The 71,886-nt window shown below is 50.7% G+C and overlaps 1 protein-coding gene across 1 annotated transcript; it reads right to left on the bottom strand.

The window, feature by feature from the left end:
- Positions 1-14,316: 14,316 nt before the first annotated feature.
- RNF144A (ring finger protein 144A) lies at positions 14,317-56,253 on the bottom strand. The gene is made up of 7 exons (XM_028099621.2): positions 56,116-56,253; positions 45,217-45,321; positions 45,007-45,067; positions 39,211-39,418; positions 35,823-35,970; positions 29,722-29,811; positions 14,317-18,471 (listed from the first exon to the last, which is right to left on the bottom strand). Exons 1-7 carry the CDS (start codon positions 56,248-56,250, stop codon positions 18,340-18,342), a joined length of 879 nt encoding a protein of 292 aa, XP_027955422.1. The 5' UTR covers positions 56,251-56,253; the 3' UTR covers positions 14,317-18,339.
- Between the last annotated feature and the right edge of the window lie 15,633 nt (positions 56,254-71,886).

Here is a 71,886-nt window from a genome sequence, read left to right as displayed (position 1 = left end):
ATCCCTGGCAACCACCATTCCACTCTTCAGTGCTGGGAATTTGACTACTATACATACCTCATATAAGTGGAATCACACAGTGTTCATTTTTCTGTGACTGGCTTACTTCAACTAGCATAATGTTCTCAAAGTCAGTCATGTGTCACATGTGGCAGGATTGCCACTTTTAAGGCTGAATAGTATGTATAAACCATAGTGTGTATATACCGCATCTTCTTTATCCATTCACCTGTGGGTGGACACTGGTGTATCCATATCCTGATGGTTGTGAATAGCATGGCAATGAAGTGTTAATAACACTGAATGCGGTATTGATAGCTCGTGGAGATCCTGATCTCAACTCTGTTGGACAAATATCCAGAACTGAGATTGCTAGATCATAGGGCGCTTCTATTTTTTTATTATGTTATGTTAATCACCATACATGACATCATTAGTTCTTGATGTAGGGTTCCATGATTCATTGTTTGTGCATAACACCCAGTGCTCCACGCAGAACGTGCCCTCCTTAATACCCATCACCAGGCTAACCCATCCCCCCACCCCCCTCCCCTCTAGAACCCTCCGTTTGTTTTTCAGAGTCCATTGTCTCTCATGGTTCGTCTCCTCCTCCGATTTCCCCCCCTTCATTCTTCCCCTCCTGCTATCTTCTTCTTCTTTTTTTTCGTTTTTAACATATAATGTATTATTTGCTTCAGAGGTACAGATCTGTGATTCAACAGTCTTGCACAATGCACAGCGCTCACCATAGCACATACCCTCCCCAATGCCTATCACCCAGCCACCCCATCCCTCCCACCCCCCACCACTCCAGCAACACTCAGTTTGTTTCCTGAGATTAAGAATTCCTCATATCTGTGAGGTCATATGATACATGTCTTTCTCTGATTGACTTATTTCGCTCAGCATAACACCCTCCAGTTCCATCCACGTCGTTGCAAATGGCAAGATTTCATTCTTTTTGATGGCTGCATAATATTCCATTGTGTGTGTGTGTGTGTGTGTGTGTGTGTGTGTGTGTGTGTGTGTGTGTGTATATATATATCACATCTTCTTTACCCATTCATCTGTCGATGGACATCTTAGCTCTTTCCACAGTTTGGCTATTGTGGACATTGCTGCTATAAACATTGGGGTGCACGTACCCCTTTGGATCCCTACATTTGTATCTTTGGGGTAAATACCCAGTAGTGCAATTGCTGGATCATAGGGTAGCTCTATTTTCAAATTTTTTGAAGAACGTCCATACTGTTTTCCAGAGTGGCTGCACCAGCTTGCATTCCCACCAACAGTGTAGGAGGGTTCCCCTTTCTCCGCATCCCCGCCAACATCTGTCGTTTCCTGACTTGTTCATTTTAGCCATTCTGACGGGTGTGAGGTGATATCTCATGGAGGTTTTGATTTGGATTTCCCTGATGCCGAGCGATGTTGAGCACTTTTTCATGTGTCTGTTGGCCATTTGGATGTCTTTGGAAAAATGTCTGTTCATGTCTTCTGCCCATCTCTTGATTGGATCCTTTGTTCTTTGGGTGTTGAGTTTAAGAAGTTCTTTATAGATTTTGGACACTAGCCCTTTATCTGATATGTCATTTGCAAATATCTATCGGTTCTGTCAGTTGTCTTTTGGTTTTGTGGACTGTTTCTTTTGCTGTGCAAAAGCTTTTTATCTTACTGAGGTCCTAATAGTTCATTTTTGCCCTTGCTTCCCTTGCCCTTGGCGATGTTTCTAGGAAGAAGTTGCTGCGGTTGAGGTCGAAGAGGTTGCTGCCTGTGTTCTCCTTTAGGATTTTGATGGACCCCTGTCTCACATTTAGGTCTTTCAACCATTTGGAGTCTATTTTTGTGTGTGGTGTAAGGAAATGGTCCAATTTCATTCTTCTGCATGTGGCTGTCCAATTTTCCCAACACCATTTGTGGAAGAGACTGTCTTTTTGCCATCGGACATTCTTGCCTGCTTTGTCAAAGATGAGTTGACCATAGAGTTGAGGGTCCATTTCTGGGCTCTCGATTCTGTTGCATTGATCTATGTGTCTGTTTTTGTGCCATTACCATACCGTCTTGATGATGACAGCTTTGTAATAGAGCTGGAAGTCCGGAATTGTGATGCCGCCAGCTTTGCTTTTCTTTTTCAACATTCCTCTGGCTGTTCGAGGTCTCTTCTGGTTCCATACAAATTTTGGGATTATTTGTTCCATTTCTTTGAAAAAAGTGGATGGTACTTTGATGGGGATTGCACTGAATGTGTAGATGGCTCTAGGTAGCATTGACATCTTCACAATGTTGGTTCTCCCAATCCATGAGCATGGAACGTTTTTCCATTTCTTTGTGTCTTCCTCAATTTCTTTCATGAGTATTTTATAGTTTTCTGAGTACAGATCCTCTGCCTCTTTGGTTAAATTTATTCCTAGGTATCTTATGGTTTTGGGTGCGATTGTAAATGGGATCGACTCCTTGATTTGTCTCTCTTCTGTCTTGTTGTTGGTGTATAGGAATGCCACTGATGTCTGTGCATTGATTTTATATCCTGCCACATTCCTGAATTCCTGTATGAGTTCTAGCAGTTTTGGGATGGAGTCTTTTAGGGTGGTTCTATTTTTAATTCTTTGAGGAACCTCTCTACTGTTTTCCACAGTGGCTGCACCATCTTACATTCCCGCCAACAGGCCTCAAGGGTCCCACCTTCTCCATGTTCTTGTTAAAACTTGTCTTATTTCATTTTGTTTTATTTTGTTTTTGTTTTTGTTTTTTATAAGAGCCATCCTGACAGGTGTAAGGTGACATCACCTTGTGGTTTCGATTTGCATTTTCCCCCATGATGAGAGATGTTGAGCATTTTTTTATATACCTATTGGTCCTTATATTTAAAATGTGGGGTAGGGGCATCTGGCTGACTCAGTCGGTGGATCATGAGACTCTTGATTTCGGGGGTGGGTGTAGAGATTACTTTAGGAAAATAAAATAAAATGTGGGGTAAACTCCCCGGCTCTCAGGGAACACAGAAACTAGACATCCTGTAGAATGTACACCTACTGTTTTTATCTCTGATTCCCCTCACCCCATCCCACTTTTCAGGAACCTGCCTCTCTAGTTGTCCTGGTTCTCCAGCAGTCAAATGAGTGTAACCATTCTCTTATCTGATCAGTCCAGGCCCCTGGTTTCAGCCGATTCGGCCTGACAAAGCAAGGCCCTTGATCCATGTCTTCCAATCAGAGTTCTTCCCCAGGAATTGGCATTAGGAACTAAGGGATTCCCACACTGACTTAAATTCTCCTTGAAGAGAATAAATGTAAACAGTTGTTGCCGGGACCCTGATGTGTGGGAAACCAACGAAGTCCGTCTTTGGGAAGGGAAAGATGTCAATGCAAGAGGATGGTGGACATTTTGAGTTCACTGTAAGGGCCATGGCCTTTTTCCATCCCAATAGGAGACCCCCTGCACACCTGCCTATATCCTTGTCCTGAATCCACCTTCCTTCTTCTTGCATGCTTAATACAGCTTGATGTGATACCTGTAGCCCAAAGAGCCTGAAGTGATACACCATGGACAGGGGGCATGTTTGCTGAGTCAGAGGGCTGCCTCTGAAAACCAACTGTGCGCCCCCATGGCGAGGTGCATGACCTCGGGCCGAGTGCTTCACGTTTCTAAGTCCCCCGTGCTCAGTGACAAGGTAGACATGAGAGTACCAAGGTCACAGTGTTGCTGAGGGTTTTTAATAAGAGGAGGTGCCTTCTAGAACACCAAGTACAATACTGGGGGCCGGTTAAACACTCAGGAAATGTTAGTTTTTACCGTTTCTGTTGCTACAGCCAAGCAAAATCACAGACACATAACAAGCACGGGAAACGCAGTAGATGTTTGTACTGACCACAGACTGGCATCCCTGACTCTGTTCTCTCGTAGGGTCTATTCTCCAGGATCACCAGCACTCTCCTCTGGGTCATCTTGCTCAACATCATGTGCTCTGGAATCAATGGTGAGCAAACCTCATTTATCTCACTCCCCTCCCGAGTTGTCTGTAATCAATTTACTTTAACTTGGGACAATGATGTCCTTCCTACCTCGGATGCAACGCCTTGTGACCTTTCTTTGTTGAGATGGAACAACCTTCTTCGAGTACTCCACATCATTACTGAGAACACATCTGTGACTGATACATGGAGGTCCTCCCTCTGTCCTCTGTCCAGCCCCTCTGCAATGTGATTTTATAGCAACTCCCATCAAGAGGCAGACTGTAGTTCCCTACCTCTTTGTAATCCTGAAAATTCTTGAGATTTGCTTTGGCAAAAAACCAAAAATGAAACGACAACACCAAAACACCAGAAAACACAGCAGAGTTAAAACGAAATTGTTTCAAGCCTAGACCTCTGGAGACCTGCCTTGTCTGACCTTTGCCCAGGCCAGGCCAAAGACAGTGCTGCCAAAACGGCCAGAAATGAGAGGCCGCATGAAGCACAGCAGAGTCAGCCCAACTGTCCCAGTTGAGGCACAAAACACAGGACAGGCCCCAGCCTCAATCCACAGGACCCAGCTGACTTGGAGCTAATGACAGGGACCTGAGTGAGTGCTGACACTGGAAGAAATGGCCACGTGACCACTAGACCCATGGGCGGTGGTAAATGCTCATTGTTTTAAGCTGCTGAATGTGGGGGTGATTGGTGGATTATCAATAGCAAACACATACACTCTTACCTCTTTTAGCTGTAAGGGAGGAAAATGGGGGAAAACGCCTACCACATAATATAGATGACTTACACTACATCTAATATTTGATAGGTAATGCCTGTCAAATCCTGTGTCCAAAGCACAGCGTGGGCATTCCCACAGATTGACTTCTGTGACTCTAGAACAATTTCTCACTCTTGTGTTGGGTAATTTGAAGAGCTATGAAATCCTTACCAGACAGAAGTAAGTGTGAGATGGAATTCTAGGCCTGGGCATGTGGCCTAAATCATGAACTCCAAAGAACGGGTGTGGTAACCGTTAGCAAAGTCTAACAGCCAAAGACTTGTTCCTGACCCGTGCTTTTCCTGGACGGGCTTCTTGGTAATGGAATCCCAGACTGGCCCATGGAAATGTGTGTAGGTTGATACAGGAGATAAGCAATTCTTTGGGAAAGTTTTGTTGATGTTATTATTTGGCTCATCTGGGATGAAAAAGCCATCAGAAACCTCACCATGGGGCTTGGCTCCAGCACCTTCCCTCAGAATTTGATTAATTACTCTCTAAATAATAGAAGTCTTCCAGGAATAATAGAAGGCAGTGACTATAGAACAGTCATAAATATTCAACCGAAGCCTGGTGGGAACGTTATACTCCCATCAGGGCTCTGTGCTGACATTGGAAGTCAGACCCCAACTCAGACCCATAAAACTGCAGAAAAATATTTGCCTAAGCAAGCTTGGTATGAGTTGTTAGAATGCCACGTTTTGCTTTTGCTTGGACCTGGGGAATTAATTTGGACCTGATAAGGAAGCTCTGGTCTGAATGCTAGCAACCTATTTTGCTTCTGTGACCAGCTCCCATGATGTGGGGGGAGAGGGGGGGACACAGAGGACTCCTCGGGCCACTACATTAGCAGGGCCCCAGGCCATCAAAACATTGTTTTATTTGCTTTTGATTCTAGAGTTTCCATCCACCCTTTTGGAAATCATTTGGTGCCCATCTCCTAGACACTAGGAAAAATAAAGTGTAGACGCAGGCCCTGTGTTCTCAAGGAAAGTACATTCCACAAAGGATACACACTCATAAATTTGTCGTCGCAATTAATGTCAAGCACCAACCTGGTGACTGGACCCAATGGTACTGGGGTGTAGGAGGAAGGAGGGGCTGCAGATGGTGGTCCTGATGGTGGGGTGGAGTGCTGGCTGGATCCACAGAAAAGGCTTTACCTAGGAGGGGACACGAGACGGTCTCTTGGGGGTTAAGAGAACTTCCAGGTGAGAAGAGAGGGCAGGAAACTTCCGGGCGCCTCCGTCGTGGTGTGGGGCAGTGAGGGGCAGCATGATTGTGGTTAGGGAGCATGCTCTGGAAACGTCAGACCGGAGTCTGGAACGGTCATCCGGAGCACCAGAGAAGCGTAGTGGTCTCTCCCTCCATTTCACCGTTGGTTTATCCTCGCAGCAGTTCCGGCAGGAAGGGAAGACAACAGAGGGCGCAGGAGTCCTTGTCCGGCTGACTCCTTCGCAATTTGACGGGAACAAAAGGAGCGTCCAGCCCCGAGGGTTGTCGCGGCTTCGAGAACAGCTGGGGGGGGGGGGGGGTCACATGGACACTCGTGCACTGGGACTGGCGTCGCGTCGTCTTTGTCAACCTCTCCTCGGCTACCCACCACTTTCTGGGAAAGCAGAATGCCAGCACAATCCAACCTTAGAGTTAGAAAAACATGAGAATCAGAGCGCAGACTTTCACAACTTGTGAAGAAAGGACTGAAAAGGCCAAAGGATGGAAGAGGAAAGCGGGTGAGAGAAGCCCAAGGCCAGTGTGCGGCGGCGAAGGAAATGTGGGCAGGGGGCCTCCGTTTAACGGTGGATCCCGTCTAGAAGAGGCCCTGTTTCAAACCTTATCCTGACGGGCGGCCACTCCAAGAAGATGAGCAATACTTCATGCCACGGACGTGACCAAAATAAGCATTTGGGCGGGAGGCAGTCAGCTCAGCATCCGCAAGAGCTGCACAGCCTTTCCAGACTCAGATTCCGCAAAGCATCCCTGCATTCTTCCGCCTCCAGAGCCCCTTTTGCTCAAGAAAATTCACTTTTATTTTTTTTTAAAGATTTTATTTATTTATCTGACAGAGAGAGACAGCGAGAGCAGGAACACAAGCGGGGGGAGAGGGAGAGGGAGAAGCAGGCTCCCCACTGAGCAGGGAGCCCGATGTGGGGCTCGATCCCAGGACCCTGGGATCATGACCTGAGCTGAAGGCAGACGCTTAACTGACTGAGCCACCCAGGCGCCCAAGAAAATTCACTTTTAAACAATTCTTCTTAAGTAATCCATTCAGGGCGCTTCCTCTCCCACCCCCTGGCACCTGGCTGAGGGTTGCCCCCCTCACCCCTGCTGGCTTTGATTCGGGCTAAGTTCCACAGTCACAAAGCACCGGGTGGGAAAGTTTTGGGTTCTCAGCTGTCAGCGTGTCTTCTCACGAGAATTGATGGAGATTGCCATTTGACACCTGGCCTCTGGCTACCGGCGCCTAGACACTCTGGAACTGACCGAGGCATCTGCCTCCATCTGGCCCCCAGGCCTCTGTCTGCATGGGCCACTCTGCATCTCCATCAAAAGTCCTGTTTTCCTCTGCATGTTTGGCACAATTAACTCTACCCGGAAACCTGAGCGTAGACGCCCCCACTGCTGCCTGACTCTGACAGTGTTGGGCTGGGGGCGGTGGGGGAAAATGGAGCATGGGAGAGCAAACTAAAACCTTAGGTTAATAACACGACATTGTCCTGGTACGTCCACGCCAACCCCTCACAGGCCTCCTCCGGTCTCGTCTCCCCACTTTAAGCGCTTTATGAATGCACCTCTAGATGTAACTGCCATATCCAGGGAGCAGGCATAGGGGACCACAGGGATGCAGTCCCCAAAATGCAGGATGTGGGGCACTCTGTAGGAAACATGGCTCTCTCTTCCATAGAAAATATTGTAAGGAAAAAATGTGAGGGGAGAGAAAGCCACAGAGTCAAAGATAAGCCCATACTGCAATGTTTACACCTTTCTTAGATTCTGATTAAAACCAACTAATATGGGCGCCTGGGTGACTCAGTCAGTTAAGCGTCTGCCTTCAGCTCAGGTCATGATCCTGGGGTCCTGGGCTCAAGTCCTGCATCAGGGTCCTTGCTCGGGGCGGGGGGTGGGGGGAGTCTGCTTCTCCCTCTCCCTCAGCCCCTCCCCCCCGTTCATGCTCACTCTCTCTCTCTCAAATGAATAAATAAAATCTTAAAAAAAAAAAACCTAACTAACTTAAAATCTGTGGAATAAGAGGGAACATTTAGATGCTGAGTAGAGATTTGTGATATCAATAATTGTTGATTTTTCAGATATGATAACGGTGCTAGAATTACGGTTGATAGAGTGCTTACCCTGCAGAAACACATGGGGAAATATTTACAGCTTGATCATAAGATACCTGATATTGGCTTCAAAATATAAAAGCTGGAGAAAGTGAATGAGATACGGAGAAAACAAGAGGTGGTAGCCATGATCTGATGATGGCTGAAGCCGGACGTTGAATTCATATGGGTTCCTTATACTATGCTGTATCATTTTGTATATGCTTGAAATTTTCCCCTAATACAAAGCTAAAAAACAGTCTGATCACAGCTTTACCTTTGTACCTTCCCTATCCACACCCTCTCGTTTCACAACTGGCCCCCGTACTCCTGTATTATCCTCTCTGCCTAGAGCACCCTTGTCTTGATTCTTACTTTCCTTTTCTTTCCTCCATTTCTGACCTGATCCTTACTAGTCTTGGCTATTAGAGTGTTCCCGTGATCGCACCCCAGGTATCAGGTTCATTCATCTTCGTACCTTAAATATCTAGCACAGTGTCTGGCATGTTGTTGGTATTTACACTAAAAAGGTCATTGTTTTTACCTCTTTAGTGGTGTGAGGATTAAGTCACGCATGTACAGCACCTAGAATGTTAGGAGCTCAACGCTTGGCAACGCCTCCACTTCTCCTCCAACATTTGAACCTACACTCCCTCCCCTCAGGCCCACTTGCTCCTCTCCCGGGAGGCTCCTCAAACCACTACTGACCCACTGGCCCCTCTGCTTTCTGAACACCTGTATCTGCTGACAAGTATCTGCTTAACGGTCGCTCTTCTGGGAAGATTTCTATGAGAAAATGTACCGTGGTTCTTTCCAGTTCCTTCCTGCCTACCCCCAGGGATGATCACAGTGCTCTCAGGACTATCTAAAATATATTCAGATTGATTGGAGGGCAACTGGAATGTGATCATTCTAAGACTGTTAGGAATTGTAAGATCTTAAATCCAATCCCCATAGGAAGAATGAAACCCATCTAGTAATCACACACATAAAAGAAACAGTAACTTCCCATCCATTAAGCTTCCACCGTCCGATGAAATAGTCAGAATGGGGGCTATTGTCACGATTTGGCAGATAAACCTGAGAATCAGAGAAAATGCTCATCTGAGTTCATTCAGCTAATGAATGAACTGAGAATGAGATCCCAGGTCTCCTGATCCCGACACCCTGGTGCCTCTATAACACTCTTGCCCAAGGGTCCACCCAATTTCTGCTCCTTCAGATCAGAAAGTCCTTCCTCACGAAGCTGTCCCTAAATCTTGCTTCTGGAATGCACCACAGAGCACTTGCTTCGCAAATATTAAGTCCTTAGTGGGCATCAGGTGCTGTGCTTAAGATGGGGCTAGACGGGTGAAGAGAAGACGAGTCGGCCATCAGAGAGCTTGGATAGAACACAATGCACTGGGTCGCCGTCTTCAATAAGGGATACGGAGAGTTCTGTGTGACACAAAGACAGAGCCTGGTAGTTTAACTAACTCTCTATTTTGCCACCACTCAGGCTGTAACGTACTTCCCAAAGGCTCCTTTCTCTCCTCCAGCTGGTGTATGATAAACACCAGACCGGCGGGAGCTCTCAGGGGCCAGATTGTGCCGTCCCGGGCAGGGAAAGTCAGGGATTTTGGCAGATGGAGCCTCCACAGAACTAAGAGCCCCAAAGGGAGCTTGCCCACACGCTGCGCCAGGCAAACTGACTGTCGGGGAGCTTCCGGTGCTCAGGGTTAGCATGGTCCGGAGTGCAATGCATGCAGATACCTGCGACCTGCAGACAAGGAAGGACCAATGACTCCTCCAAAGTAGGCATGGAGGGAAGGAAGAGGGGACCACAACCAGGTGGGAAAGCCATGGGATGTGAAATTAAGTGTTGGCTTCAAGGACCGTCCACAAAATATGCAAAGGGAACTCCATAACAGGAGGGAAAGCTTGAGGAGTGCGGCTGGGAACGCTGCTCAGAGCGCACTGAAGGCGGGAAGTGGGGTCAGTGGTGCTGCAGAATTCACAGCTACAAGGACCTAGAAGAGATTTCCGGGGCAAGCGACCGTGACGTGGAGCGGTGGAGCGGGCTGAGTTGGGCAGCGGGCAGGTGGTGAGACTACACCGTTAAGAGCTACTCTCCCGTCCAGACCTGCATCTGCCTCGCCCTCGGCACCCCCCACAGTGGACGGTTTTTTGCAGGTGCTTTGGCTTGCATTTTGCAAACCAGAAGTTTGCTTGGTTGTAACTTTCCTTCTTTTCTGTCCCTCTGCATTGTCTGCTTCTCCCTCCCAGCTGGTATTTGTAGTAACTCCCCATCTAGTATCATCCGCGGAGTTTCATTAACATGCTGATTACTCCTTTGTCATCAATTTAAAAAACCATTAAATTATTATTTAACATTCCCTGTGCATGGACAACGAATCCGTGGCGCAGAACAGAGACACAGATCACACTCCAGCTGCCCCCTCATCCTCCCGTCCCAGAAAATTTCCCCGGTAGCCGAGCGTGGTTGAGTTGTTGTCCTTTTCCGTTCGTGGATCGCAAGGATGATTTTTCAGGATCTTCACTGTCAGGTGGAACCAGAAAACACAATCTCCAGAGATCCTCTCTCCCTAGAGGGATGTTATGTAACCTCATTAGTCACTTCTCATCTATTGCTTTCGTCACGAAGAATGTATATCCTGCCACGGTCCCTGTGCTCTCAGGTAGGATGGTGGCTTGTTTGCCTGTAGACCCCGCTAGACCTCAAGCCGCATGAGGCCAGGGGCTAGGAAGCTATGGCTCCCTTGGTGTTCTCGTCATCGGTGACGTCCATAAAGCAGGTGCCCAGCGTAGGAGCAATGGCACCGTGGCGGCCGTGTCATCCATCACCTGCACATTCATACCTGGCCTTCGGCTAAAGCGAATCTCTTCTAGAAGAGGCTGAGTGGCCTTTGCCAACATTGTCTGCAGTTTTCAACTTCATCCTGGCTCTTCTTTTTATCCCATTTGATACCATAGGGAATGTCCACTTCCAAGATGATCCTGTCCTGGGAAGTACTTTGCTGTCCTGGGAGCCCAGTTCGGAAAGTCCTCATGCTGTTGTGAATTCCCCCCAATCCCAGCAAGGCTGCCCTACTCCCCCATCTGTGACACGCCTTCCGAAGACAGGTTCCCCTGCTTACCATGGCCCTTGCCCTTGACATGGCTCTTGGGGTTTTCCTCAGGTCCTGAGTTATCTTTCTAAAACTGTGGGGTTGGGTCTCTGCTCCGCAGTCTACTAGTCACTGTGATTGAGCCCATTCTTAACAAGAGCCTCAGTTTCCCTCACCATAAAGTGAAGAATTTTGACAAAAATAATATTTTCTTTTCCAGGGTTGTTGTGAGAATCAGTTTCATCTGCACACAATATTGATCTGGGAGGGACAGATACGGATCCAGACACTCTGAAATGTCACTGCGTGATAAATGGGAGGTGATGGTGAGACTTGTTTTGTTCACTGTATCTGAAAGCATCCACGATGGCCTGTGTGCCTTTAGAGGAACAACTTCCCCCTTGAGATTCCCTGGGGCCACCCTCATCACTCATTGAGCAGGATGAGTATTCGTAGGACCAGAATCTTCTGCCTTCAAATGCAATACTATCTTCAGACAGAGTTCAACCTTTCCCAGGGACAAGACAAACAAGCCACCACATACCATGGAGGGATGCCTCTGCTTGTTGACAGGGGCAGATCAGAAAAGGGAGGACCAGAAGTGTAGTGGGGACACATTGGTCCAGCAGGCAGCCCTGGGTCCCTCCCCGTGTGGCTACTTCCTATCGGTGTCACTTGTGGTGATGGCTCCCCAAGACCCCATTTCTTCACTGTAATATGGAGACGATAATCCCTGCAGGTCTGTGGGCTCCCCAAGACCCCATTTCCTCACTGTAATACGGAGATGATTATCTTGGCAGGTCTCTGAGCATTCAAATTAACCAGCGTAGGGCAGTAAGCAAAGTGCCTGGCTCATAACAGGGTCTCAGTTCATAACAGTGATTTTTTACACCTATAATGAGACATCTGCTTCTAGACTGTCTATACAACACCTCCAGTTCAAATTTGGTGGTTGATTTTTTTAACCAAGTGACCCCGTGCTCAACCCTCCTTCCCCAAACACACACACACACACACACACACACACACACACACACAGCAAAAGCTGAATTCCTTCATGGAACAAGCATTTAATAGGCCCCTACTGTATATCACACCATAGTAGGAGTTGGTGATACATACATGAAAATCTCCCATTAATAATGTTAATTTCCTAAATTCCTAGAGAAAATGGGAGTCCAATTGTCAGAACCTCTCCAAATTTATTCCCCTTTACATGTTGGGCCTTTCCTAAAAGTTGCAACAAGTGGAGATCCCGAGGAATGGAAACAGACTATGGCCCGCTGGGTCCTTCGAGTGTGGTGCGGAACACGATTATGCACATTGTGTGGATTTTCTGTCAGTGACAAAAATAAATTAGTAGAATAAATAAAAACACGTATCAAAAAAGACACAGATAATTGCCCAGGGGAACAAGTGAATGACTTTTGAGTTTCCCACGTGGAGAATTTTACCGCATTTTCCTTCCTGTTAACCAGAGCCCTGCATAGCCACTCATTAGCATCCCAAATAGTGTGAACCGTGATGCAGGCAGGAAAGTGGTCAGGCCCCGTCTGAGTCATGGGTTCTGGAAAGAGAACATTTGGCCGGCGCGGGGGGGTGGGGGGGGGGAGTGCTTTGGTGTTTGGGAGTTGGAGGAGGTGAGTGGGCATTCCTGATAGGACCATCATCCCCATCATTGCGAGGACTCATTCACAGCTTCACATCCTACCAAACACTCTCCTTTGCAATTGACTTGAACCTCCCCATTTATCCTTAGAAAGATGCTGTGAGGTATTTTTACCCTTGTTTTCAAATGAGGAAACGGATGCCCCAGGCAGTCGCGTGCCCGGATGATAGCACATCTGGGACCTGTTTCTGACCGCGGTGGCCCCACTCCTAATCCTGCTGCTCTGCCTCCCACCCAGTGTCGGCCCCATCCTGAAAATGCACACCCGAGCAATTTAAGAAAGGGAACAGGTTGCACAAACCAAGTGATGAGCAGTGACTGAGATTTCTAAGTGGCTGACACTTTGATCTTGGACTTCCAGCCTCCAAAACCATGAGAGAATAAATTTCTGTTGGTTATGGCCCCCGGTCTGTGGCAATTTGTATGACAGCCTTCTATCACTCTCCCCAGAGCTTCAGAATGAAGACTGAGTTCCCAAGCTCTGCACACTGTGCCCTCGAGGTTGGACAGTTGAGTAACTGGCCCCCAGGTATACCAGTTGGACCAAACTCCTGCACTTAATGGACTGGCCATTCCCTTGGCCACTCCTCTCCCGCATTTTGCTTAGCTGACACCTACTTATTCGCAAGACCCAGGTGACATACGGGATCCTCCAGCAGCCTCCTGTGACCTGCCCCTTGGCTGGCTGCTGTACAAATGCCCACCACAGCACCTCCCACACCTCATTCTCATCACTATTCGGCCGATCTGCCTCCCCTCCAGACCAGGATCTCCTAGTGACTAGGACGAGCGTCTTTGTGACCAGCAACGAATCACTGGTTAACAAAACACACCTCCTCTGATCTGCACCTTAAGATTCTAAGGATGTTTTTTAAAATGTAACCACAGTACCAGGAACAGGTGCCTGCCTATTCCTAGCCTACTGCTTCATGTTAATGAATGAGGTCTATATTCTCCCATGAAGTTTAAATGAAGAGAATGAAAATCAAGGTGAGTTATCAGAGTTACTATGAAAACAAACAGCATCTGTGTTTATTCTTTCTTTCCCCAGTAGTAAAAGGATGCTCGTTGATTGTTAGGATGCTGCCTATCAATTATGGCAGGATTTAAGTACTTGTCTAGGGCAGGGAGGAAGCCAGTGTGGAGATGCTCTCCGACGCGTGTTACCGGGCTGGCACCATGAGGAGGGGAGGAGGGTGCGTGGCCACTTACCCAGCCGCTCAGATCCGTTTGGCACCAAGAGTTGAGAACACTCCCAACAGAGGACACCTCAGAACAGAAAAGCGCTTCTCCCAGTGGTGGGATCCCTCTCCCGCCTGCACTTCCTCCCCGTCCTGCTCCAATCATCTTATTTTCAATCTCCAGGCCAGGTGTCAACGAAGAACGTACAAAAGATTGAGCCAGACAGGATTTACAAAAGTAACCTGTATTCCAGCCAAAATCTCTTTTAAAAAGAAATCCCTTCTAAAGGGGGGACAAACTACGTAAGACACAATACATTTAAAATATGTATTGAAATTACAAATCAAACTTTTCCATGTGATTCCAAAGTACAAAACACAACATTAAAAGGCATTCAAACAGCTCTTTTATACATCACAGTGTTAGTGGCACAAAGTGGACTGACATTTCAAAAAACACAAACCAAACTTTTGTTTTTACCACCACTTGTCAAATATGTATTGTATACATGTGCGTGACCCATTCATGCATATGTTTATACAAGATTAAAATACACCCATGGTAAAGTGAGCAAAGAATCAAGGGAAGGTCAGGCATGTGGCAGGTACCTACCCCTCACCGAAGGCTCCCAGAAGTGTGGAAGACAGGATTATACAAACCAAAGGAAGAACGGAGCCCGTGGGCTCTACGTACCCAAACAGCATGCTCTCTTAGTACTGACGCATTAGCAACTATATTTGAGTGCAGGCCCTTCGTTCCATTTGGCATTTTTGGCAACACCAGTCATAATCTCTTCATTTCGTGTATTTTCATAAGGGCTTAGGTTAATTAGAAGGAATAAACAAGCTTTGGTATTTTTTTAAAGAGACCTTCATGAAGCTTTATACATGCAAAATGTTTTCCCTTGATGATTTCACTGATTTATCTATACTTATATACAGGGGTATTTACTAATAAACGAGAATCTGAGAAACATACAAAAAGCCTACCCTGGTTCTTTCCAATCCCCTAATTTTTAAAGACTACCAAGGGAAAATGTCCTCTTCCAATCTGTTAAATAACTTTTAACTCTGCAATATAGATGAAAAAGATAGACTCATCTTGGAGTAAGTTTTGCGTAGCTGAGAATCCCTTTCTCTGTGGGCCCTGCATTCTAATCAGGAATCGGCCTGGTTCCTAAACCGGTTTTATGGAATAATATGCTGTAAAGAGAATTTGTTCCCCTTTAAAAGGGTGCCACATGATGGTTCCCCAGTCTCCGGCTACCCCTGGGGGTGAAGAAGAACCGATCTGGACAGCGGCTCATGCAACTGAAGGATCTGATTATGCTCAGATCCTGAGTCAATCTCTGCTATGTGAACGTCTGCTGCATCTCCTCTGGGGGCACTGGCCTCCGGTGACCACTACAAAGCTCAAGGGCCAGGCTGCACGGTGCACGACAGAGCCAGACCGAGAGACCAGGCACGTCCAATAAAACTGCACGACAGGGTCAGAGGGACACAGATGACCTAAGGTCATGACCGAAGGTTAGCCATGAAAGGGTCTTCTTCCCACCCCTCCAGGATTTCAAGGCCTCCAAAGGAATAAACATACATGTGCTTCCAGAACATCAGCATGAAAACCATCCGTGAAAGCGAATGTAATTTTCAGTTAAGACAAGCTCTGCAACAGTCCCCCTACTAAGCGTAGAAGCCCCCAGATTTCCCCCGGGAGCGATGGCGAGGTTAAAATCCAAGACGTGGGCCATCTTCCCAAGTTCTGTTTACATTTTACAACATGCGTGCTTAATACTGCATCCCCATGAACAATGGGAATGGCATTCCCTACTGAAATTGGAGGAATCAGCGGGGGAAATGCAAGTTTAGGTAAGACCTCAATGCAGTCCTGCTGGTATCTTCCTAAGGAACTGACAGGTTTAGTTGTGTTACTATGAAATCAAACCAAGCAAACAGAGGCATGCTTGGTGCAAAGACTCAGAGCAAGCAGGTGCGACTTTGGCTGCGGCCGGCCCCAGAATCTCCGTGGTCCCTACCTGGGTCGAAACACGCGCTTGTGAAACGTGTCAAAGGTGAAAGGCACAAGGATGGTTGAGGCTATGGATGTGCACGATTTGCTCATGGATTTCTCCAGGCTAGACGAACAGCCCAATCCGCTAAGAATAAAGACATCTGAGCTCGAGCCCAGAGAATGCATCCTTTCCAAAGGCTCTGGTTTCACCCCAAAGGAAAGGGGTACTACTACTGGGCGGACTTGTACGACACGCAATGGGAAGCAGCTCGCACAGGAAAGGTAGGCCGGGATGGGGCGAGGCCTGCCCCGTGGACACTGGAAACAGGGCCACGAGCCTGCTGCTGTTTTTAATAGGCATTTAAAGGGTCTGGCTAGACAAGTGCATCCATGGATCCCAGTCTGGGCTCAAGCCTAGGACTCCTGGAGTGTCACCCTCTCCAGAAAGCCATCTACCACCAGACCCTGTTGCAACAATTCGAGGTATAGAGACTCACGTGCCCAGGCTCCACTGAATAGACAGACGATCTTAGGCGTGTTCTTGTTTCGTTACTTAATTAAAAATTCAACCGTGGTCGTAAGGAGAATGTTCTGAATGTGATTTTGACACAGACTAGTTTCCTAATGGCTTCAGTTTCATAAAGATAATAAATACTACACGTGGAGAGTGAAGTAATACGGTTTCTAACCTATCAAACGTTAAGAAATAAGGAAGACATTTCTATACAGGGAAGCAAATCAGGCCCCAAGGCCAACACACAAACATAGAAGTTAAACATACAAAAAAACCCACCACGTTTTACAAATGTGCTTGCCACAAGCAAACAAGTCTGATTTTGTTTCCACTTCACTCCTTTGTGGAATGTGTAGTAAGTTTTAAAAAGCTTCGCTGTAATAAATCTACAACATTTGCCCACTTTTGAAGTCCCAAGCTCAATGCAATCAGTTTGCTCCTTAAAAGCACAGGTGGTTTTAAAAGTCCTATTCAAGCCAACTCTCTGTAAAGAAGAGCCTTTCTCCACTTTTTTAAAAGTCAACCGATGGAATGTGTGTCTTATCGATCCACGCATTCTGCTGCTACCGTAACAGTCAGCCCCAGCCTGGGAGAGGCTGAATGGTAAGATCCCCTAATCGAAATAACTAAGTGAAATGGAAGGCTTTTTTTTCAGTGGGGCAAAATGGTTAGCAACAGGACACGGAACTGCGTAAAACACAGATTTCTCCAAAATAACTTAAGTCATTTAAAAAACTGAAAATTGGGAAGCTTCTCCCCCAGCCCCCGGGAGTCCTCCAGTCTTTCCAGGAAGCCCTGCTGGTGAGGACTAATAGCACTGTTCTCTTCTCCAAGTCTACACAAGGAGGCTGAGGCAAGCGGCCAAACCATAGTGACTCCCAGCAGAATGATTCCCGAGGAAAGCATTTGGTTTCCAAAGGCATTAAAAAATATTTGCTCATACCTGGATGAGAAGAGAGAAGTCCCAAAAGAGAGAAAAACAAAAAACAAAAGGAAAACCTAATGATGAAGATACTCCTTTAAAGACATTGGCATTTTCAAAGAAATGAAACAACTGAGGAACCCACGTTTATAACAGTACACCGCTTATAGTGTTTAAGACGTCGTTACAAGTTTCAAGAAAAACACAAAGAGCGCGTAAGGCTTTCTAAATCTCCTGAAAAGTGGCCGAGCCAGAAAAGTCATTTAGCGATCTCCTCCTAAAATGCACATTTCAAGAAAGGCATAGGATGGTGTAGATGCACCGTGTTGATTTTTCACTACTCAGTTGGGAAGAAAAAAAAAAAAAAACTAAAAAGGATTTTACTAAACGCCATTAGTAATAAAAACAGTTGTCATACACAGAGTGCTTTTCTCAAGTCAGCATTACTGGATTCTATCTGAGGTGAGTTGCAATCCCCAAAAGACTTCTTCTCTCAGCAACGTGGCACTGTCTTGACACCGAGGAGGAGACGCACATTTTGCACGAGAGGGTCTCTTAAGCAACCACCAGACACTCCTAGTCCATCCCCACTGGGAGAAAACCGCCCGGCGTGCTCCGTGCAGCACCTCCCTTGTCAAGTCGGCAGAGACGGGCTGTGGTGCCGCACCCTACCCACGCCAGCCTGCCTTCCCCACGCCCAGGTGACTGCACCTGGGGCCTCGTCCAACGTTCTGACATCAGTCCCTGAAATCACGGCATCCGGCGTGACACTGTGAAGCTCAATGGGGCACATAAGGCAAGAAAGATGTTTAGTGAGAGGGGACGGCAGGGTGGGGTGGGGGAGAGCCACACTTCCCAGAGGCAGGGGTCTTGTTCCAGCATCATGCCTTCCTCTAGGTGGGTAATGGGTCGTCGTCACCTTTACTGCACTTGCACTTGCAGCAAAGTACAAATGGAGTGGCCAAGAGCAGGAAAGGCGAGGCCACCAATAGCAGGAGCCCAAATCCAGCAAAAATGCCCACGACCTGCAAGAAGGAAACACAGAAGCAGAGGGTAAGGTGGCTAGTCTGCAGGTTACACAGTTGAAGTATAAAGCACACAACTACCCACCCACCCATCCTCTACCCATCCATCATCCATATACGCGTCCACCTAGCCACCCATCTACCCAGCTATCCATTCATCCATCAACCATCCATCCATGCACCCATCGTTCACCCATCCCTCATCCACTATTCATCTACCCATGCATCCATTCATCCATCCACCCAGCTATCTATCCACTCAACCATCCATCCCCCATCATCCTCCCATCCATCCAACCATCTATTCATCTAGCCATCCATCCATCCATCATCCATCCATCCATCCATCCATCTATATATCATCCATCCAGCCAACCATCCATCCATCCATCCATCTATATATCATCCATCCATCCATCCATCTATATATCATCCACCCATCCATCTATCCATCCATCCATCTACATATCATCCATCCATCCATCCATCTATATATCATCCATCCATCCATCTATATATCATCCATCCATCTACATATCATCCACCCATCCATCTATCCATCCATCCATCTACAAATCATCCACCCATCCATCTATATATCATCCATCCATCTACATATCATCCACCCATCCATCTATCCATCCATCCATCTATATATCATCCATCCATCCATCTATATATCATCCATCCATCTGCATATCATCCACCCATCCATCTACCCATCCATCCATCTATATATCATCCATCCATCTGCGTATCATCCACCCATCCATCTACCCATCCATCCATCTATATATCATCCATCCATCTGCATATCATCCACCCATCCATCTATCCATCCATCCATCTATATATCATCCATCCATCTATATATCATCCACCCATCCATCTATATATCATCCATCCATCTGCATATCATCCACCCATCCATCTACCCATCCATCCATCTATATATCATCCATCCATCTGCATATCATCCACCCATCCATCTATCCATCCATCCATCTATATATCATCCATCCATCTGCATATCATCCACCCATCCATCTATCCATCCATCCATCTATATATCATCCATCCATCTATATATCATCCACCCATCCATCTATATATCATCCATCCATCTACATATCATCCACCCATCCATCTATCCATCCATCCATCTATATATCATCCATCCATCCATCTATCCATCCATCCATCTATATATCATCCACCCATCCATCTATCCATCCATCCATCTATATATCATCCATCCATCCATCTATCCATCCATCCATCTATATATCATCCATCCATCCATCTATATATCATCCATCCATCTACATATCATCCACCCATCCATCTATCCATCCATCCATCTACAAATCATCCACCCATCCATCTATATATCATCCATCCATCTACATATCATCCACCCATCCATCTATCCATCCATCCATCTATATATCATCCATCCATCCATCTATCCATCCATCCATCTATATATCATCCATCCATCCATCTATCCATCCATCCATCTATATATCATCCATCCATCCATCTATCCATCCATCCATCTATATATCATCCATCCATCTATCCATCCATCCATCTATATATCATCCATCCATCCATCTATCCATCCATCCATCTATATATCATCCATCCATCCATCTATATCATCCATCCATCCATCTATATATCATCCATCCATCCATCTATATATCATCCATCCATCTGCATATCATCCACCCATCCATCTATCCATCCATCCATCTATATATCATCCATCCATCCACCTATCCATCCATCCATCTATATATCATCCATCCATCCATCTATCCATCCATCCATCTATATATCATCCATCCATCCATCCATCTATATATCATCCATCCATCCATATATCATCCATCCATCCATCCATCTATATATCATCCATCCATCCATCTATATATCATCCATCCATCCATCTACATATCATCCACCCATCCATCTATCCATCCATCCATCTATATATCATCCATCCATCCATCTATATATCATCCATCCATCCTCGCATCCATCTATCCATCCATATATCCACCCATCCACCAATACTCCCTTCCCTTCACTTCCTGCCCCTCACTCCCCCTGCCCTTTCTTTCATTTCTTTTTCTTCCTTTCCCCTTCTTCCCCCATCCCTCTATCTAAGCTCCCAAACCACCATCCATTTATACATCCAGTTAACCAACAAGCCTCCCCTGAGCCAGACACTATACTAGGTATTACAAATACAGAGACACATCAGATCATGGATCCTAGAGCACCCAGTTTGCTGGAAAGAGACTGAGACTTAACCAACTGACAATACATTTTACAGAAATTACCATCACGTTCCAAGTATGCAGGGAACCCAAGGGCCAGACATCTGCTAAGAGGAAGGAGGACTGAGATTACAAAGATGAGGAGGTGGTTAGTGCACCAGAAAGACTAGGCTAGAGCATTCCAGATGGGAGGACAGGAGAGACTCAGGCACAGTGCATTAGGGAGGAAGCCGACCCGTGTCATTTCCTGATTTAAAACCCAGGACTGCTTTTAAAACTGACGTTTTATAACACGTGCTTACGCCCAGATGTAAGTAAATGCAGACATGTTGTCAGCGAAGTCGGGCAGTGTGGCTGGTCAAAAGAGCAGGGTGTCTCCTCTTTGACAGCCTCCTGCCCTGGAGGCACGCGTTCCCAGGCAAACAGCAGACCCAACTGCAATCTGCGGACAGAGTCAGACCGCCATCTAGCGTTCGCAATGATAAATACAGGACTGAGCAGGCACTCCTAATTCTGACTAGCACGTTCCTGTCTCTCTGCGCCCCATCTTTCTCAAATATAAAATAAACAAACGAGGTACAAGATCTCTAAGGGCCATTATCAGCTCTGAAGCATGATGCCAGGCTAGGGCACCCCAGATGTGAGAAAGAAAGTACACCTTCACTTAGATCTCCACCTGAAAACGATCGTACACACACTGCCCTGCATTTATAAATCACGCTGCTAACGCTGGGAGCCTGTATTTCCCGCCCGGGGGGCTAACTCCATTTGTCTGAACATAATGTTGATGGTGGAATTACGGGATGTGAAATCAGATCAGGCTTTGTTAAAAGCACACGCGCACTGATACTTCAGAATGCGTGAAAATGCCAGAAAGGGGTTATTTCAAGGGCCCTCGCACAATCGCTACCACTTGGAACACACGGTCAGTCCCAAAGAAGCCAGGGACTCTGCAGTCAAAAACATACCAAGATCCTTGACCAAATGTTCCCATTCTTGGCTAGTAACACACCTTCATTTTCACCCTCTTACTTGCCTCCTACTCTGCATGCCACTTCGTAAGCAAGGCCACCAATCTCTTGCCGATTGGATGGAGGATATGAGGATGTCGCCAGAAGGAAAGCAGCCAACAGGAAAGAACGAGATAGGAAGCAAATATCACAAAACAAAAATAACCGGTGAGGGAGCGTGTTACAAACGTGTGTCAGGCACTGGATCGTACGCTGCAGGACACACGGATGGGTCAGCAGGTCCAGGCTCCGAGGGAATCACGGTGTGGTGCCGCACTGTTCATACTGGCAGTCTCGAAGATTTCAAGGCCCGGCTGACCACTCAGGCTGAGCCTCTCACTCAGATTGCAGCTTCAGAGTAGAACGCAGGTTCTCTGACCACACGCAGCCCCCTGCGTCTCCCATAATAAACATGCAATAGATGTTTAGGAGCACAGAAAATGGTACGCTCTGAATCCTCTCCTCCGGAGAGTTCTACAAGCCATACCCCAGTGCTGGGGAACAATAAGCCAAAATCAAAGATACATAAGGTGAATGCACGGAACATCTTTAATTTACTGACGCTTGGCATGTGCACACGGCATCGATGCCTGCCAAGCACAGGCTAGATGCAGCAGACGCTGGGACAGTGACAGGGGTGACGGCTGAGGACTGTGGCCGCTCACATGTCTCTTCCAAATTCCCCCTGCAGGGACATCACGGTGGCAGCCTGAAATAGCCACCAGGGCGTGTTTACAGCATAGGAAGCAGCCGACATGGCAAGCGTGCAGATTGGGGCGTCCCCTGCCCGGGAGCCAGCAGTTAAATACCAACTATGGTGCCACTGCAGATCTGCGCTTGCGGCGAGGGATTCCACGAGCTAAGAGTGCCGGCAGTGAGCCGAGGCTACAGTGATGCCTCTTGCCCACCTTTGGAAATAGCTCCTCTTTCCTTTGCTTAGTGACTATTTGCTGCTCTGAACTCAATGAGGCTCTGCCTCTGTTCTCTCATAGAACGGGTTCTGGTGGGAGGGCCGGCAGACACCAGTCATGACAAAGGGGTGAAAACGGCCCAGACACAGATGCGAGATGCAGAAAACAGGGGCTGGGAAGCTCGGGGTGGGGGGCTTCCCCGGGGAGGCAGCAGCTCCAGCTGGCATGAGAATCTCAGACCGGCTGGAAGACACTCTAGTGGAGTAGAGGGAACGCAGATAACCAGATGTGGGCAGGCAGGACGTCGGGGCGGAGTCCGGCAGAGCCAAAACAGGGAGCGCAGGATCACTGCTCAGAGGCTTAGCATTCGTCTTGTGAGAAACCACGGACAGGTGAGTCCCAGGGCTTCGTGGAGGATGGGTCCACAGGAGGGAAGACGAAGTCCCTTGTAGGACTGCCAGCAGGCCAGGCAGGTGGAAGAAGAGACTCAGGCCAGAAGGATGTTCAGAAAGCAAAATCAGCAAGACTCGAAGGGATCCAAGAACCCTGCACTCAGTTTTGGCTTGAGGGGACGGACATGCCATCTTGGTAATAAGGGAAGAATGATGAGTTCCACTTGGATGTCCTGAGTCTGAGCAACCCACGGGCACCCACGTGAAGGTATCTATGAGGGAGCGGGTACATGGAGCTCGAGCTCTGGGGAGAAGCCAGCAGATTTCAGGACCATCAGCACACAGATGTTCAGGCGAGTGACTGCCTGCCAGGGAGGCAGCACAGATTGAGGAAAGCAACCGAATTAAGCCATCCCACCATCTGTGTGCAGAAGAGAAGGCCATCTCGAAGGCACTTACTGGCTCAGGCCACCATAACCAAGCACCACAGATGGGGCCCAAATACGGGACATCTGTCTTTTCACGGTCTTTGGGGGCAAGAGTCTGAGATCAAGGTGCATCCTCACACAGCTGTCCCTCTGTGCTTGTCTGTGCCCTAATCTCTTCTTAGAAGGACACCAGTCACGCTGATCAGGGCCCACCCAACAACCCCGCTGTCACTTAATTACCTCTCTGAGGGACCCACTCCCAGATACGGTCACGTTCTGAGGCAATGGGGCTTCGGACCGCAAGACGTGAATTCTGAGGGGCCCTAATTCAGCCCCTAACAAAGGGGGACACTGGGGAGGAGTGTCAGGCTGGTAGGATTTTAGCATATATGCTGCCAAAGCAAACACAGGTTTGTAGGAGAGTCAGGAAAAGCTGAGTGTCAGGGAAGCCCCAGGTGGGGGGGAGAGGGAGGGAGGGCTGACCGGACACATGGATTCACAGCACCCCTCTCCGGGAGACTCGCATCCCACCGTGCTGGTTCTGGGTGGCCCCCAACGGGCTGCCTGCAGCCTCTAGATGGGCCTCTCCTCGATTCCCTCTATTCCTCTCCAGGCTCCAGAGGGCCCTGGGGCACCCACGTTCCACCTCCGCACCGCGGGTGCTCGGGGGACCCACATGGCAAGGTACCTGCAAAACGGGCCGTGAGTTCCACGGGGCGGAGGGCCGGCCACGGCCAGGCAAAGGAACGCATTTCCAAGAGTGCCGGACAGTGGGGCTGCCTGAGGGGAAGCAGGAAGGGCAGCGAGCCCGGGAGTGGGGTTCAGGGCACACAGAGGAGACACACTGGCCGCAGGGGAGTTAACCCGGGGGGGAAGAGGGGGATCCAGGTAACCCCGGCCTTTTGTCTGAGTGACATGGAGGCTGGAGAGGCCCATCCTGAAATGAGGGGGACGTGGAGGAGGCAGGGGTCTCAAGGGAAAAATCTTAAGTTCCGCTCGTACATGGTCGGACACCCACACGGGGAGCCGAGGGGGCCACGCGGTCACGGGAGGGGCCGGGAGCACACAAGGAGGGCTCCCCCACCGCCGGGGTCACAAGGGCTGGTCCCACCTCCCTATAAACAGAATAATAAGTCATTTTTAACCCGTACATTACAGTCCACTCCAATGTTCTCACTTCACCAGTGCAAAATCTGTGGCCAAAAAGCGATGCCAACGGTCTTGAGATTGTTTAAGACGGAAGGCACGGGGCATCCTGGGTAAGTACAAGAGGTGACTCGCGCCCATTTCACTGAGCTCTGTGACAAATACCCTAGGACAGCTCCCTGCCCGAGGCCTCCAGGACAGGGGTGTCTGCACGAGGCCTCCAGGACAGGGGTGTCTGTGGATCGCACCCCCACCCTTCAGCCTGGCCCCGGCCGGTGTTCGTGGGCACAGCTCCACGCACGTGTGTGAAGACAGAGACCGGTAATCTGCTGGCTACCTTAAATGCCATCCTTTGTCTAATAAAAGTGAGCTCCCCCTTCACTGAGAGAGGGGGGCCCGAGGATTCCCTGCTCAGAAGCCAAGGAAGAGCCAGTGAGAAGACCCTCCCCTGTCAGGCGCTGACATCCTCGGGAAAGAGATGTATCTAGTGCAGAGGCAATGCACCTTCCATCTCTGACGTACAACGGCCGCTTTCTGGGCCAGCACTAGAAACAGGGCAAACAGTCCACGGCCACCTGTTTAAGGGTCGAGCAAGGGGCAGATGGAAGAGCAGGGCCGTGAGCGTCTCGGGCTCACATCTAGGACTCTGCCGCTGATGGTAAGTAGGACATCTCCCCACACCCTGCAGCCTGAGCCTTCCAAACCACCCAGAGCACCAAACACAAAGTGAGACTGCCCCTTCCTGTTTGCAAGAGCAACGTTTCAGCACGAGACTCTGTTAACAACGTCACTTGGGACAGAATGGAATTGTACAAAACCTTTACGTGACAAAGACACATCTTTTCTGTTCAGGGCATGACACCTTGTGAGAAAAATTCATTTGACAGGGTTTTAGGTAGAATGTATTTGGCATGTAATATTTTTACTCCCACAAAAATACTGAGAGCAGCCTACAGTGATCCCAAGAAAGCCCACTAGAATTCTCAAAAAAACCTCTTAGAACAATTTTACCTAACCTCATGTCTTAAAAACTGGGAGGCTAAAGAGCAGGAACTTTGTAGAGTCAACAAATTATACGGGGCAAGCAATCACCACCCCTACAAATCGGGAGTCACAGGCCACCGAACTCAGGGACAAGTCTGGGGCCACTGCTGAGGTGTGCGCTGGACCAGGCCCCGAGCGGCACAGAGAGAAGCCTTCCCCCAAGGGTCTGATGAAGCCGACACTGGGCAGAAGCTCCGGTCGATGGCACCATGTGAGCCCCAGGGCAGACACAACTGCTCTGGGTCCAGAGTCCACTTTTCTTAACGGGAGCTTTTTTGTGGGGACAAGTCACATCACCTCCCAACTACACCACCAGTTCGTTCCCTGAACGGTCACAAACCAACTCCCTGTCCCCCCCAGGCGCCATCATGCTTCCCTGGGAGCGCAGCCTGGACACGAGGCGCCCCATGGGATTCACGGAGAACAGGAGCCAGCCGGACAGGCCCCTTTCCTTCCTGTCCCACCCAAAGAAAAATGTAGCTGAAGGAGCAAGGACACAGGTCCCTCCAGAGACCGTTGGCTTTGCAGAGGGAGGCTGCGAACCCACCCTGAGAAAGCCAAACCCATCGCTCCTGCTTTCATCCAAGTTTCTTCCCAGAGCATGTGTCTGGTTCAGGCCTGGGCCAGGGTTCCAGGGGTCACAAAGATGCAAAACAAGTCCCTGCTATCGAGGACAGTCTGTCTCTCCCAAGAGATAAGACACATGCTCAAGAGGGTCAAACAGGAGGGAGTCACTGTAAGGGATTGGCACTGAAAGAAATGCGCAGAACCCGGGGGCGGGGGGGCTCTGGTGACAGGAGGGGTGGGGGTTCACGGAGGACATTGCCCTGGACCAGGCTATAGCCAAAGGGTGTAGAATGTCCATGCACTGAGCTGGGACAAGCAGAGGAGAGCGAGCAGGAGGCACCAGGGCCTGGCAGAGGCAGGGAGAGGGAAGCCTGGCAGGACCGCAGTCCCAAAGGCCAGTGAGTGCAGAGCAAGGAGTCGCCTGCCAGGCCCTGGAACCAGCCATTCTGGGGTGTGAGGGCATCGATCTGCCCCCCACCCTGGGTGTTTCTCAAATGCTCACCAGACATTTCAGGCATGAACTGATGGGAGACAGTAAAACCCACGTTTCGGCTTCAGCAGCTGAGCACCAAACACAAAGTGAGACTCCCGTCCCAGGATCAGTGTCAAGCCAGCGGAGAAGCAAACCCCAAGCAGGAGCCCGCCTGACTGGGAAGGGAACGGACGGCCCTATCGGATCCAAAGGCAGGAGGCGCGGGATGGGAGGATGGTGTCAGGGTCCAGGCCGATGCTGCCCCGAAGGACAAGCCACGGGAGCAGAAGTGCCTTCCGGAGGAGGGTCTCCTCCAGCTTGGTGGGGGGGTGGTCCTCATCATCAGAACGGAAGGCTTGGAACAGCTGGGCCTTCCAGGGTCTGCTCAGGAACGTCTGCTCGAGCGAGGCTCTGCCGCTGCACCCCATGTCCCTCAGCAAGTCCCGAGCAACAGGCCTCCACGTCCCTGCTTCATACTTCCCACGCTCTGCTGCTTTTGTGACTACCTGCACTTTCCTTTCGATGCTGGTCCGCTCACATTTTACCATTTTCCCCAAATCTAACACTAACTCATGGGCAGCCTCCGCGGCTCTACCTACAGCCCCGCACGTCCTGGGAGCGCCTTGCACCACAGAGAGGCAGATGCCTGTGGGAACCTACACCCCGTGTCCCCACGGCCAGGGACAGCCGGGGACAGTTGGGGGGGCCCCAGGGTCTCAGAGCTGCATTCAGAAGGCAGAAGGAGGGGGCAGAAAGGTGTTCCAGGCTCCTTCCTGCGCAAGAGTGCGGGGCACGGACCCTTGTGTCCTGGTTTCCATATTTCTCGATGCCGTGAATGCCTGTTACCAGGACCTCAGTGCGGCCCAGGACCCCCCAGGCACACGCGACTCACTCACCTGAATAAACAGGCACAGGGTGATAAGATGTGACCGCCCAGGCTAGGGTCAAAGGGTGACAGAGTTTCCACCCTGCCCTGGCGCTCACCTGGGGAGCTCACGCTTGCCACCAGGCGCCCTGGGGTTTGGCAGCTCAGGCCGCACGGAGACACGCGTGAAGGCGTTCCAGACCGAGCTCCAGCTGAGGCCCCAGCCCACGGCTATGTCCACGTCCCCACGACACTGACAGCATTTCTGCCCCCCTAAGGCTAAGTGGGGCCTTGTTCGCACAGCACACTCGTAAATAAAGTAAATGTGAGGATATGAAGCCGATGCATCTGGGGAGGTTTGTCATATGCAAACACCACCTTTGGGCAAAGTCACCTTCCCTCCGCTGGTCCTCATGCTTGACACGGAAAAGACCAGAGCAGAACAATGTGATCCCCGAGTCCTCACCCTGCTCGGATTTCCACTGATTCTGTATGGATGCCCACGAAGCTTCCGCTCACGGGGTGGCTCCGCGAAGGCAACGTGCCCAGACCAATGCACGCTCGTCCCCGTAGACTCAAGGGGAAAAGCAGTGAAGGAGGAACGTGGCCTCACTACAGTTCCCCTGACTGTATGGGGGTGAGGGTGTGGACATTGTCATGCGTACAACTGTGACCCCGAACATGCTATTTGTGGAGGCCTGACCCCCAGTACTGCAGAATGTGAGCTTATTTGGAAATGGGATCTTTTTGGAGGTCATCATGTTAAAATGAGGTTATTAGGGTGCGGCCCAGTCCAATATGACTGGTGCCCTTATCGGAAGGGAAATCGGGCCACAGATACGGAGCAGCACAGAGAACAGATGGCCTCCGCCTGACCGTCCCCCCCACTGCCTGACTGGCTCCCCCTCTGCCTGACTGTCCCCCTCTGCCTGTCTCCGCTCTGCCTGTCTCCCCCTCTGCCTGACACTCTCCCCTCTGCCTGACTCTCTCCCCCTGTGACCCAACCCCGACTCCCACAGCCAGCGCCTCCTCATTCCTGTGAAAATTATTCAAAGGAAACCTCATTTAAAATGGCATTGGGGGCCAGCAGGTAGAGCTCACCTGTCCTCAGGGGCAGACCCAACAGGGACCCGACTGGGGTAGTACTTTAGCTGCTCCTTTCTTCCCCAGCAGGAGGAAGGACACTTTCTTCCTCCCCCGTCCCTGCAGGACCAGCCCAGCCACTGAGAGATGCTCACAACTCAGCCAGTGAGAAGCCACGACATTTGGAGCTCCCGGCTTATTCCAGAGGACTTCTGATGTTTGTAACAGCCTTCCCAGTGGCCGCCTTTCTTCTATCAAAAAGACTTGCTCTCCTCTGTTCTCCAGACCTGCCTATGGTTTAGCTGTAGCTTGCTTGTCCCAAGTGGCATTCCTATGCTATTCCCAAATAAACCCATTTTTGCTGGTAAAATAGCTGGAAGTTTATTTTTAGGATTAGTATCACTCAGCACTCCGCCAGGGGCACCACCTCCAACGGTCCTTCCCGGCCACGCGTCCCATCTCCTCTCCAGCTGAACTCCTAACACCTTTTGGCCCTGTCCCTGCACGGAACGTGGGTCCTGTAAGACAGGGATGCTCTGTCTTATTCACGGGAGTACTTCCAGCCCTAGAAGAGTACCTCGCGTGCAGCAGGGAATAAATGGGTGTTGCAACTATGAATCAGCATGAACGAATGCACTGGCCCCTGTAAACCGCACAGGCCGCTCAGGCAACACCAGGGACGGACTTCTCCCATTCTTTCTGCCCCCCTTTCCTGGACTAACTTTCTTACCTCAAGGCCTCTAGAGAAGGCTCTCCATTAAGGGCCACACAAGGATTAAGCCACCCAGTGGCTCATCACCAAAGCCGTGGGTAAGGCGCAGGTAATCCAGTCTGATGTTAAGGAGCCGTCACGTGCTAAACACGGTGCATATTTACTACAACTTTGGGCCAGGCCTACCCTAAGCGTGATGTTAGACCAAGAAAAATTCAGGCAGGACCCACACTGACTAGCTCTGCTTTTCCATACAGTGCGCCTCCAGCCCCCTGGCGCGCACACACATTCTCTCTCCCGGAGATCAACGTTCCAGGTGAGTCACCTCCTACCTGTGTCCGATGCCAGATGACAGATGCCCTGGAATGGCCCAGCTTATTCCGGCAGGGTCCTTTATCATAATGGATCAGGAGGAAATCATCCTGCGAAGAGAGAGAGAGAGAGAGAGAGAGCGGGGTCGATGGCAGGTTCCCCTCGGTTCAGCGAGCGAGTCCTGCCGGGGCCGAGTTTCTTTCTTTAGGCCCAAAGCAAGCGGGGGTCTGAGAAGGAGCGGGCGGCAGAGGAAGGACACGCACCCACGGCGCCGGGCGGCCTGGCAGGACCTCCGCCCTCCGTCCTCCCGAGAGCATCGGCCTTGGGCACTAGAGGGAGCCCTGCTCCAGATGTCACCCTCTGGTTTTGGCAGACAGGCAATCTCTGTGATGCGGGGCTTGTGAACAAGTAGGTCAGAGGCTCCTGCTACTGCAGGAGCTGCTCAGGGCCCTGGCTGTGTTTCATTCCACGGGAGCACGTCTGCCTTTACATCCTCCTGCCACCCGCCCGGCAGGACTGCCCCTGGACTAGAGGGCTCCCTCGCTCTCCGGTCGACCCTCCTCCGTTACTGTCGGGCTCCTCACCTGCGAAGTGCTTCGTCCTTTCAGCTCAGACCACGACAGCGCACTCGTTACTCAGCAACAACTGGCTCAGGAAACCACCTGCCACCTACAGCTCCTCCGTCTGAAGTGAGTTCTGGCTCACGGAAACACCGTTCCTGCCGCCCTCCCCACGCTCTCGCCTCCCATCCGACCCCAGCCGCTGTCAGGTTCTTGGAGTTGGGCCCCTCAGTGGAGGTTGATCTCAAACTATGTTCCTGGCCCAGTGCTTGGCACCTCAACCCTGAGCAAGCACCAGCCGAGCGTGCAGGAACGGGTCTGCTACACAACCCCTCTGCTCCCCGCCCCACCCAAGGGGAAGTACCATCTTCTCTCCTGTTAAATATACAAAGACACAGCTCAATACATAGTACCAAGGAGGGACCAATGGCTGTTTACTCATTTAACGGACAGTGTAAACAGACAGCCTCCTCCTGAGAAAGGAATAAATACATAAGCACCGGGTCCAATGTCACTGAGTGCACGGGAAGTCACTCTTCCGAGAGCCGTGGAATGCCGCACATACAGCTTGGCATCCGGCCCTTAAAATCACCTCTGCCGGGGAGGGGAAGAATGAAGGGGAGTAAATCGCAGGGGGAGACGAACCATGAGAGACGATGCACTCTGAAAAACAAACTGAGGGTTCTAGAGGGGAGGGGGGCGGGGGGATGGGTTAGCCTGGTGATGGGTATGAAAGAGGGCACGTTCTGTGTGGAGCACTGGGTGTTATGCACAAACAATGAATCATGGAACACTACATCAAGAACTAATGATGTAACGTATGGTGATTAACATAACAATAAAAATTAAAAAAAAAAATCACCTCTGCCGGAACCCGACTGGAGGGCAAAGTCAGAGAACCCTGCTCTCCTCCAGAGACCGGTGCCAGCCTGCAGTCTGCAGACTGTACAGGGCATCCTCCTGGTGCCACAATGCACAGAGCGCATCATGAAACCCTGGTTTTTCTGGGGTCACAGCAGGAAGCCTTTGAGGGAGGCTGGAAGTCCCAGCCGGCCACCACCTGCCTCGCCCCCCTTTCCCTGAGTCCCCTCAATTGTGGGAGGAAGCCCAGGCAAAAATGAAGAGAAAGCCTCTTCTAGCCGGAGCTTCAGCTTCTCTGAAGCTATTTCTGACAACATCTGTCCACCGTGAACCCTTCCTTCCTTGAATTATTTTTTAAGATTGATTGATTATGTGAGCGGAGGGAGGGGCAGAGGGAGAGGAAGAATCTCCAGCACACTCCCTGCTGAGCGCGGAGCCCAACACTGAACGGGATCCTGAGATCATGACCTGAGCCAAAACCAAGAGTCAGTAGCTTAACGGACTGAGCCACCCAGGCGCCCCTCCTTGAACTCTTAATTATGCTTTCCTTTCTGCTGACATTCACTTGTACACTGAGATTAGCTAATATGCCATTGCTAGGTCTCGTTTTCCCAGACTGCCTATCACAAAGCCTTGCACCCTAGGCTGCTGAATAGCTTTCAAATTAGTTTTCTGAAACACAAACTAAAAAAATGGACAGGGCGATCCCCAGCTCCAGATCATGGGCTTTGCCACTCAGAGGAGTCCACTGGGGCTGGCGTGCTTCCTGAACAGAATGGAAGGCTTGTTCAAATGATACCTTCCACTCTAAGATGCTTCTACAGAAGATAAATGATTTCATTGTGATTTTAAGTTTATTGGAAACAGCCTTGGGCCGAACAACCCCCAGGATCTGCCAGGAATCTAGGTGTATTTCTGTGACAGGGACGCTTTGTCTTGACTATTGTTCAGGGAAGTCTCATTAAGCTGGAAACAGAAACAATGGAACGAGTAGAAAGCTGCAATCACGGAGATGTTCAAAGATAAAAATAAACCCCCATGGGCCTTTTGTGTCAAACTCTGGCCTGTGGCTGGTCCGACCCCAAACTGGTTTTTTTAGAGACTGAAAGATGAAAGAGTAGATGCTGGTTCGTTCCTCACTCCTTTGGTGCTTTTGGGAAAGGCTGTTAAATATTCCTGGGTTCCCCTTGGGAAAGGAGATAATTCCAACTCTCACAGAAAGAACGCACGTATTAAATAAAATGGGTGTGTGGAACCAACTGCACAGCGTGGGCACCAAACAATTACCTTAATAAATGTCATCTATCTGCTCCCCCGAAAAAATAGAAGAAAGAAAGTGCGAGTGTCCCTTGCAGCTGTGTGGCCGAGGCTGGGAGGGCGTCACAGCAAGGACCCCGGGCAGCACGACGGGCGCACCCGCGAGGATCCGGGCCCGGTGCAGACGGGGGAATAAGGCGCAGGATGGAAGGAAGCAGCCTCACCGGCTCTAGAACTCCTTGCCAGGTACACACGTGCAAGAGAAAGACAAGTGACGTGCATTCCTGTCTTAGAAGCCCGGCAGGCCTCCAGCCAGGTGTTCGGGCACTTGTCTTAAATCATGGCGATCGTCCTGAATAAACCGCCCCCTTGAGAATCTGCTTTCTAAGGCCACAGGGTCCTTTTTCAGCAGCTCTTCGTTTACAAAGACAAACAGGAAACGCTTGGCCAGGAGGATGATGACTTTCAAGGTGGAAAAGGGCAGGGTGGTGCCCACGTCCTTAGTTCATGCAGAGTCGGGATGGCTGGGCTTCAGAACTCAGACAGACAGACAGACAGAGAGGATGTCTCTCCAGGGACCAGAGCAGGGTCAACAGCCTTGTGTTCTATGAAGACAGCTCTCATTCCTGTAGCTTCATCAAAGCAGGGCAGTGATCACCCCAGAAACTACACCTTCTGTCAGCCTGTTTCCAATACTTTCCCCCAAAACTCTTCAAGGAGACTGGATAACACAGAATAAAACTGACATTTCCCTTCTGTTCCTTCAGGAAAAGCTATAAGGAGTGGTAAACCGCAGACCCGATACTAGATGATACATCCTAACTTAAAAATCAGTTTTCCAAAGGGCGCCTGGGTGGCTCAGTTGGCTGAGCGACTGCCTTCGGCTCAGGTCATGGTCCCGGAGTCCCGGGATCGAGTCCCGCATCGGGCTCCCTGCTCGGCAGGGAGTCTGCTTCTCTCTCTCTCCCCTCTCGTGCTCTATCTCATTCTCTCTCAAATAAATAAATAAAAATCTTTAAAAAAAATCAGTTTTCCCCCTAAAATTGGAACACGGTAAAATACAAAACTATATATATAATACAGACAAAGACTATACATACATAGATATACATAATTTTATACATATATTGTATACATACGTAGTGCACGTATATGAAAACTTCAAGGCCCTAAGGACTTTGTAGTGCTTGAGACATCCTTCTAAACATCTCTTACCACCACACAAGGTCACAGAACACACTTGTTTGGATCTAAGCTAAGAAGATTAATCTTGCCAAACTGATCTATTACACTTGCCTTGGATAAGAAGGATAGCAAAAGGGTAATATCTTCCCACGATTTGTTCAGCTACACACGGTTCTACTGTACATTTAGTAATTTTAGTTAATAAAAGAACAGACTTCTCAAAAAAAAAAGAAACTTTTTTTTTTAAAGATTTTATTTATTTGAGAGAGAGAGAATGAGAGAGAAAGAGAGAGCACATGAGAGGGGGGAGGGTCAGAGGGAGAAGCAGACTCCCCGCCGAGCAGGGAGCCCGATGCGGGACTCGATCCCGGGACTCCAGGATCATGACCTGAGCCGAAGGCAGTCGCTTCACCAACCGAGCCACCCAGGCGCCCAGAAACTAGTATTTTAAAAAGGTGACCTTTAAGTTACAGACCTATTACCTTCTTTAAGATTCCATCTCAAACAGGCATTTACTTTCTTCCTGACAATCTGTAGGCCCATCCTGAGGACAACAGGCAAACTTTCAAAGTTACTCTGCTTAGCCCACTGTTAGGGACCCTTCCTCCTTCAGCTTAGCAGCCCTGAAAAGTTGGCCCTTCTCGGCCTCAGGAGCTAAGCTGACTGCTCTGATGTGGCCCCTGAGGGACACTTCCCCCGACTAATGCCTTGATGTCACAGAGGTAGGGCAGGCTGGACAACTGAACTCCTGACAAGGTAAAGCAGGGATCTGTGGCAACCCTCCTTTATTTTAGTTAGGTAGTAATGGCTTAATAACTATTTTTGGAAGAGGTGGACACAGTGGTCCTTGCTGTGTAAGACAGACATATATAAATACATAGGACACATGACTTGATTTGCTTTGACAGTCACTAACTACAATGATTTTAACAGATTATTTCTGCTACTTACCAGAGTTTTAAAAACCTATGTACAGGGGCACCTGGGTGGTGCAATTAGTTAAACATCTGACTCTAGGTTTTGGCTCAGGTCATGATCTCAGGGTCATGAGGTGGAGCCCGGTGTCAGGTCCGCACTGAACGTGGAGCCTGCTTAAGATTCTTTCTCCCTCTCCCTCTGCCCCTCCCCACTGCATGCACACTCTCTCTCAAATAAATAAATAAATCTTAAAAAAAAAAAAACTATGCACAAATAAACTCTTCTAAAACTAAAGTCAGAATGCCATCACTTTGGCAAGATGCCCTTTCTTCTAATATGCGTGAAGAAAGAAAATACGGAACCGAAAAGAAGTGTCCTTCACATCTGGCCTTAAAGCTCCAGAAAAAAACAGATGCTTTGAGAGGGGAGGGCCAGGCGCTCCCAGCAGGAACTTAGCATGTGCAGAGACACTGGGGCACAGATCGTTTGGGAAACACTCAGCACAGGGCATGCTTGCGAGAAGGTGGCCACATGAGGCTGGGCACTTCCATTCTGTCAGACGGCTCACAGTGTGGGTGTGTTTCTCTGCCCTGAAGGTGACAGAAGGTCACCAAAGTAACTGTGCCCCCACCACCCCATTTCCCTGTCCCCTGCCCGTTTACCCTTCCTATTCCACTAACAGTCCCTGCGGTGTGCACTACATGTTTACATCCCCCCAGATTCTTATAATTTGAAGCTGCATCTCCCAGGCCCCATGTGATGATATCTGAAGTGGGGTTTTTGGGAGGTGATCAGGCTCCCATGAGGTCAGGAGATGGGTAGGTACCCCACGATGGGATTAGTGTCCTCATACAATGAGGGGGAGGCACCAGTTTCTCTCTCTGCCACGTAGGGACATAGGGGACATCGTGAGAAGGTGGCCATCTGTCAACCAAGAGGAGGGTTCTCTTGTCTCTCTTGGCCCTAGGGTCAAATGCCAAGAACCAAATCTGCTGGCACCCTAATCTTGGGCTACCAGGCTCCAGAGCCGTGAGGAATAAATGCCTGTTTTTCAGCTCCCACTCTCTGGTGTTCTGTGACAGCAGACTGAGCGAAGACGGTCCCCACTGAAAAAAACCTAAGATCCTAAGACCCCATCCACCTGGGCTGAATCCTAAGCCTGAGCTGATCTGCTCCCCAGAACTCCTTCTGGTACCACTGCACTTGATGAGTTCACAGTTTCATAAGCACAGAAAAACATTCCTGTTTCCCAGGCACATTCTCTAAGCTCTTTAGGAAATGGCTAGGGTGTTTCCCACTGCAAGGCTGAACCTCAAAGCCAAGCTCAAGGCTGTACTCACGTCCAGAGACTCGAGGCAGTACCAGCAGAAGGCGTGTTTGCAGTTCTTACACATCATCTGGGCGCACCCTTCGTCCCGCTCGATGTAGACCTTGCACTTGGGGCAGCGCTTGATGGGCGCGTCGTCCTCCTCCAGTTTGAAAGCAGAGCTGTGGGAGAGAGTCCATCAGCGCGAGGCTCAGTGGGGCCCCGGGGGGCGTGGGGGGGACCCGTCAGCACCAGCAAGACTGCAACCATTAGTGCAACTATAGGGGCCACGGCCACTTGTTATTCAGTGTTATAAAATAAAACTAAGACTCCATAAAACAATCGCCAAAAAAATCTGTGGCTCAGCCAGTTGGATTTAAGGGGAAAAATGCAATATTGGTACGTATTTAAGTTTAGATATGTGTAGACAAAAGAAATCATGGCAAAGGCTTATAAAGAAGGTGTCCGCATAATGGGGTGATGGTCAAATTTTATGTTTTCATTCATACATTTGTATAATTTCCAAAGGATCGATGATAATTTCTATGCACTTCACTATTATCAGGAAAAAATAAATGTTACAAATACATGCTCATCGATCAGTTAGATCTACTGGGCCTGTCTTTACAGAACCACTGTCGTAAGAAGTCTGGTGAGGCTTGCAGTGGTTGGCGTGATGGGCTGTAAGCCTGGGGTCACGTGCTGGTGCTATGCAGACTGGCCACGTCTGGGCCTCAGGCCTCTCAGGGCGAGCACGCTGGAAGATCACACACGACAACAGCACCCTGCAGCATCGTGCACGGGTGAAGCTGGCCGATAAATGACAGCAATCGTTCTACACTGCTAATAAAGAGATGACACAGATATTTTGGTGTGACTCCAGAAGAATGTCCATCCCATGCCATTAAATTTAAAAAGAAAGCTAAAAAAAATGTGCATGGGAACATCTGGAAGATAAAATGGTAATCTGCTACAAGCAGTTATCACCACGGGAACACATTTGCTGTATTATCTGAACTCACTGCATCAGTCCAGCATCACCAGGAGAAAAATGATCTCCCACTGGAGTGAGCAGCCCTTCTAGAACCTAATGCATTCATGAGCATACATGCACTGAAAGCGAGCAAATTCTGGCATTTGGAGTGCATTCTGGCGGAAGGATCTTCCACAAGCATCATGGTAAATATAACGATTAAAACCATTTGACTTTAGTAAGAGCTATCTGATAATGAGGGCAGGCGCCTCCTCAGTGGGGTGTGGGCTCCTGCTCAATGCGGTTCTGGGCTGTTCACTAGGAGGCAGTGACCAGTGAGGACATGGCGGCAGGAGGCAGAGTGTCCTCGCCGTGAGGAGCATGGGGTCCAGAGACAGACAAGTCCCAGCCGTGCGGCTCGGGTATCAGCAGTGTTAGTGTGCCCATTCCATCCGCTGCTCGGAGTGAGGCTAGCGGCACCCACCTCAGGGTGTGGCGAAGCTTGAACGGGTTTCCGGGCACGTAGTACCCACACCCAGAACCTGGCAGGGGGGGCAGTCAGCACTCAGCAACTGGCAGTTATTACAGTCTCTCTGAAGGGAACACTCTCTCCTGCTCCAATTCTTGTCTAGTGTGAAGGCAAAACACACAGCAAGCTGGCTGCAAGGGAATCGACTCCGAATGAGCCAGGGCGGTCACACGCAAGTGCCCCCAGCGGGCCCCGGGGAACACAGTCAGCTCCGCGCAATCACAAGCTGTGCCCTCCTGCAGACTGCTGCAAAGAGCCCCAAAGTCACAAGGCACCAAATCCAGTGACTGAGGGTGGCTATCGGGCTAGATAACATTGTTTCAGTTTGAAAGCCAGTTGTGACCTTAAAGTAATGGAACTAATTTCCTCATGTGATTCATAAGCTCATTTTGAAAGAAATTCCACGAACGGGGGCAGTGTATCGGTGGGGAATGAAGACCATCTCTTCTCAGGGAGACATTAAAATGGAAACAGTTCAAATATTTACGTGCTGGTGTGGTGTGGTGTGCCTAGAAATTCACACAGTATGGACGGCGGTTTTCAACATCTCCCGGCATCTGAATTATATTTCAAATTATTATTAATAACAGCCCTTACTATAAACTTAAATTTATGAAAATAGGTAAGGCGTCTTTGACCACTTCAAGACCTTCACGGGGCAGACACATCGCAGTGATCGAAGCCGGTCAGGGGGTGGATGGGAACATGGCTTAAGGGAAGATGGAATGTAAGACAACCCTACTACATGGAAACAGGAGGTAAGCGATTCATTCTAGCATCTGAGAGCTGGCTGGATGCCAAGATCTGGGGTGACAAAGTTCAAGCAAGCGCAGGCCGTGATGCGCGGAGCTCAGCCTACTGGAGGAATCGGCCGCACACGCAGATGACCTCCAGTGCAGTATGGCTGGTGTTGTGACCAATACAGACCATCTCCAGCGAGGGGCACAGAGGGTGGGGTCAGCAGCTCTGCCCTGGGATCGGGGTAGGCTGACAAAGGACGGACTTGCGCCCTGTCTTTGAGGGCGGCAAGGAGCCTCCAGGGAAAGGAGGGTGGTGAGGGGCAGGCACAGGCTCAAACGTGCAGACTCGGGAGAGGAAGGAGGGGCCAAGAGGTTCTCTGTGCAGGGGGAGCTGCGGGGAGCGGGAGGGGGCAGCAGAACGGGGAGAGGAAAACAGGGAGCAGCGGGTGACCACACCTTTGGGTGGCCGGTGGGAGTCCCTCGATCAAGAACGCGGCCGCAAAAGGCGCAGGGCTAACACCATCTTGGGGAACCATCTGTGCTACAGACTTTATAGGACATAAATAGCTGAATATTACCAGTTTCTTCTGATTCATCCTACTTAACTTCAAGGTACATACAGTGATGCTGCAGCGTCCCCCTGGGCATCGGCCTGAGGGTCGGACCAGGGGACGAGACGGCGGAGATGCAGCCATGTTTCCCCGCTCTTCCAGGGAAGTGCAGGCCCTTGCTCTCAGGCACGTGGAAACCTGTTTTTGGCGATCCTTTGGTATTTGCAGCTACTGCCCACCTACCCTGGTCCCTGTCCCCGTCTCAGGTCACCTTCCACACCATCGAGGCTTGGAAAACTCTAGGTATGATGTGACTTCAAAGTCCTGACGGTAATAAGCCATCCACAGGTTTGTCTTTCCAGATAGGCCGAGTGCAGTCAGCTTCCTGTGCACCATTATAACGCCGCTGCTTTGCACAGTACCTGACACATCATCAGTTCTCAAAAATAATCAACCCGCCCGCCCGCCTGCCCAGGTTTAAATGAGGCTCAAGAGGAAGAGACTGATCCAGAAGCAGTCATGTCTCCGGAGACACATTCGAGGTGGGGCAGCTTCCTTCTCTTCCTTCTCCCCAGCCCTCCGCCCACGCCCTCTGCCCACGCCCGCCGCAGGAGCTGTGTGCAGGGTACCTGGTCTCTCCGGGAAGGAAGGTGATGGGCAAGGCCTCCGGGCAGCCTTGGCCAGGGTGCCAGCTGGCTTTGCAGGCGGAGCAGAATTCCATGTCACAAGCTTTGCACTGCACCAGTTGCGGGGTCTGCAGCCCCATCTCCTGAAGCTGGCACACGGCCTGGCAGGCGGAGGCCGGGCACCAAGTCCGACAGGGGTCCAGGAGCACCTCTAGCACAGGGAGACAAAAATGGGCAAGTCAACGTCTGCACACGAAGGCTCTCATGGGGTGTTCGGACTGAGGGATCACATCAGCACATGGCTTCACATTTTTAACAGTCTTTCTATGTCCTTCACGACCTGGTGCCTGTCTGGCTCTTTCTCCTCCCCTCCTCTCGCTCCCCACTTCCAATCCCACCCAAAACACACCCAGAGTCCTTTAGAGATGCTGCTGCCTGCACCCAGAATGCTGGTGGCTCCCAGGAAGCACCCCCCCCCCCGCCACCGACCCCTGACGGCCGGTCTGGGCTCCCTGTGAATGCCCACAGGCCATGGTCCAGGCGCGCCTTCTGCTTCCTTGTTCACCTCCCCAGGGCACAGCTTCCTGAAGTCAGGCCCACGTCTTCAGTCTTGCTGCCTCACAGCCTGGCCCAGTGCAAGGCACACAGCGGGTCCTCGGACAACGTTTGGTAAGGAGAATGGAAAGAAAGGAGGGAAGGAATGTGGCCAAATTCTCATCAAATGACTCGTTTGCCTAAGGCCGTCTCCCCTCCCAAATTTAAACCTAAGCCGTGAACTAACTCCTCTGTGAAATGGCCAGGCTGCCTCTCCAAGTGGAGGTCAAGCTGCTAAGAAGCCCCCATTATAGGAAGTTAGTGATGGAGCTTATTCTGAAAAACAGGATACCCTCCCGTTTCCACTCCTGGTCAGTCCCGAGCTGCCCTTCTTCGTAAACCTGATTAATCGTTTCATTTACCGCCTGTCCGGGGTGACACTGAATCCTCAGTGAGGGCCAGTGGATGTGAGAACCTGACAGGAAACGACACAGAATGCTGAGGCTCTGCCAAAAAACCATCACAGGCCAAAGGATTGGGGTCATTTTCAAAGGCCTTCAAGTAGGCCACTGGTTTCTAAGCTTTTCAGCCGTGGCTATGGGGAAGAAACCGGAGACCACTGGATTCTGCCAGGGAAACTTGGAAGGCAATGAAAGGGGCTTGTGAGCTTCCTGGCCGTGTGACCGACCGACAGCCAGGGGTGGGTTAAGTTCACCTGCATCGAAAACAGGATTTGCACGCACTGGGATCTACCACTGCCTGGGGGCTGGACGTGGGCTGGACGTGTGCCCAGACGTCACCTACACGGGCTGCTACAGGACACATGTAGGTGTGCCATTTTCCCCAATTAAACGGGAAGCCAGATTCAGCCCTCTAGGAATAAGCTGTGTCAGGTACAGCCTTGAAAACGGTCTTCTATTCCAGGAACGAGAAAATATTTTCTGCAAAGGAGCAGACAGTGAGTATATTTTAGTCTTTGAGAGTCGTGCGGTCTGTCTCCAACGACTCAGCTCTGCTATTGTAGCACAAAAGCAGCCATGCTGATCCATAAATGAGTGTCCCAATAAAACTTTATTTACAATGCCAAGCCATGGGCCGGGCCACTCTGGGCCCACTGGCCAAAGCTGACCCACTCCTGCTCTAATCTAACTCCTCCTCGACCTGTTGTTTGGAAGGGAGAATTAATCAATGGCAGGAAACTATCAAACTGGTAGGTCTAATATAAAGGATCTCTGGAATCCAGGAAAATATGCTACTTTTTAACTGACCTTCATTACAGTAACGTAAAATCTTCATGATGTTCCTAATGGTGAGTGAATGAGGAGAAAGCTCCTGTCATTAGCTGAGTTTCAGGGTCTGCTTTTCTAGGAATGTTGCGGCCATCAGATCTGGGGGTGGCTCTGTGGGGCAACGAAGTGGCTGCCCCCGGGGCACATGTGTGGGGAGCCTCACCTGAGCCTAGGGGACAGGAGAAAGGAGGAGGGAGACAAGCCCTCCATGGAGGTCCCCACCCCGGGGAATGAAAGCGAGGCAGGTGACCCGCTGCACTCCCCTCCCTGGTCTGATTCACCTCCTCACGACGGTCCCCACACGGCTCCCTGTATTCGGTGCTAAAGAGGGCTCTGGGGGAGCCCAGCCTCACCCCAGCTAGATTTTGGGGTCCCCTATGAGCACAGCACCTGCGGAAGGGCAATGCAGGGTGTGGGCACTTAGCACGCTAACCACCACACGACACAGGGACAGAGGTCCTCAGCCTGCTCTCTTCTCTTCTATCTTGACGCTGTGGTCAGTGCTGGTCTGTCTGAGAGCGTCGGCGAGCATGCTGCCCTTACACAGACCCTGCGGGCTCCCCCTGCTCCGGGCCCCGGCCTCTACAGTGAGGAGCCTGCGGCGTCAGGGCTGGCTGCACTAACTCCCGCACCCCGTGGCCATAACCCATCTCCCATTCACTCTCCTGGCACAGCGAAGGCAGCTACTAGGCTGCCTCATCGGCCGAGACCCAGTTATATTAAGGAGCGCAGGGCAAGGAGACCTAGTTAAGGTTTCCATGGTAATGACTTAAATTTTGTGACTTTTGTCCTCATGGAGCTGTGACAGGAACTGCCTGTCCCCGGGGGAGAGATTTCCTATCAGAGAGGAAAAGGGCAAAGAATCTGTCCCAATCGGCCGAAGGCGAACACCCTTCCCCTGCAGCCAGGACACCTCAAACCCTGCAATACAGCCCCCAGGGCTCTTCCCGTGGACTTGTACTAACATGCCCGTCGCCACTCCCATGCTGAATTCCGCCAGCTGATGTACAAGACAGGAAACGATCAGTAAGAAAATCCACACTGGGGAGCACCAGGGAGCTCTCCTTTTCGGAAAGCATGCAGGTACAGACATCTAGGGCTATGGATCACATATATACCTAACAATATACATTAGACACATTGTATCTTCGATACATTATATCTAATGTCTTACATAGACGTGTCTGTGTAGAGCATAGGTCTTCAAACAAGGCCAGCAACCTATTTTCTGGCACACCTTAGAAACTAATTCTCAGCTTCCATCTCCCCAAGACACATTAATCATAGATGAAGGAAGCAGGTCCCTAATAGCTCTGCTTATAAAAAAGCCCAAGACTTTTTAAAAAGGTGCTTTTCTTTTTAAAGTGGTTTTCTTGGAGAAGCGTGCTAGGAGAGATGGGGTTCCTCTCTCACTACGCGGCTGGCCAGGCCCGCGCTCCGGCCGCAGCACCCCCGTGGCAGTGCATCCCGCCCTGTGGGGAGCCCTCGGCCCCGGTCAGGCCTGCTTACAGATGGATCAGTTCAGCAAGTGAGTTCATCTCTCTGGGCTTTACTCTCGAGGAAAGCACCAACACCATGCAGGACAAGCCCTGACGTTAGCATTCATCGGACCTGCTGCCCCAAGAATAAAGAACCCAGGAGGTTGCAGGGCCCGCCTCTGGATGGCAGGAGCTTCAGGAGTGAGGAACAGGGAAAAAACACCTGCAGCCTGTCAGGGTCGCTGCTCAGCCAAGAGCACGGGTGTAGCGGAGCATGGTGGGGCATGCGAGGGAGTGGGCCCCCTGCAGAGCCTGCCCCCATAAGGCCTCTGGAGTCTGCCACAGGGGCAGGTGGGCACTGGGAAAGAAAAACAAGCCCACAGCTTCCTTGCCAAAGATCCCAACTGGAGGAGTGGGGGAGAGGAGATGAAAATCAAGCTTGTTATACCTGAAACTAATATAACATTGTGTGTCAACCGTACTTCCAATTTAAAAAAAGATCAAGGCTGTTACATGAGAGGAGACATGCTAAGACCCAAGGGAGACAATGTTTGCAACTTAAACCAATTAGGAACTAAGTGTTGTCAGAGGACCTGGGAGCTGGGTTCTCTTCCTGGGGCGGCCTCCCTGACTGCATTTCAAAACAATCACTTGTTTCAAAACTTGTTTGATGTACTTGCTGGAAGCAATTGCTTTACTTTAGCTCCAACATTTTAACATTTCAACATTTCATTCAGACAGGTCTTTGGTCATACTAAGTCTGAGTTCATTTTGTGTTTTTGTTGCTTTTCACATAGTGCTAGCAAAATGTTCTCAAGTAATAGGCTTGAGAGATTTTGTTCACCTAAGTCAAGTTGGCTTCATTTTTATGCAAAGTTTAGAAAAAAAAAAAAAAAAATCCCTGACTGAGCCAAAGCACTTGAAATTACAAAGTATTTGAAAGTACAAAGTTGAAATTATTAGGTAGGAAAATTTATCCAGCTGAATTTTTAAATGAAATTCAAGGTCAGAGAAAGTTAATTTTCTTATAACCCAAATAACTACCAGTTTCTGTCAAGATTCTCTCTGGAAAATATTTTCAGAAGAGCCTGAAAGTCTCAGAAATCCAAATTAATCAATTTTATAGCTCTACATGCTGACTTCTGTATCACATGGTATTACATTTAAACTATAAACCACCCCAAAGCAAATGATATATGCCATTTAAATAAACAATTGAAAACAATTTCAATGTCATCAGAATCCTGTTTCATTTTTTTAAGTTTGCCACACACTGCCTTTTTTTTTTAAGCAAGCCTCAAGAGGAAATACAACTATCTGTAGCATTTCTTAAAAAAAAAAAAAAGAAAGAAAGAAAGAGCTTTCCACATTCGGCTAAGCTAGGAATCTCCTGATCCTTTCCTCTGCTCTATTCTGCATTCTTCCCATCTTGAGTGTTTTCCTGTAAACATGCAGCCCAGGGTTGCATCTCAATAATGAGCTTCTGATGCAGAGAAGGCTCTGTATAAGAGCAGGAAGAGCGGAGAGCACACTTGAATGATTACAGTCTGAGCTGAAAAGGTCAGAGTTTGGATGTGGTGTCTTCACAGTAAAATTGTGCCTAAGGAGCATCATCTAAACATGTCTGTTATTCTGCTCCTTTTCAGGTGAGCCCAAGGTCCCGGATATATATGGGAATGAAGCCAAATGGAAGCCACTGACTCTTTAAAACATCATTTTATGACCTTGGCACACTTCAGAGAGCCAAGCCAAAGACCAGTCCTGGGCATCCAACACGTTTCAATGCTTGGCAAGGCCACCTTGAAAATGATGTCACCTCCGCTCCGCCCGTGCCACACAGTGCTCCTGGGGAACCCTGAGGTCTGTGGCAGGCCTGGCTCCTGCCAAGAGGGTGTGCAGGACACCCTGGAGACGGGGGCAGATCTGGTCCACACTGCTACCGCCACCCACTAGAGCTGGAAGTCTGGCAAAACTTACTGAGACAAGGGACGTGGGACCCGGCGCCCACGTGTCCAGACCCGCCCCAGGTGCAAAAGCACAGGTTACACTCTCCTGTCAGGACGCCGGTCATCACACTTTCACCCACACGTGGCCTCCCAACTTCCTTCTGCGCCTTTGGATCTTTTAAATTCTGCACCGTCTAAGAATTTAGTCCCCAAACTATTAGCCATAACCCGGCTGCAGAATAATCATGCCCCATGAGGGTCAGATTGCTTTAAACCAACCCCTAAACCCAAATCTCTGTAAAGGAGTTGTGTTTCAGGATTCCTTCTTGTTGCCACATGGAAACCCAACAAAGGCCTTCCACCTGGGAGCTCTGCAGAGAACTCAAAATGACCGCGACATCTCAGAAATCTAACTTACATCGATGCTTTCACTTCCACTGCAGCCAAAGGATGGACAATCCTATCCCCCGAAAGCGCTCCCCACCCCCGACGCACCGGCCGGTCCTCCACCACCACGGGAATCGTAAGCCGCTAACCCGCCCAGGCACCTACCTCTTTCAAACTGTAGCTTTTTGTATCTTTGCATAATTTCAGCAGCGACCATGCACTCAATCTAAGAAGAAAAAACACAAACAAGAAGTATGACCAGCTGTGGGCTAGAACACAGCCCAGGTCGGCCTAAGCAGAGCCCATGACCCCCGGCGGATCTACCGCGGGCGCCCTTGCGCCCGTTAAAGACCAGGTTTGTTCAGACGCTCGTGCCTCGTCCTCCTGCAGATGGCCCTGTTTAGGGCAGGCCGCATCGGGGCAGCTGATCGCAGTTTCCAGTCCTTCTTTGATCAAGAGCTCAACATACTGTTTCAGGCACTGAAAAAAAACCAAAGAACAGAGAAGTATCTGTCAACATCTTTATTCCTCAAGGGCGAAGACCCCGCAATACATAATCCAGCACACCGCCTATTTTCACTATTTGCCTATTTCCACCGTGTAGCCCAGAGCGACCACCAAAGTAGAGGTTCTGTTCACTTGACGAGTATTCCAGGCCACAGAACGAAGGCTGCAGGTGGGGTCCCTGCACACAAGTTTGGCAAATACCACGCCAGTGCATCTCACGGTAGGAGGAAAGGAGGAGAGGGAGGTCGGGAAGGAGCATTTCTCAAATGCGTATCAGACGCCAGGCACTGTACTCAACCCTTTCTATTCCATCGTTTCACGTACACCTGAGATCATTCTTACAGGAAGGGGATGACAGTTGCACCTTTCAGGTGTGAACAGAGTCACTGAAGGAGCTTGCCGGCGGAGCCAGACAGCAAGGGCAGAGCCCCGAGTCAAGCCTGGCCCGGCCCGACTCAGAAATGCCCCTGCGCTCCCCGAGAACCTGCACACAGATGCCAATCCTCACCCCTGACACCCCACTTCCCAGCAGTTACTTACTACAACTGCACCTACTTGAAGGACTGCTCAAAGTCTCGGGTCAGACAGACAAAGTGGGAGACAGGGCAGAGTTCTCTGGAGCGGGATGCGGTCGTACACTCCTGCCTCAGTCTACGAGTCTGGGAAGCCCACACTCCCCTGAAGAGCACATTATGAAGCACAATTAGAAGGAAAGACATGGCCTCCCCTGGTAGGCTCACTACCAAAAGTAACATGAGACAGACTTTGAAACGCTCATAGGAGAACTCAAAGAGCACAGAAACTGTGGCCATTAAGTGGAGAAACCAGCGAAAACCATCTCAACAGCATCCCCAGATCAACCTGCAATCACAGCCCCAGTCCAGTATTTGGGGTTCATGATGCCAACACCACTGTTATATTAGCACTATTAAAAATAATTGTGATTTGGGGCTCCTGGGTGGCTCAGCCGGTTAAGCGTCTGCCTTTGGTTCAGGTCATGATCTCGGGGTCCTGGGGTAGAGTCCCCCATCAGGCTCCCCGCTCAGCAGGGAGCCTGCTTCTCCCTTTCTCTCTGCCCCTCCCCCTGCTTGTGCTCTCTCTCTCTCTCTCTCTCACTTGCACATACACTCTCTAATAAATAAAATCTTTTTAAAAAAAGTAATAGTGATTCATCAAGAAAAGCCCATCAGCTATGTTTCCTAAGCCTCTACCTCCCCTCAAATGTGCACTCCATTGCCCTAGAAGGACCCATGGTCATTACTAATGGCTGTGTCTAAACTGGAATCCAGCTGCAATTCTGACTAGCTCTATGCCTATGCCTGGAACACGTCTGTTACTCTCCTTCTACCAGCCTCATTTTCCCTACCTGCACTTTGGGGGGCTTTAACCCACATCACGGTGGAGTTGTAAGAATTTCGTGGAAGAGAATCTAGAAGATGACATGGAAAACTGTATGCCTGATTATATAAATAATAATTTGATCTAAATGGGTAATTCTCACCCTTCTAGCACATCAGAATATTTCAAACACTAGAGACACGAGGTAGCCATTTCTTTTAAAAATACAAATCAAGGTAATCCTCAGAGCCATTTCCCACAGCCTTTCTCAAGAGCACTAAACAGAATGCGAGGCTTCATGCGACAACTGCAATGTGGGCGCCCAGAGCCCAGCCCCAAGGCGGACTGCATTCCTCGGTCCTGCCCGGGCTCCCCGTGAGGGCAGAGGCCCCCTGAACTTCCGCGATGCATGGGTCACCGATATCTCGCCAGCACAATGGTTTTGGAGAGTTCCCAGAGAACCGGGTATGGATGAGCTGCATGCAGGAGAGCTGTTTGCGGTCTCAGAGGTATGCTCATCAAAACCCACACCAGAAGGAAGCGAGGCGGCAGAGAGAAGAGGGGGCAGTCACACGGAGCCACCAGCAGGCCTGCCTGCCCCCCCGGCTCTGGCCGTGAGCACCACAGCAGCTGTCTGGGGGAGACAGTCACGCTGTGGTTTGGTGGCCTGCCACCCTTGCAACAATGCTGTGTTTCCAGTCAGGAGGAACCTGGAATGTGCTGCGTCTGGCTAGGTGACCGGTGAGGCGGGAGGAAGAGCGAAGGCAGAGCTAGACCGACCCACGGAACCGTTGTAGGCAGAGGCCACGGACGGGCTCCCTGACGAGTTCGGGCCACGGCTCCCTTGACCATAAAACAGGGATGGCCACCTGGCTGGGCTTTGTGATCCTAAGAAAGAACATAAAAGCACCAGCACAATTTCCAGGACACAGCACCCACTCCGCCTCTGCTTTGTCTATCTGCATGACAGGATTCCTAGAGTCAGAGGCATAAAAATCTATCAGAACCACAAGATGATGATTTTACTTTTTGTCCTCAGTTTGTGCATCTGGGATCTCTGGAGAACACTGCAATGCCATAAACTCTCATAGCGCTGTGCGGGGCTGTACACCACGGCGGGGAGACTCTGCGTCCCCCGAAAGGCACAATACGACACTTAGCGCCCGTGGGAAACCCCCAGCAGGGGGTCTCTACGACTCTGAACATCCTTGTTCAAGAACAGGCCGACGGCAAAACCACCAGTGTGTCACGTCTGGCTGGATCATTCAGAGGCCTCTGCACAATGCGCACAATGACTATGTTCTGGGAGCATCGACTTGTTTACTATATAAAAAGAGATGAGGATCCAAGTGTCCAGTCAACCATCCATGGAAAACCAGCCCAGTCTTCTTCCAGATATGAAGTGGGTCAGGACTCACAAGCCATGTTTTTCCATCTAATAGCAAAAAGAGGTCTTAAAAGGAGCACAAGAGAATGGGCAGAGAAACTTCTGTAAAAATAAATAGGTAGTACAAAAGCAGATATCGATGGATTTCCCGCTATCATGTTGCTTGGAGCTCTCAGGGATCAGTGTCTTCACCTGAGCTGCGTTAGCCATTGCCACAAGAGTCAGGTGAGGTGCCATGGCTCCCAGTTTACAGACGAGAAAACAAAGCCTCGGGGAAGTTAAGAACGGGCTTAAAGACATACTCTGTAAGTAGACGAGCTGGGGTTCAAGTATGCCTGACTCCAAAGAGGGGGGTTTTGTTTTTAATTTCTGCCTTCTTCCTCAATTAAGAACTATTTCACACGCAATCATTTATTATGTATTTTCAGTTACCTCCTATTTTTTTTTTTTTTTTTTTTACTAGAACACAGAATTTTACGTACCTTTTTTTTGTTTGTTTTTTTAGAGTAGGTTTCACGCCCAGCACGGGACCCAATGCGGGGCTTGAGCTCACGCCCTGAGATCAAGACCTGAGCTGAAATCAAGAGGCAGACCCTTAACTGACTGAGCCACCCGGGCGCCTCTGCTGTATGTACTTCAAGCTGGCCGAGTCAGTCACCCTGGAATGCATCCATACATGCCCATGATTCTCGGATGCAACGACGGTCCGAGACGCCAAGCCCCCATGGCTGCCGCAGGGGGAAAAGACGCTCCTGCAGGTCGGGACAGTGCCCTATTTCTGACGTCCCAGTGGGGAGTGGGGTCCCCCCCCGGGGCAGGGCCAGGAAGGCTTCCCAGAGGCAACACACTGGCCAGAGGGACAAGGACATCCCAAGAAAGGGGACATCCGCTGCGCAAAGGGCAGAAGGAGGAAGGGGAGGTGTCGAGAGCCACAGAATGTTCCAGGCATTTCATTTTCCGTTTTGTTTTCCAACTGTCTGAAACGAAGTTCCAAAGAGGAGACGGCACTGCATATTTGCTCTGAAAGCTCTGCTTCGGTTTCTTGCCAAGGAGAAGTGGGCCACAGAGAGCCAGCGGCCTTGCCTGAGCTACAGCAAGTCTCCATGGTGTCTGTTTTCTTACTCGAAGGCCTGCAGGCTGCTGAAGATCCTGAGAGCAGGAGAACACTGCTCAGAAACTGCTCCGAGGAGCTGGCGTGGCTTATGCTCCTCGGGGATCCACTACTTAGGAACAGGCAGGTCCAAGCAACGGCGGTGGGACCCCAGTGAACGCCGTTTGAAGAGCAAGGGCCCTGGAAGCACAGACCTGGGTCTGAATCCCGGCTTACCCACCTCCCAGCTGTGCGCAAGGAACCTCACCTCCCGGAGCCCCCATTCCGCATGCGGTGGGAGGAGAGAAGCCTGCCACCACCAAGCCCATTCCAGCCATGAGACCAACCCGAGGTGGCTACGGTCACTTGCTCGGGCAGGCACCACGTGCTTTCCGTGGGCGTCAGCCCGGCAGCCCCCACGGCTACCACCACCCCGAGTATCAGTGCACTGCGGGCCCTCAGGTAGGGACCCAGGGCACGTATACTCCTCGGCAGGCTTGTGATTACAGATGCCCAGTAAGGTCGTGGAGCCACGATCTGGCGTGAAACAGTCTCTCTGAAGAGCACCAAGTCGGAAGCCCACCGGTTTGTCAGCCACTTGGGGCTTCTAGTTCAATTCAGCTGGTAGGCACGGACCACCTGCTTTTGTGAGAGGGAGGGCGCGCTGGAGCCGACCCAGGGGCGGCAAGGTTTGGGGGGCCCTCCTTCACCACAATCAAAGCAAAGAGAGAGACTAGCCAGCTGTGGGTTAGGTGAGGCCGGCGCTGGACAGGGGCGTGCTCATTCAGGGCAGGCAGAGCACAGAGTGCCCATTCCCATGTCAGGTCCACACAAAGCACAGCAACCCCAGAAGGGCTGGCTGGACCACGGGTGTGTCAAACACGGCAGCCCATGGGGAGCAGAGAGGCAGGAGGGCACCCGGGCCGCGTGCAGCAATGGGGCTTCGTGTGCAGAGGTGGTGGAGACTCCTTCCCCGTGGAGTGGATTTACTCCAGCAGAGGCCGCATGAAAGAACTCAGTCTCAGCGGGGTGAGGGTAAACCTGAGTGCGGCAGGGAGACCAGGGGAAAGTGGCTCAGGCCAGGAGTCCCCATCAGGGCAGTGTGGGGCCTTGGCTTAGGGAAGTGACAGTGATGGCAACGCGTGGTGGGGGGGGGAACTGGGCACACCCCACAGCCTGGCCTGGAACCAGCAGGTACTGGAAAAATCGACCATCAAAACGAGGCGTCCTCGGGGGAGTCCTGCAGGAGCGGTTACCAGCCCTGCTGATGGGGTGCAGGAGGGCTATTCTGGGAACCCCACCATGGCCAGGGATGAGGGGCAGGCTCTGATGAGGTGGGACCCAGCGTGGGGCACAGGGTGAGGCTGAGGGTGACCAGGAGGCCTGAAGGGGACTCAGTCCCACTCTGACAACCTGGGGGCTCTTCTGGGGACTCAGGGGCCTTGGCACCACTGCTCTCCACAGAAAAAAGAGCCTGGAGTTGAAGCTGTGCTTTCCGCTCTGGCACAGGGACCAGGGAATCCTGGACTCCCTTCTCCTGGTGCAGGGGCTGCACTGGCCAGTGGGGAGGGGAGAGACCCCAGAGAGAGTGCAGCACTCCCTTCTCTGAAAAGGGGCACAGCCTCCTCTGCAGGGGGCACGCCCTTCCCTGGGGTGGGGGGAACACAACCTCCTCTGCAGGGGGCACGTCCTTCCCTGGGGTGGGGGGACACAGCCTCCTCTGCAGGGGGCACGTCCTTCCCTGGGGTGGGGGGACACAGCCTCCTCTGCAGGGGGCATGTCCTTCCCTGGGGTGGGGGAAACACAACCTCCTCTGCAGGGGGCATGTCCTTCCCTGGGGTGGGGGGCCACAGCCTCCTCTGCAGGGGGCACGTCCTTCCCTGGGGTGGGGGGCCACAGCCTCCTCTGCAGGGGGCACGCCCTTCCCTGGGGTGGGGGGAACACAGCCTCCTTGCAGGGGGCACGCCCTTCCCTGGGATGGGGGGGCCACAGCCTCCTCTGCAGGGGGCACGTCCTTCCCTGGGGTCGGGAGGCCACAGCCTCCTCTGCAAGGGGCATGTCCTTCCCTGGATTGCGGGGGGGGGGGGGGGGGGGGGGACACACAACCTCCTCTGCAGGGGGCATGTCCTTCCCTGGGGTGGGGGGGCACATCCTCCTCTGCAAGGGGCATGTCCTTCCCGGGGGGGGGGGGGGCACATCCTCCTCTGCAGGGGGCATGTCCTTCCCCGGGGTGGGGGGGGGGGGGCACATCCTCCTCTGCAGGGGGCATGTCCTTCCCTGGGGTGGGGGAGGGCACAGCCTCCTCTGCAGGGGGCACACGCCCCTCCCACCACACCGGTAAACAAGCTGCAAGAGAAGCAACAAGTGTGGACAATGCTTTCTATCTGCTGAATGTGAAAAACCAAAGTCACAGAGGAACAAAAATGAGTCTTTAAGCAAACCTCACCTTCACTGCAGACTTCCCGCTGGAAGGCAAGTCAGAGGTGCCGCAGTGGGAGAGTGTTAACCCACATACATTAGAGACAGAAACACTAAGAAGCCATCATGTCATCCACTCAACAAATACCAGGAGCCAAAACTATGGAAGAACAGAGAAGCCCTGAGGGGACTACCGCTAACAGGAGAATCCGGCGCTTCTGTGGTCCTGTGGGATCTCCTGGTGTTTGGATTAAGAGGGCCCATGACAGGGGACTCAAATACGTGGCTCTGAGGCCCAAGCGGGGGACAACGTGAGTCCTCGCACAGCTGCTCAGAACTGGGAAGCCTGAGGGCTCATTCCAGTAGAGGGAGGCTCCACTCATTTCGCCTCATTACGCTAAGCTATCTCAACCGTCCATAGAACTGAAGATTATTCCATCAAACAGAGAAACCAACAGTGTGTTTGTTCTGTACCTCACAGATAAGAAGGGGCCGGGGGGCACCGCTAAGTACCTCCACTGGGGTACCCTGCCAACAATGGGGCAGGGTTCCAGGGCCTCAACTGCAAGAGACCTGGATGGGTGTCCTGGGTGAGAAGAGGGAGGGGGGCCACGGGAGGGAGAATCAAGTGCACAAAACAGGGAGAGAGAAAGCAGACCCCGAGTACCCTTCTTCAGATGGAAGGTGCCAGGACCCAGGGGTGTATGGAGGAAGGCCCCTGCCCCTGCCCCTGCCATGGAGTGTGGCCCACAAATGACTCCAGAGCAGCCTCCAGGCCTTCGTGAAGTTTCCCAGCAGAGACTCAGCATTTTCTTAGGGGCCGTCAGTAGATAAGCGCCGGATCTGGATGCAAGCAACAAGTGTCCTGGAGTGGAGGCAACCAGAGAGCATTCTTGAGCAGGACCTTTCGTCTTTCTGAGCTGCTGAGTCGCTTCATGAGATGGGAGAATTCTGGCCACTTCACCGGGTTTTATGACAAGTGAGATAAATGTGGTATGGCTCCAACAATTAACAAATGTTATTCCCCATCCTTTTCTACCCGCAAGGCAGAGTTTTACAGGGAACCTAAAAACCAGAGATAAAGACAAAAACCACTGTGGCATGCCTGTGAGCAGTGTGGGCAGAGAATCTGAGGGGTCTGGGTGGCGCCCTAAGACCATGCAGATCAGAAAGCAGGTCTGCCACAGGGACACAGAAAGGCCCTGCTGAGGTACGTGGCCATGTGGCCGCCATCTTGGCAGCTGGAAGCCCCGGCCCTCTGGTCCATTCTCAGCCTCGAACCTCAAGGCACCTCACCCTGCAAGTATGCCTTTCCCCATCCCTAGACCCTAGACCCAGACTAGGACGAGGCCCTCTACACCGCTGGGCCCCAGCCCACAGAGAAGAGGCCGGGGAGCTGTGCCCCACAGAGCCCCCAGGAGCCAACGTGCAGGACAGAGATAATCCACTGGGCTCATGGCCCCCAAGCTCTACACTGACAGAGAGGCCTGCTTTCAACCACTTGACATAGTTTTAGTCTCCCCTGTAGACCTCCGTTTGAATAGAGACCCTGAGCTGAAGAACACTTTGAAAACTACTCCCCAGGATTCACTCTTACCGTGTGGTGCACCAGAGTTAGCTTCCTCTAAATCTGGAGACACTACGATTTCTTAGGCATGCCTCAGAGAGGAGGAAGAGGCAGAACCAGAACAAGAGCAGTTGCAATAGTGAAAATAAGAAAAATAAGAGTAACATCTTGCTCATATGACATTAAGCCATTTAGAACTCAAGCACCGACCATTCCAGTGACAAACATTTTTTTGAGCACCACTGAAGGCCAAAGTTTAGCGGACAATGAAACAAAACAAAATCCCCGCTCCTCTAGTGGCAGACATAGGTAAGTAGACATCACGACAACACAGTTCGACAAAAGGAACCAGATAGAAGAGGAGCTGGAAGCTTCCTACAGTTAGGAACAGAGGACGTGGGGAGAGGGTGGGGAACAGAGCTTTGAGGCTGGATAAAGGCAGGGACCCGATTACATGGTGGCACTTCCACTCAAGAGGGTCCGAACTACAGAGGGGTCATTTGAGCTAGCTATCAGAGAAAACGTGAGAGAGAGAGCCATCACAGACAGACAAGCAAAAGTGGGGGTGTCATGGTATGAGGGGGCTGGACTGGGAGGGTTTTTCTAGGAAAGGTTTCCCCTGGGTTCTAAAGCATACCACTGACAGAGCTGGGGCATGAGACCAGAAAGGCAGTAGCCCCTCTAAGGCTGCCTTGGGTCGTCAACTTCCCCGCCGCCCCAGGCCAGAACCACACAGGGAGCAGAAGGCTTGGGGGCTGGACCGTAGGTACATTTTCCAGGGAGACCAACTTTTCTGTGTGGCACAGTCTACCTCATCTGGCCACCGTGGAAAGCACACTCGACTACAAATCCTAAGTCTCGGCTTCCTCCAGGATGGGCTCCACCATTAACTACTGGGGGACCCAACATACAGAGGAGGCCTCAGGGGTCGCCGAGGTCAGAAACAGAGCCTGCATTTCAAGGCAGAGATGCCTGACTGCACCATCCTGGTTTCCCCCTGGGCCCTTCCTTCCTTGAGGTCAACCTCCCTCAGAGCTTAACGGTAACTCTCCAGTGATTACTTATGAAGAGGACTTCCTTCTGTCTTAGACAATTTTCTCTCTTTCCTCTTTCCCACCTTTTCCTGTCTGTCCCCCAGGAAAGGGGCAGTTACAACTCCTCTGGCCGTGGGCCGTGGTGGGGGGCCCGGGGTGACACGAGGCCACACACACAGGAGAAACGGGGCGCAGGCACCTCCCCCACTCTCGATCTGTCAACACGCAGGTGCTTCCTCTGTTCACGCTGCAGAAACCAGCACGACTGTTTTTTTCAACATTTTCATTTTAATACCTGGCTGTGGAAAAAAAAAAAAACTCCACTGTCCTGCTATCTCTCAGAACCGCAGATGCCCCTCTCTGTGCTCTTTCCCTCCCTTCAAAGTCCCCTCTCCCCACTTAAATTAAGCACTTGATGTGAATTAGAGTTGCTTACTTGTTTTTACTACAATTCTCTAGAAACAGAAAACCAAAACAATGAAAGCAAGGAAAGGCAGGGGGGGCGGAGCAGGTGACTGAGACCCAGCAAGCTCACCTGAGGGCACAGAGCCGAGGGGACTGACTCCCCCTGTGGAGACCACAGAAGACTTGCCCTCAGACAAAGGGGAAGCGATTTGCATAAAGCAAAATCTTTAATCCCTCCTGACTGCTCCCCCACCCTAGCTCTTCCTCTAGAAGTGCAACTAAGTCCCATTCACAGTGTTAATGGCTGGAGGGCCCTCTCTCTCTCTGCCTCTCCCACATTCCTCTCCCGCCCACCCTTTCCCATCTCAGGAGAATGTCAAAAGCAATTTCCTGCCCTCCACGTTGAAGTGACTTTCCTGAGGATTTGATGAGCCGCATTTCTTGCAGATCAACACTGAGGCGGACTCGCTGCCCTGTAATCCAGTGAACTTTTAGTGATCAGCAGTCGTGAGTCCTGAGTAGACCAGGTGTTTAAGGGGTACAGAATCCTGTCCCCCAGAAAGCTGGCGTCCGAAGCCAGAAGATGGAGACGTGAAGGTCTGCAAAGCTCCATCTCCCTATCTCTGAAAGGGACATGATACTGTTGAACGTGCCCATGTCGCAGGGACATCAGGAGACATGAAGTAATAAGGTCTATAAAACGAGGGCAGGAGGGGAGAACACGGCTCCTGCAAAAGGGTAGGGAAGGCTGTCTAGTGACAGATTTTAACCTAGACATTTGAAAAATACACCAGCAGGCCACCCAGATGGTCCATTTATAACACAGTTAAATTCAGAAGCAACTTTTTGGATTTTTTTAATAGCTGGAAGAAAGCAGTTTTTTTTTTTTCTTTTTGGACCTTTTTTATTACTTGAATGGGAAGAAAAATCAAGTAGAATTCAACAAAATGAACTGAAAATAAACCCCATATCCTCACTTTCCCTTTCTGAGGGGTGAAATGCTGAGTCTGAGTTAGGCCTGATGGAAAGAGAAGTCCCTATAATCACCAAGAGCGGATCATCTGGCCCCAAATAATGCTGGCTACATCCTACGGAAATTTAAATGTGATTTCAACATCCTCGTTAGCATGACACGGGTGCAAGTTGACATGAATAGCCAAATATTCTCACTGCACACTCACTAGGTTAGCACTCTGTTATAATCGCAAGCATGTAACTGTTAAATTAAATTTAAAATGAGGTAGGGTGAAGCTTTTTCTTTCTGGAAAGGAAAGCACATGTCACAATCAGATTTTCTCAATTGCATTACTAGCTTCTAAAATTCTGTTTAACCGCTAACTTTTGCATCAGGAGCACCTGTGATGGAAATCTACTTGGGTGCCTGACTGATTTCAAGGCGAATTCTTTTCAGTAACTGCGTAAGGGACTCCATCCCAGGCAAAAGTGGGATCCAAGGTCACTAAAAACAAATGCAAAAAGCCTCCTCCTGAAATTGTTTTTAACAGTTGTTTTCTCTCAAAAGACCAACCAGAGTACAGAAGATGCACTGGCACTGGGCGATGGTCGTCATCTGCTCCACTGGGTACTCCCCGAGACAGAGCTTGCACGACACCAGCGGATCGAGGGCCAGGTCCCACGTGGGCCGGTACCGCGCTGTGGTCATGGCAGAGCAGTCTGAAATGAAAGAAGTGCAGGCCATCAGACCCCCCCATGCAAACTCAAGCGGGGATCACTTCCGGCTGCAGCGTGGCGGGAGGGGGCCCCTGGGAAGGGGCCCACGGTTCTAGACAACACATTTGGGTCCTCTGAGTTGTAACCAGGGGTTCCTGACTTGGGTCTGTGGGTGACCCCTTTCCCATGCTGATGGTAATGATCGTGTCTACCCTCAAAATGACAAACGACCCATCCCATCCCTCCATCCGTCCATCTGTCCATCCCTCCATCCTTCCTCTGGGCATTGAGTAAGACCTCTCCCACCAACCAAGCACCTAGACTAGGAGGGCAAACCTTAGCAAGCATGGAAAAGAAGCCTTTGTTAAAACGGTCTGATTAGATGAAACTGTTCTCCGGTTTCTGCTGCAGGAACATCCCAGGGGAAGCAGTGGGTGAAGTCCCCCTCCTCATCCTCAGTGCCCTCCGAATGGAAGGCACCTGTCCTCACTGGCTTCTAGCCACACCGCTCAGGTGTTACCTCACCCTCCAGAATCAGCCCAACACCACTGCCTCCTTACGCGCTGGCAGATTTTCTAACACGTAAGCTTTAGCGTGGCAAGGGCCTGAGGGCAGACTTGTTCACATATGTGGGCCACATGCACCTAACAGTGCCTGGAGTCCACCAAACACTCCATACACACAAATAAAAGCCACTTTCACCTCCTCATCCTCCTGAAACACTCCCTAACCTGCCCACAGCCTGCTTCCTGATAGCACAGATTTTTCTATTTGTATTTATCACACTGATTTCCACTGCTTGCTGCGTGGGGAAGGCAGGGCAGGTGTGTGCGTCTGGTTCGTATCTCAGCACCTGACCCACGGTGGCCTCTCCACATCTGCCTGTCGGGTGAATGAACAAATCCTTGCCTCTGGATATGCATTCTCACCCTGAACTCCTGGTACCCGATTGAAGCCCGTGAGAGTTATTGTGCACCTGCAATCGGTAAGCGTGCCCCTTGCTCCCCAAACTCAGAACTGAGTCAGATTCTGCTAATATTTCAGACCCAGTCCCTGGCCATCTGAACGCTGAGAGGGAGCTCCTGCTATCCAGCTCTCAGGATCCAAACAGATTTAGACAACCTGGCGTCCTTCTCTGACCCCACCATCGAAGTGAGGGACAAATGCTGTGGGTAGCAAGAGACCCCTGCATTCCCTGCTAGCTGTCAAGGCCATGACAGCAGGATTTGTCTCGTCCAGCTCACACTTACAGCAAAGGCATGACACGTTATGACAAAGATATAACACACGAAGGAAAAACAAATCAGAACACCAACCAACGAGCAGAAGTTACACAAAACGATTCTAGCATCTTGGAGAGATTCAGAGGAGACACGATTCCCCGCCGTCGGGTCTTCAGATTCAATTCAGGAACACTCTTTGCCAAATAAAAAACTAACTGATAATATAAGGCAGGATACGGTTTATGTGAAAAATCAGTGCTCCAGGTACGTGGTAAAGATGCGACTAAGTCTGGGTAGAATCTTCAAAGTAGAAGAGCTTCATGAGGAAGACGAAGCTTGAATGTGGAAGGGAGGTGACATTTCACACAGGTAAAATAGAGTGGCTATCAAAACAGGAGAGAAGATATGCTAACATCTCTCACCAGAGAAGCAAAAGGAACTCTGCTCTGAGACCAGCAGGATGCCCAGAACCAGTACACAGGAACTTCGTGCCCATCACCGGCCTTGGTGCGCTCGTGCATGCGATGGGGCTGATAATCCCGTCCCCTGGGGTTGCCGTGAGTACCCAGCACATACAGGAAATGCTCAGGAAAGACCCCCAACCCCCTCCCCTGCAAGGTCTCATTCAGCCATCCTTTTATGGATCTGCGAGAAAGACTCTGAGGTGTCAGACATTTCCATCATCTGTACAAGTTACCTCTAGGGACAAGGAGCTGTCATGAGAATTTCTGAAAATGTATTTCTATCCCTTTCTCAGGTTTTGTCAGCCTTAGCTCACTGGGTGTCACTAGGCCAGTGGTTCAGGTAGGACTCAGCTCTGTGGACTGACTCTAGGCTGGGCGTCCAGGGCGGGGAAGAAGCTACTGCACCATCTTGAACACAGTCCAAGGAGAAAAGACACAGTGAAAAAAAAACAAAGGAACATCAGTGGTGTGAACTAACATAAGCAGGGGAGAGCCTGACCTTGAAGAGCCCCAGCAAATGAGGGCAGCTACTGAAGGAAGGCCGGCTGGAATCCACGGCAGGAGTAAGAACGGAGATCAGCATTCAGGGCAGGGAAGGGACAGTGCTGGATGGATGAGCCAGGACTCCACCCAGGACAGCCAATAACCAGGAACACCTTAGTCTAAACAAAGGGTACTTTCTGTTGTTAGAAAAGAACTCTTTGACACAAATTCAAATAACTGTTGGACTGGTTGGCACCTTCCAAATAATTTAAACAAGCTTCATAGTTTGACCCGCCACCAACGGGGCCAACAGTCGTATGATCTGGGGTCACTCAGCTATTTGGGGGTGTAGAGGGAACCAGAGTCAAGATGTGCACTCCCCTGAGCTCATTTTCGTTTGGAACATTCCTCCACACTTTGAATCTAAGCATATTATTATTATTATTTATTAGTATCATTATTTTAGATGTCCACAAACATTTTCTAGATCCTGGGCTCCTGAGTCAGGGTGTTTGTTTTGTTTTGTTTTGTCTTCCTTTATATTCCTCTACATCTTTTTTTGTTTGACTCCCTAATGATTTTTTTTTTCAAGTAACACTGCTTAAAGCTCACTGTCCAGAGTGATGATTAGGTTTTGACTAGGAATGCTAGCTAGCCCTGAAAGGGATCAAAACCTGTATGAGAAGCATGGCAGGCCCGGGGCAGGGGCTGCTGACTGGTGTGTCCCTCCCAGAGAGTGGGGGTAGGTGGCTGTGAGTTTTGGCCCAGGTTCGGATCCTGGAGGGCACTGTAGCAGCACTCTCTGGGGAAAGAGCTCCCCACCGCACTGGAAGGGAGCAGACCTGGGTTCAAACCCTTGTTCTGCCACTTGGTCCTTGACTTTGGAGAAACTACATAACCTCTATGAACTTTAGTGTTTTTACTTCTTAAAATTAAACGCCATAACCTCCCACAAACACTTGTTGTGAAGAGTGAGAATAAATATATTATTTAAGATTCCTGGGACTTTTAACCTGCCTGGTAGCTGGAAGTCACTATCGTATGTAAGGTTCAAGACCTGGACATGAACCCATATGGACTAACGGGAAAGACAAGCTGCTGAGCAGAGAAACTAGAGGATAAACTCAGTCTCTTTCAGGAAGTCCCCCATGATGGCAGTAATCTCTGGAAGAAGGAAACCAAAACCAAAGCCTCCTGCTTTTTTTTTAAAAGACTTGTTTTATTTATTTTTTTTAAATTTTTATTTATTTATTTGACAGAGACACAGCGAGAGAGGGAACACAAGCAGGGGGAGTGGGAGAGGGAGAAGCAGGCTTCCCGCCGAGCAGGGAGCCTGATGTGGGGCTCAATCCCAGGACCCCGGGATCATGACCTGAGCCGAAGGCAGACGCCCAATGACTGAGCCAACCAGGCATCCCAAGACTTACTTGTTTTAGAGAGAGGAAGAGAGAGAGAGAGAGAAAGCACATGCATGAGGGGCAGAGGGACAAGGAGAGAAGATATCAAGCGGACTGAATGCTGAGCATGGAGCCTGACATGGAGCTCGATCTCACGACCCTGAGATCAGGACCTGAGCCGAAACTAAGAGTCGGTTACCTAACAAACTAAACCCCCCACGTGCCCCCGAAGCCTCCTGCTTTATTGTCCACCGTCAGTGCGGTCCAAGATTGGACAGCACCCCAGAATGCGTGGCAGAACGGCAGACATCTAGGGACGAACCCTTCAACAGTCCTCGCAGCCCCAACTGCACATCCTGGGCAGACCGTGCCTCACGTGAGCGCTTGCCTGCCCCAGAAACCGCTTCTGCCTCTCCGCTGGACTTGTCCTCTCCCAGACTCTCCTCGCTCTTCCCAGCCTCTGGGTTTGGCTCTGTTTCCTGTTTACAGCGTCTCTGAAGACATGACCCTTTGCACAAATGCAGGCTTGACCTCCCGCTTCCTTTCTTCCTGGACCATGATTTCCATTTGACCTCGAGACAGTGTGGCTGCCCGCTATCCTGAGCACGTGTCAGCAGGAGCCCCTCACTTCCCTCCCCGTGAACTACTCTCGAAGCAGGTCCAATTCCGACTTCCTGGCACACGTCAGTATTCTTTCCCCTCAAGATTAGATACTCTGAGCTGCCCCAAATCAGGATTTAAATGTAGACAACAACGGGACTTATTTTCCAAAAAAAAACCAAAAAAACAAAAAAACACGACACTGTTTAAGCCCGTTATGGGCCTCCCCTGCACACAGGACGGGCCGAATACGATTTTACCAACACTGAACGAAGAGCTGCAAACCTGAAATGGGAATTTGCTAAGAAAATCACAATGCACAATAATAGAAAAAAGTCTTTGTTTTCCTAATGGAAAGGTCAAGTCATATGAAGCCAACTATTTTAAGAACATCTGGTCAATTATAAGCATTACTCAATATAAGTAATTCAAAATGTTTCTGAGGGAAGTGACTTGTTATGCGCCACTGGGTCATGCAGAGTGGGCCTCGTGGTGTAAGATGCACGGACTCAGGAGGAGAAAGGCTGGAAGTGAAGGCAGTCCCCCATGTGGACACAGGCAAACCCCAGTGACGGGCCAGAGCCATCCCAACCCTGTGCTCGAGGCTGTGCACGTCTGGGGGTCCCGATCCTCCCCACCTTCACCCCTGCAAAGACACCAGTGGAAGGTAGGGCAGCTGACAGCCAGTCACTGCCCACTTGTCCCTCTCCTGATGACTCACCTAAGCTGGCTGAGTCTCGCCCCTGTTCCCTCCCATCTGCACCCCTTCCCAGCCCCCACCACATGCGTGAAGCCTCCCAGCCCTCCACCCCCACCATCAGCCCCTGGTGTTGTGAGCTCTCCCTCAGCTCTGTCAACCCCTCAACTGCCCCCCGCCTTCTCGGAGTCTCAGCTGCCTGTGGTCGATTGGTTCTGAACACGCACTCCCCAAAGCATCAGCATCAGCACTGCCCAAGACCTTGCTAATAATCCAACTCCTTGGGCCCCAACCCAGACCTACAAAATCAGAAATTCGTGCGGTGAGGGTGGGGCTGGGGGGAGCAGGGAGAGACACGGCAATCTACGTCACCACGAGCCTTCCCAGGGATTCTCATCCATGGTGAAGTCTTGAGAGCCATGGGCCGCGCCACTCTGCCTCCTGCACTCCCCACCAGGTCCACTGGCTCCAAAGCCCACGTGGGATGAAGCCCGACAAAGGCATCACCCCTCAAACACCGCAACGGAGCACCCGTGTCTGCCAGGCACTGGGCTAGACTCTGCATATGGACTTTCATTTAATCTCTTTTTATTTCTCTCTCTGGGGGAGTGTGGCTTTCCAAGTCTGCTATACGTGTTAGCTTATCTCCCCAACTTGATAATATATTATTCAAGGCGAAGTGCTATTTTCTATCCTCTCAACAGTGCTAGTCACAGGCAGATCTTCCTATTATATATATATATATATACACACACATCTTGATTGCTTCATGTGCGTCGCGCATTATGTTAATCACTTTCATGCATTATTTCATTTATCCGCACAATGACTTTGAGACTTTAACGGTTTGCCATTATTCCAATTTTACAAATGAGGAAACCAAGGCACAGAGATTGGGTAACCTGTTCAAGCATGCACAACTGCCGACTAGCAGTGTGCAAGACACGAAGGCACCGGCATTGAACTACCCTGCTAGAGCTCCTTCGTATCTCCTTCTGGGATACAGGAGAATGGGGCCTCCTCGGTCTGCAAAGATGCAAGAGAAAGGAGTTTCAGTTCTGCCTCTGAGCTTCCTGGGCCTTACTCATTTTGGCAGTGGTGGTGGAAAGCTGCGGCCTCATAATTTGGGGCTGCCCGTGGCAGCAGAAACACGAGAATGGTAGCTGAGGAGAAAGTTAACTGTAGAGATGCCAACTTATCCAAGCGCATGGCTTCGTGATCCTTCTGGAAGACCCACGGATGTTACCTCCTTCAAAGGAGAGGACCACAGTTCGAGGGTAAAAGTTCATGATTTCCAGCAACTGGGCTGCCAGGAATTTACATGACTAATTTGAAAACTTGCGTTCCCAGGAAAACCTGCACACGGATGTGTAGAGCAGCTTTATTCACAGATGCCAACACTTGGAAGCACCCAAGATGTCCTTCAGTGGGTGAATGAAATACACCAGTTTACTTAACTGGTGGGATGCCCAGACAATAAACTGTTATTCAGAGCCAGAAAGAAATGAGGCAGGAAGCCATGAAAAGACATGGGGGAAACGTTAATGCATATTCCTGAGGGAAAGAAGCCGATTTGAAGAGGCTACATACTGTATGATTCAAACTATAGGACATTCGGGAACATGCAAAATTAGGGAGACCAGTGATTGCTGGAGCGGGGGGGGGGGGGGTGGGAAGGGGATTGAGAGCCGAGCTACAGGGGATTTTTTTTTAGGACAGTGCAACTATTCAGAACGACACTGCAATGGTGAATGAATACATGTCATCGTACATTTGCCAAAACCCACATGATGTCCAAGAGTGAGCCCTGCTGTACAGGTCATGGACAGAAGTGTGTCCCTCCTCCCCAAATTCCGATGTTGTAGCCCTAACCCTCAATGGGACTCTCTGTCTTTAGGAGGTCATTAAGGTGGCGTGAGGTCATCCAGGGTGGGGTTTACAGGAGAGGACCACCTGGTCTCTCCCTCTCCGAACTCGTATCTGTGTGTGAGGACACAGGGAGGAGACAGCCATCGGGAGCCAGACGGGGGCTCTCTCCAGAACCTGACCATGCGGGCGCCTGATCGCAGACTTCCAGCCTCCAAACCGGGGGAAAGAAACTCCTGCTGTTTGGACCCCACCCCCACCCCTGTCCTCCCGTCCACGGTGTTTTCTGATGGCAGCCTGAGCTGACAAGGTAAACGACGGTCTTCAGGTGATTCTCATGTGTCAGTGCACCTTCATCCTTGGAACAGAGGCCCTCTCTGGGGCAGGATGTCAACAGTGAAGGGAAAGGAGGCTGGGCATGTGTGGGGGCAGGGCGTATGTGGGAACTCCGTACTTTGCCATCAATTTTGGTATGAGCCTAAAACTCTGAGAAACAAAGTCCTTTTTTTTTAAGGCTACATCCTGTATGGTTCTAATTATATGACATTCTGGAATTGGCAAACTGTGGAATCAGTAAACAGATCAGCAATCACAGGGGCCCGGGAGGGAGGAGGAGGAAGAGGGCCAAAGAGGTAGGACGCAGCAGATGTTTTAGGGCATGGGGAGTATTCTGTACAATACTGCAACAATACAGACGTCACTACGCATTTATCAAAACCCATAAAACAAAACTTTACAGCACAAAGAGTGAGCCTGGGTGCATGCACATTTAAAAAAAAATACTTTAGGAAGTCAGGGAGTCCTGGGACGGAATGCAGGCAGCAAAGAGAGAATCTAACTCTACTACAAATACACACAACAACCTCACTGCAGGGGTGGGGGGAGTGCTGAGCTGGGTAAGTCTGGAAATGAGTGGAATCTGGAAGACCACAGGCAGACGGAACTGTCTACAGGCCCTGAGCCCTAGCTGATAAAGCTGTCTCCCCAGGAGTGTGGGTCAACAAGGCTCAACTACTATCCATGTACACTGGAATCCACAAATAAGCAAGCGGAGGGCGGCAGGCAGGAGTCAGGCTTCTCATGTTGGGAGTGGAAGGTCCCCGACGAGCAGGGGAGGCGGCTGGAATGACCCACGTGGTCCTGGACCAGAGCTGGGGGCATCAGCAGGAACTCACAATTCGCCTCATCCAGGTGCAGACGGCTGCAAACAGGACCAGCTGGAGACACGTGCGTGCGCGCAGGCTCACAGACACACAGCTGTTTCCGCGCTCCACCAGCTGACGGGGCACACGCACAGTCACATATATAGGCAAGGACACCCCCACCTGCAGCGAACACACCACGTGCCGAGGTCTTGGTTCCTAAGGCCACACTCCAACAAAAGGAACGAGGGTACAATGGCAGATTGAAGGACTTGGGCCGGAAATGTTCCAGCTGATTCTGGAACATTCTGTAATGCCACAAAGCAAGGAAGTCCTTGAACGGAACAGCCAGCCACACTGCTGGGGGTATGTCACAACAACACAGGAGCCAAATGCACAGGCTCCCAGTGCCTAGCACGAAGTGTATGGGCTATGACACAAAATAGAAAATAAATGTCCACAAGCTCTGGCTGATGTAAATAAATGGGAGAGAAAAGACACTTCTTTCATGCAGAAAAAACCCAAGTAGTTTTGGTGGCTTCCCCGCCAGGAGCTGGAGCCTAACTCCGACTCTAAGTGTGGCTGCACAGGGTGACTTGCTCCAGAGAGGACAGTGTGGATGCGGAGCGGGGGGTCATCGCAGGTAGAACAAGCTGGCACGCACCCGAGCCAGGTGACCCAGGCAACATCAGCCAGGGTGCGTCACGATGACTGCATGCACCCTGGATGTGACGGGACAGAACCAGCACTTGTGTCTCTGTGGTCTTCTTCCCAAAACCCACAAGCCCGGCCTCATCACGGGGAAAACATCAGACAAATCCCCGCGGGAGGCAGCTACAGACTGGCCTTCCCCACAACCATCAGGAAAGCAAGGAAAATCGGAGAGAAACCGTCAGAGGCACAGGAAGCCGAAGGAAACAGGAGAACAGAATGCACTGGGGTTGTCCTGGATGTGACAGGCCCCGGGATGGAGGAATGACACTGGGTAAAAAGTACGGATGAAGGAATGAGGTGTGGACGTCGATCGCTGATGCTCCAGGGCTGGGTCATGAGCTGTGACACGGGCAGCGGCTCCTGGGAACGTCACTCGTCAGGGGAGCGGGCGCAGGCGAGCTCCCCGTCCTTCCTATCTGCGTCATTTTCCTAAACTGAAATCCAAGTCTGCTAGCCGAATCTAATCTAAATCTGTACATCTAAATCTGAACTGCACGAAAATAAAACGCTTATTAGCAAAAAAAAAAAAAACAACAACTTTACTTTTCCACTTAAACCCAAATAAGCCTATCGAAATGCAGATTCAACTGGAAAGAGTAACATTTTAAGCCAGTGTTTCCCCAGCGCCTTATCAACGGTGACACTGAAGATCTGAGAAATACTGTGCAAAGTCTAGTTGGACGGGTTTGTTGTTTATTTTTAACCATCAAATTCTGTGTGGTTTTTAACTTTCTGGCAAACACAGTGATGCTCCAAGAAGGACGTCGAGTCTGAGGGGACTGGACCACAAACACTCGCTCAGAAGCAAAAGAAGCAACCACACAGCATCAATGTTCTGGGTGGGGAGCTGCTCTTAGTTATTTCCCCGAAACAGGCTTCCCCGCACTCAGAGTCTGCCGGGGGGGGGGGGGCAGGGGGGAGCAGGAAAGAGCAGACACAATGAACAAAGGAGCTACAGACCGGAGAGAGGGCTGCAGCTGTCCGGGCTGCCACCGAGCAGAGGACCTGCTAACAGATCCATGGGAGAAACAGCCACAGACACATTACGTGCAGCTTGCGTGGGCTTGGTCCCTTTCAAACACACCTGCACAGGTGAGGGAGAGGAGGCGCTCCATCGTTTGGAGCAGCCACAACTGGACACTGACAGCCCATGACACGGGAGCCACTTCCTGCCACGGAGCAGGCCACCCAGCGTCCCATCCCGTCACAGCACGCAGAAAAAAAGGCAGGACTCATGCAGAGGCTGTTGGACGGATACTTCCTGTGGCAAAGCCCCCAGGAAACTCCTGCAGACGCAAGATTCCTGCTGAAAATGCCCCAGAGACATTTCCAGTGACGACCAGGGCTGGGGCCTTGAGACTCTTCCCCCCCTGGTTGGGCGATTCTGCAGACCTGCTTCCGGAAGCTGCCTCTCTGGTGGGCAGCTTGGCTTGGGACACAGTCGGCATTCACAGCAGCGCACTCTCTCATTGCTAAGGCCGAGAAAATACTCCACATGCAAGCTTCAAGTGTCGTGGTAGCTTCCACGCTACACTCGGCTTCCCACAGATGGCCCAGACAGGCCTGGTGCTCTGACCTCTACCGGGAATGAAATGCAGAGGAGACACGAAGGACCTACTGTTTCGACTCTGTTCCGCCCACATAAACATTACACTTTGGGTGCCAGCAAGTGACACTTTAAAAGTCAAACATAGAACATCATTACGTTTAAGGCTGGAGGGGGTCTCTGGATTGTTTGTCCTCTTTTTTAAGATTTTTATCTTTTTATTTATTTGGCAGAGAGAGAAAGAGAGAGACAGTACAAGCAGGGGGAGCGGCAGGCAGAGGGAGAAGCAGACTCCCCGCGGAGCAGGGAGCCTGATGTGGGACTTGATCCCAGGCCCCCGGGATCACGACCTGAGCCGAAGGCAGATGCTTCACCGACTGAGCCACCCAGGCGCCCCAACTGTTTGTCCTCTCAAAGAGGATTTCCTTACTCTGAGCCATTTAGGGACTTACTAAGAGGTCACACACACACCGGCCCCAACACCACTTCCTTCTACCTGAGGATGAACTCCCTAATGTATTCTTGCCAAACCCTGCCAGTGATATAGTCATTATGTCCCCTTTTTTTCCCCCAAATAAGGATACAGAGAGAGGAGCAGCAGAATACACTGTCATCTATGATAAAGCCTGAACAGCAGTGGGCCACCCAGGTTCCCTGCTCCAAACTGATCCTACTCACACTCCAGCAGAAAAGGACAGTGTGTGGGCTGTGGGAAGCTGGTTTACGGCGTCAGCAGCCGTCCCCCTGTGCCTGTGAGTCGCTGCTGGTTGGGAGCATGCCTCTGGCCAACTCACGTGGCCGACAGGTCAGACACAGTGCTTGCTTCCTTCGAGGCACCAGGCAGAAGCCCTGTGGCTAGGACAACAAGCCTGGGAAATTCCTGTGTTAGGGGCTTTGTCAATCCCTTGAGTTCATGGGTTAAGATGTAATGGCGTAAGGAGCATGCAGTGGGGTGGAAACAGGCCCCTGGGAAGAGTTAAGAAACCAGCTCTGCTGCTCATTGACCATGCAAACCTCGTGGCCCATCTCCATCCCTCCATGGCTCAATGGCCTCAGCCTCACCCCCACTTGGGCTTCGAGAGCTGGCCTCCAGGACTCCTGAAGCCTACGAGCCCCTTACTCCTCTGACCCACCTGAACAGGTGCAACTCTGCTCCCGTGAGACACCTCCCACTCCTGCTGCAGTCCCAGCAACAAATGTCTTCCCGGAGGTGGGAAACAGGTCTCAACCTGAGAGAGCACGTTCCGGATAAAACTCTGCTACTACGGGTCTGTTTCCGAGTGCATGATGTACCTGCACCTGTGAGTCCTGTTCTGTCCAACGGATCCTATAAACATTCAGCCCCCTCCGGTCCTACCAACAAATTCCACCTCAAGAGGCCTCCCCCTGGTATTCCTAGATCTGCACATCCCAATCCTTTCACTGCAATGAGTTAGTTAGCCAACGCGTGTAGGTTTCCACAAGTCCTAAGCACTGTTCTAGACACGGGGCTGCAAAAGCCAGAGGCACCGCACACTGAGCACACTGTCTGATAACCAGAACCTTCTTTCTCTGGTTAAAGCACCTTCCCTGGGAGATCACAGCCTGAAGGAAAAGGGATCAAATGAAAGGTAGAAAATCACAAGGAATCTGTTCAAAGAACCTTTAGGGAAGGCGAAAGGTTAGGCTGCAGTTTTAACTTACGTGATCTACTTCAGCCAGAAAATGAAGTAAAATTTGCAGCTTCCAAAGACTTCTTACTGCACCGATCTTACCAAGTTCAGGTATATCTGGAGTTTGTCTTTGCCTTCTGTCCAGGAGCTGGATGGGAGGGTGATGGGGGCGGGGGGCACTGGAAACACGGGACAAGGCAGGCACCGGCTCCCCTGGCAGCCAGAGAAGGCAAGGGGCTTCAGTGAAGGAGGCAGACACAGAACCGGCAGGAAGACACTGGGGCCCACTCATGTGTCTCAAATAACCAAGAGGCATATAATATAACTCAAATAACCATATGGCCCCAGCCTTAGGCCCTGGTGGTGCACTGGCAGGCCAGAACCAAGAACGCTCAGGAGGTCGGCAACATACGGGGTCGTGCACACCAGGAAAGGTATATGCTGGTAACAAAAAGAAAGAAGCCCATCAAAAACTAATGATGTAATATATGGTGATTAACATAACAATAAAAAAATAAAAATTAAAAAAAAAAAAAAAGAAGCCCAAACTGGAGTCACTGGCCCCCAGCACTGCAAGCCAAGACCTGATTACAGTTTCAGCATCTCCCAGGAACGTGACCTTTTAAAAGTCCTTCTAAAAGGTCCTGATCAGCTCCGGTGAGGCCATCTGCAGGATAAAAACCCTGCTGTAGGGGCGCCTGGGTGGCTCAGTTGGCTAAGCGTCTGCCTTTGGCTCAGGCATGATCTCAGGTCCTGGATCGAGCCCCGCACCGGGCTCTCTGTTCGACGGGGAGTCTGCTTCTCCCTCTGCCCCTCCCCTTGCTCCTACGCACGCATGCCCTCTCTCTCAAATAAATAACTAAAATCTTAAAAAACAAAACAACCCTGCTGTTCTTTCTTCCCTGAAAAGAAGACGTGCCAGCCTGAAACAAGCCTTTCTTTTCTTCTGCTGCTAGCTTCTTGCCCACCGTCCTTCCTGCAAACACCTTCCACTGTGTACAGCTGCCGGAGCAGCTCTGCACTTGCTGGACAGGGTGCTGCATGATTCAGGAATTGCTCAATAAAGCCAATTAGGTCTTCAAATGTATTTGGTTGGATTTAGTTTTTTAACACATGTACACACACACTGGAATTTTTGAAATGTATTAATGATGTTGCTGGGGTGGAGAAAACATTACTCAGCTCACACCTGCTGCCACGGAGGGCAGACACCTCCATCCACCCATTTACTAACCGAAGGGACCCCACAGTGTCTGGTTCCAGCACTGCTCCAGTCACCAGGAATGTCAGCCCTGAGCAGATGGACAGACAGCCCTGCCCTCTGGGAGCTTACACTCTGGGGGTGGGAGGGAGAATACATATGTCAGGTTTGACAGGTACAACACACAGCACGTTAGCCAGGACTGTGTGTGCAGGTGGGACATTCAGCAGGGATGGGGAGACAGTGCAGGGGTCCTGTGCAGGGTGCTCCTTACGCCGGAGGGTGAAGGGGGGGGTGCCTGTTGGGGAGTGGCTGCAACAATCCAGGTCAGAGGTCGCGGCCTGTCCTGCAGGGCACGATGACAAATAGGGCCGATGACAAGTGCTCACATTCTGGACAGACTCTGAAGGAAAAGCTGCTGGGACGGCCGACAGTCGGGTGTGGGTGTGAGCGAGGGCAGTCAGGTGGCCCCCGGGATTCCGACAGAGCAGACAGGACAGAAGCCAGGGAGGAGCAGGTCTGGGTGGTTTCAGCGCTTCCCCGGCATCTGCCCGCTGGCTGTGGGAAATCAGCGAGACCCCCTGAGCCCACCGCCTCCTTCCGCATGAGGTAGACAGTATTCTGTGAGCGGCCAGGCAGAGCTCCCCAGAGCCTCTCGAGCTGGGTTTGTGCACCAAGGGCCAAGCCTTCTCCTTGGATGGCTTTCAAGCTCAGAATACTTTTTCTACACTTTTAAAGATTATAAAACAACAAAATCACAAACAAAGGCCTGCAAAACCTAAAATACTCACTATCTGGCTCTTGGCAGGAAAGTCCGCTAACCCTCACTGTATCGGTGGGCATCTCGGCCCCACAAGTGGGGCCAACCCAGGGTTCCTGAATAAGGTTCACAAAGACTCTGGAAACCCTCCCTGAGAGCTGGTTCCAGGTCAGGACCACGGCAAGGACCAGAGCAGCCCACGCCCTGAAAATGCCACTGAGCAGGTGCACGAGCATGAGTGCTCGTCCATACGCCAAGACATCTGCCTCCTTAGGACGGGACATGACAGGGACTCATGACAGAGGGGTGCAGCCTATAAAGGACATTTCTCTGCTTCCCTGCCTTGGCACCCCAACACACTGAGACCCACAGGCTCCCATGATATGTTCCAAAAAGAGTTCAGCATGGGCCAGAGGGCCCAGCCCACACACCCTGAGTGCCCCCATCACTCGCTGTCACTTTCCCCGGTCACGGCCGCGCTCAGATCGCCCGCACACAACCGTCCGCACCCATCACTCCCTGTCACCGTCCCTGCTCCCACAGCCGTGCTCAGACATGCACTACGAACATATCTTGATTGATTTGCCCTCTCCCCCCTCAAGAATGTGAGCTCCATGAGGAGGGTCAGTATTACCATTCAACAATTGAAAAAACCCACTCAAGGGGAAAAACTGCCATACGTGATTTTGTTCTCTCCTTTACTGCCTAGTTAACTAGGTAGGAAAAGACTCGCCTCCATGGGGCGATGTGGGTGTCTTTGGGGCAGAGGGGACAATTCCTTTCCCCAACAGTGAAGGAGCCAAGCAAAGTACAACTCACTCCCCGCTCACAGACAGAATAGAGGAGGTTCCCATAGACCCATTTGCTGATCAAATAACGTGGAAGAGCATCTTGTGACGCTCTTAGGAGTAGCTGCCTTGTTTTCTGGCCTCTCTGTTCCACCTGCTATTCTGCACTTGATCAATCAACACTGCAGAGGCAGGAAGTCAGCTCAATTATCTTCACTTAACACATTCAGAAGTGAGGCTGAGCGTCAAAAGGGATGAGATCTTGCCATTTGCAACGACGTGGATGGAACTGGAGGGTGTTATGCTGAGTGAAATAAGTCAATCAGAGAAAGACATGTATCACATGACCTCACTGATATGAGGAATTCTTAATCTCAGGAAACAAACTGAGGGTTGCTGGAGTGGGGGGTGGGGTGGGAGGGATGGGGTGGCTGGGTGATAGACATTGGGTAGGGCATGTGCTATGGTGAGCGCTGTGAATTGTGCAAGACTGCTGAATCACGGATCTGTACTTCTGAAACAAATAATGCAATATATGTTAAGAAAAAAAAAGGAAGATAGCAGGAGGGGAAGAATGAAGGGGGGGAAATCGGAGGGGGAGACGAACCATGAGAGACGATGGACTCTGAGAAACAAACTGAGGGTTCTAGAGGGGAGGGGGTGGAGGGATGGGTTAGCCTGGTGATGGGTATTAAAGAGGGCACGTTCTGCGTGGAGCACTGGGTATTAAGCACAAACAATGAATCATGGAACACTACATCAAGAACTAATGATGTAATGTATGGTGATTAACATAACAATAAAAAATTCAAAGAGAAAAAAAAGATACTAGTTTACAGCTCAGAAACAAGCCACATGTGGAGGTGGTGTAGCTACAACTCAGACTAAGACTAGGGAAGGGTGAAGAAAGTGTTCAAAAACTAATAAAATGCAGAAAATTTTTTTTCCAAAAAAAAGACGTGAGGCTGAGGAAGATCAACGATTTGCCCAAAGTCCCATGGTAACAAGTGGCCACTCCAGGATTCCACCCCGCGTCTCCTGACTTGGGAAGCCCACGTTCCCTTCCTGCATCACAAGCCACCGCCCAGGCTGCAC

Source organism: Eumetopias jubatus, unplaced genomic scaffold (assembly GCF_037043125.1).
Source record: "Eumetopias jubatus isolate StellerSeaLion01/CBP00866 unplaced genomic scaffold, mEumJub1_p1.0 scaffold_9, whole genome shotgun sequence".
In the NCBI taxonomy this organism is placed as follows: Eukaryota; Metazoa; Chordata; class Mammalia; order Carnivora; family Otariidae; genus Eumetopias; species Eumetopias jubatus.
Note: the sequence above shows the minus strand (reverse complement) of the source record. Positions and strands in the feature narration are given on the sequence as shown.

Bases quoted from the DNA above. Each gene is read 5' to 3' on its own strand.
- RNF144A (XM_028099621.2), bottom strand. From the start codon at position 56,250: ATGACCACAGCGCGGTACCGGCCCACGTGGGACCTGGCCCTCGATCCG. The intron at 39,419-45,006 runs GTAGGTGCCTGG...TCCCTGTGCTAG, and splicing joins AAAGCTACAGTTTGAAAGAG to AGGTGCTCCTGGACCCCTGT. The intron at 35,971-39,210 runs GTACCCTGCACA...TCTCTCCCACAG, and splicing joins TTCCTTCCCGGAGAGACCAG to CTCTGCTTTCAAACTGGAGG.